Source organism: Poecilia formosa, unplaced genomic scaffold (genome assembly GCF_000485575.1).
Source record: "Poecilia formosa unplaced genomic scaffold, Poecilia_formosa-5.1.2 Scaffold24, whole genome shotgun sequence".
Lineage (NCBI taxonomy): Eukaryota > Metazoa > Chordata > Actinopteri > Cyprinodontiformes > Poeciliidae > Poecilia > Poecilia formosa.
The window spans coordinates 274,351-335,549 of record NW_006799963.1 but is presented as its reverse complement, the minus strand read 5'-3'; the positions used below and the strand labels follow the sequence as shown (position 1 = coordinate 335,549).

At 39.0% G+C, this 61,199-nt stretch overlaps 1 protein-coding gene and 1 long non-coding RNA gene across 4 annotated transcripts; one reads left to right on the top strand and one right to left on the bottom strand.

The window, feature by feature from the left end:
* Positions 1–4,267: 4,267 nt before the first annotated feature.
* Positions 4,268–13,835, bottom strand: slc35b3 (solute carrier family 35 member B3). 2 transcript variants are annotated; one of them, XM_007547931.2, is made up of 10 exons: positions 13,728–13,835; positions 11,877–12,113; positions 11,613–11,734; positions 10,600–10,754; positions 9,393–9,500; positions 8,895–8,992; positions 7,515–7,607; positions 7,162–7,273; positions 6,357–6,426; positions 4,268–5,337 (listed from the first exon to the last, which is right to left on the bottom strand). In XM_007547931.2, exons 1-10 carry the CDS (start codon positions 13,743–13,745, stop codon positions 5,187–5,189), a joined length of 1,164 nt encoding a protein of 387 aa, XP_007547993.1. In that variant the 5' UTR covers positions 13,746–13,835; the 3' UTR covers positions 4,268–5,186. The 2 variants fall into 2 exon arrangements, with proteins under 2 accessions (XP_007547993.1, XP_007547994.1); XM_007547932.2 differs by lacking the exon at positions 13,728–13,835 and adding an exon at positions 13,291–13,504.
* On the top strand, positions 13,510–30,256 carry LOC107835796 (uncharacterized). 2 transcript variants are annotated; one of them, XR_001661616.1, is made up of 5 exons: positions 13,510–13,571; positions 13,687–13,754; positions 14,131–14,271; positions 26,657–26,760; positions 28,603–30,256. It is a non-coding gene; the product is annotated as an uncharacterized LOC107835796 (long non-coding RNA). The 2 variants fall into 2 exon arrangements; XR_001661615.1 differs by lacking the exon at positions 13,510–13,571 and having other exon boundaries at positions 13,663–13,754.
* Positions 30,257–61,199: the final 30,943 nt, after the last annotated feature.

Here is a 61,199-nt window from a genome sequence, read left to right as displayed (position 1 = left end):
TCTCTCTCTCTCTCTCTCTCTCTCTCTCTCTCTCTCTCTCTCTCTCTCTCTCTCTCTCTCTCTCTCTCTCTCTCTCTCTCTCTCTCCCTCTCTCTCTCTCCCTCTTTCTCTCTCCTCCCACTTCTCCATCCTGATCCACTTCAATTATGTTTCCTCCCATTCCTCCTGATCACTTTACAGCTCAGCAGCACCTGTGCTAATTGTAGCTGTGATGATTGCTGATATGTTTTGCATCCTTAAAGGAGTTTTACAGGAGGGGGACGACAAATAAACATCCAGCCCCAAGGCTTTTTGGGTAGCGCAGCTCAGCCGAGCAGATGGCCATCATATTATATGAGCGAAGCTTCTCGCGGAGGCTGAGGTGTGGGTGGGTGGGGTGTAATGAGTCCGCGGTGGGAGGAGGATGGAGGAGTAAAGAGGGGAGATGAAGTGAAGGAAGGAGGTAGGAGGTAGGAGGTGACGTAGGAGAACAACAGAAGGACAGAAGACTGAGGAGTCCAGCGCTGGAAAAGGTTCCTGTTGACATAGCACAGTTAGCTTAGCATAGATGCTAAAAATCGACGGAAAGGCCTGGGTTAGCTTACAGCTAATTTGAGCAGGAAATGTTTAAAAGCTTATCAAAGCTCTTTATGCATGTAATACAGGTGACACTTAAAAAAAAAGTGACATCAACAAACAGCCTTAAGTGTACTCAATAAAAGTATTCGATAAGCCGCTGTGGCGACTAAAAATGACTTCATAGAAAGTTAGTCACCATCTAGTCACCCACAGTTCCGTTAAATTAAGAATTGTCTTGTTGAAATTAATTTAATTCTCGAGAGTTTTCTTTAACATAACGCAAGAAATGAAATGAAATGAAATAATAATTGGGGAATTACTGTAGATGGCGCTGATATTGGCAGAATATGAAACTGGGCTGTTGGTTTTACGTCAAGACGATATTTTGTTATTGTGGCAATAAAACATCATCCTTGGATTTAATCGATAATAAAACTGCTTATTAGTTATCAGTACAGAAATCGGGGGAGGCCAGGTTGATGAGTATTTTGAGTTAGTCAAGCTTTTACTACCAACCTTTTGGTAGTGTTTATGATGGTATAACTTCTCTATTATTAAAAAAGAAAACAAAACAGTGGAATTATTTCTTTTTTTAGTGATAAGAATCTCTAATCTTTCTAGCAGCAGATTAAACATGCACAAATTCACAGGATGGAATCACATGGCACGATCTGCATTTAAATATATATATATACGTATATCTTTCTCTGACATTTAATATTTGCTTCATGTTTTGAAACGCACAAGAAAAGTTTTAAATTCCAACTTAAGGTAACTAACGCAGTTATATTTTCTTTAAAAGAGCCAGGTGTGGACACGGTGGCTTTCTATCTCTCACCTATCCACCTTGCTGCCCCCACCATGGCGCCTGCCGCCGTAATAAATGTGCTGCCAGTTCTCCCCGCTGTGGCTGTCTGAGGTCTGACCACATATTATATGGCAACCTATCTGAAGTGGACTGCATATTATATAGCAGCCTATTTGCTGGAATGATGAGATCCGGACACCTTCGCCATTATTTATTAGATAGGACCAGAGCGGCGTGAGGCTGGGTGGCCTCGGTTGGCAGGTGTGAGCGTGAAGAAAGGGTTAAAGAAGGAAGAAAGGAGGAAGGAAACTGAAAAATCTAAAAGTAAAAAAATCTAAAAGTAAACTAGGGATAAAAAAAAATAAATAAAAAAAATAGGAAAGTAATTTATTTAATTCTAATAGGCTGCTGTATGGAGCAGAGCTTCCTTTGAGCATACAATGAAGCATTTGTCATCTCACAGCCTTTCTGACGACAGAGTGCTAGGAAACAGCAATATATATATATATATGTATAAATGTTAGTCTAAATAAAAAATAGCTGACTACAGTTTATGGCAAATTGCTTTGCTGCTTTGAAAAATGGCCAAAATCCTCCATGTTCTAACAGGGGTCAGCCTACTTTGTTAGGTGTGTTCTCCTGGTGCAAAAGACAAATGATGTACTTTGCCTTGGGTCAACTGGGCTTTCCCATCCCATAATGACCTTTCAGGGAGCTGGAAGAGAATAGGTGTTCCCATAGCGATGAAGTACGCCGCACATCAAATGTGTGCAATGGCAAACTAATGTTTTTAGTGCAGCAGTATGACCTCCCAACCTCTAATGGACTGTTTTGCTGTTCATAAATCACACAAATACATCAGTTGAGCGGAGTAAAAGAAAAAAAAAAAAAGGAGTTTTGTGCTCGGTTCTTGTTTGAAATCCTACTCTGTGACAAACGAACGAAGAAGGATCTAGAGTTGGTTTCAGTTAAGATGCGTCCTCACGTTCCACTTGCTGCTAAGGGGGGGAAAAAAACTAACAGTCCTCTGTGTGTGCATGTGTGTGTGTGTAAAGGTTCCCTGAAGGAGAGAAGATCTCTGTCAGTTTGTCACCACACACAAGCTGCCAAATTTTATGAAATACCAAATTACTAATTGGCCCAGTGTTAGGTTTCCTGCCTGGAAGTGAGACTGTAATATCTAGGCCTCTATTAGGATCACAGAGAGAAGCACTCTCATCCGGTCCCCCACTGTGCTGGCAAGCCTCTGCTACTTCACAGCGTGGCGGTGGAAATGAAGGACAAAAGACCTCTGAAACACAACCAAATGCTCCTACAGTAACGCTCCCTTCAAAGTTTGACGCCTGAACTTTTGTCAGAAAAATCAACAAGCTATGTAAAATATTTAGCTTCTTATATTAATACCTTCATTTAGATTTCAAAGGGAAGTACGACACCATGAAGGATTCCGAGCATTCTCTCTTCAACTGGTTCACAAACTTGCTTGTGCTTTTCTTAATATGGAAAAAGGCTGCTTTATTCTATCGTGTATGTAGCAAGGTACTGTTGTTTTCCAGGGATAAACTGTGGAATTCTGGCCACATTTAGTGGCGCCTCTGCTGAAAATGTGTACCAAAAAAAAAAAAGTGCATATAGTCAGTGAGGTAATCAATTTGATTCTCTCAAAAGGTGAGAAGTAATAATAAGACAACACTTAACAGAAGCAGGTCAATCAGAGAACAGAAGGAGAAGTTATCCTCCACCATCCTTGGTGTCATAATCCTTCAGTCATAATCCCCGCAAGTGTTCTTCCACCAAACACCTTAATCCTAATCTCATCTGGCCAAAGCGTTCAGTTTCAGTTAAAGCCCCAGGAGTGATTGGCAAACTTCACAGTCAGTGGCATCCTCCTCAAGCGTTCTGTATGTCAATAAGAGTTTAATAGTTATGTTCTTTAACAGTTAGCAGGAGATTTTCTCACGTCTTATTAAGATTACCGGTATGTCTTATTTTCTAAGCATCCTGCTTAGAAAATAAGCGGCAAGAGAAATATGGACCAGTAGAAATGTAAATCTGTGATCATATTCATACCCAAGTGAAACAGGAAGTCACGGATTAGGAAATGAATTTTGCAGAAGTTTAGATTGAAAATTCTAAAATTACTAAAAGCATAAACTTAAAAAAAGCTAGTAACTGCTATCAGTTGTAGACTTTGAAAATTATCTAACATGATTTTTTTTTTTCTCTTCCCACAAAATAAAAGGAATGTATCCAAATCAAAAGCGGGGTTTTCCAGAGTGCGATTATATTATTGCAATGAAAGATGAATTCATTTCAAGGCTTTTTTTTTTACACATCTCCACCAGGGATGCCAATAAATGTGGCCAGCTCTATAAATAGGACTCTCTAAGGTAATGAATATTCAAAACCAAAAGCAAGGATTTGGTTGAAGGGGAGTTCACACAAAAGACAGCAGGTCCGCAAATCAGCATGTAATCAAATGTCCTAACCAAATTAATGCTAATGTATCACATAAAACATTTTAATGACCAGTTTAAACTGTCGATAGGAAAAAAACAAAACTCTGTCCCAAAACAAAAAAAGATATTAATTTACTAGTAGGATCTTAAATACATTATCAATTTACAGACTTTAACTTAGCAACTGTGTGACTGACACCACTTAAAATAAGATGTCTGCAAATTAATAGAATAGCTTACAGAAAGAAAAGACTGCTGTTTATTTTCTGTTTAGCAGCACCATCCCTTTCTTTCTTTTTTTTTTTCCAGGACTCCTAATCAAACACGCCTTGGGCCACGAGATGGATAAACACACACAGATTCTGGCAACATTTCAACTCCTCTCTGAAGCGGTGCAATGGGAGAGAGAAAGGCCTGGCACACAAAACCACACAAACACAAATCACTGTAATTACTAAACACATAGTTTATTGTAAAAAGAGATGTACCCTTTCATCCAGAAATGATTAACGAATTATGGCAGTTGACAGGTGTCGCTATACGGCGACACAAATAACCACGTAGAACTTAAAATGCTCATCACGTGACCAGACGTACCACTTCTTTTTTAAGTTACCCATAAAGTATGAAAAACCACTTTTAGAAAGACGTTTATTATGCAAAACACAATTTCTTTTGTCCGTTTTTCTGGCACATGCGAGGGGGGGGGGGTAAATAGGATTCTTATCAAAAAATGTTTCGATTTGTTTGTCATACAGGGTGGGCGACAATCATTTTAGACATGACGCACATCTGGATTTATCTTATTATTTTTCCCTTCCAACAGTTTGTTTCTCTTCCAACCACTCAAGGGGTTGAGTTGATTCCAGTGCAAAACTGTGCAATTTGGTTAGCTAAGGAGCTGGCTTCCCTTTAGAGAGTCTCGACAGTCCTCACGGCTTCAACCCGACGCTGGGAATGTTTCTGTGGAGCTCTAAAGCTCGCTTTGCAAGACCCCACCAGGCACTGAGCCCCTTTTATAAAGCATTTCTCTTTTTTTATTTTTACACTTCTTCTTACAGGGCTTCCAGCTAACCGGCAGAGTTCTGGTATTAGATATAAACATCATCCAGCAACTCCCTGAACCACAGTTTAATCATGTCAGCTGCTTGTAAGGCTGATTGGAGGTCAAACCCTGTATGCCCATCCGTGGCTTCGGTATTGATGGTGATGTAGCGCCGTTGCTCAGGCACATGCTCCGGCTCATCTCCTGGAAAATCGTGGACCGAGGCGTGGAGATGTCGGAAGCAGTCTTGTCTGTGTGGGGTTCCGCCGAACCGGTGGCGGTGCGGGGAAGACGGGGGGAGGGGGGGGGAGCCCACCTACACGTTTTGCGACAGAAATCGGACTTTCTTTTTCGTCAGCAGCCAGCTCCTGACGTCCTTTAACGTGGGGAGTTTCATTTTGTCTTTGTTTTTACTGTAAACATTCAAGAAGATGCCGAAGACCACCAGGAGGCCACCCCAGATGTACCTGTAAAAAAGGCAAGACAAGTTGAAAATGGTAAAGACGGCTCGGAGAGAACGCTTACGGGATGCCGATAATTATTATTTGAGTGCCTTCTTAAAAATACTATTTTTTTTCTTCTTCTTCTTCCCATGCAGAACCAATAAGAAGTGCTGATCAGAGGTTCACATGCCTATTCACGGTTCTGTATTTGTGGATTTTTCTGTGGGACGAAACTCCAAATTACACGCAGAAAATGTATCTACTTTCAGATTTTACATACAGCGCATATGTAAACTATTTGAAACAAAATTCTATTTGACAGGCTATTGGATGATGTTTGCGTTATTAAAGGCGAAGCCACAAGTATTGGAGTCAACTGTGGACCTTAACTTGCTCTTAATTTTGGTTGTTTTACATGGTGGGATGAAGATACAACAAATACTTTCAAGTCGTATCAAAAAACAAGGATCAGGTTAGTTTGAATTTATAACTGATTTTCTTTAATCCATACAGGGTTAACATAACAGGTCATTTTTCTGACCTGGACAGGCAATGTTAAAAGCAGAGTCTGCTTCCAAAACCGATCAATAATGGGCGTATGCAAACTTCTGACTGGCACCATGTCTGTTGTTCTGAGTAAAACGGCACTAAATGCAACACTTTTCAAGTGGGGGAAGCAGAAAACCGCAAATTGGCAAAATATAAAAAGATATAAGGGAAAGAACTGAAAGAATGAAACTGGCCAGGTTGTACAAAAGTTTTTAGGTTTTTTTTTCTTAAGATATCTCGACATGCGTGTCAAAATTCATAACAAAGAAGGAGCGCCAGAGGTATGAAGAAAATCAGTCCCCTCTGACACAACCGCAGAGTTAAGACGATAAGTCAGAGAGTAAAAGGTGAAGGACAACGATAACAGCAGGGGATAAAAGTCAAGGAGGCCAAATCGAGTTTTCTTCAACAAAGAAGAGATCAGTGGCATCACGACACTCTGGAGCTTACGGAAAGACTGAAGAGGCAAAAGTGAAAAAGGTGATGGTACTTACTGGAAAGTGAACGGTTTGGTGAAGAACATGAAGGAAAGTATGATGGTCATGGCCTTTCTTCCAGTGGTCACTGGAAAAGAACCAACCAAAAGGAAGGCAGCGTTTACATTTCTACAATAAATCTCAAAAAGATGAAAAAAGTTCAACACAAGTTACTTTCAAACTTGACTTTCAACTGCTGATATAAGCTTTTATTTTATACACATTGGTCCTAAAGAGATAACAGATTTGTTTGGGAGGAAAAAAAAAGTTTGTGGCATATAAATGAGTATTTTCAATTATTTACAAACTTTTTCCTGTTTGACATATTTCTTGTACAATTCAAATGAAAAGTAACGATACTGTACGGAGAGACCATTAACATTTTGCTACAGGTTGCAGTAAGCAAATGTCTGGAAAAAAAAAAAAAAAAAAGTTTAATTGTTGTTTGCAATTTTGTTTCATGTTCACAACAACCGATAGCTGGTGTGAACACAAGATGACTAAAATTTAAAAAAAATGAATAAAAATGTACTTAAGATTGACAAAAGATCCAGACAACACAATTCAACAAAAAGCTGTGATGTCTTTTTGGACGGTTTCCCAATGAATGATTTTTTTCCTGTTAAGCTGTATAACAATCTTTTTCTTTTTTTTTTTTTTAAAGCACAAAAACTGGCATTAAAAAACAGCTGCACATATATGTTTAACTGTCGTGTTTTATTATGTAGTAATAAATGTCAAAATTTTGTGTTAGGTATGTAACTACAGACAAGAAAAAAAACAAAAAAAAAACAAACAGAAAATATTTTCCTGTGTCTCTGACCTGTTACTGCAACCAGGGCGCCAAACAGCTTGATTAAGGCCAGCACAAAGGAGATCCCAAAATAACCCGTAAGAGAGAAGAAGAAGGCATAACCGTACGTCTTAACAGGATGCTGCAAGAGAGAACATAAGAGTCTTTTCTGAGCCTTCAGGCAGTCTTGTTGGTCCATTAAAAATCAGAAGCTTTTTTCCCCATTTCCAAAAAGGACGAATCAAAGAGCACAGAGAGACGAACTCAGAATCAGAATGCACAAAAACGTGATTTTATTCGATTAAAACACGCGCACACACACAGTAAACACAGTCAACCCCATTAACAGGCAGGGATATGTAATAGTCTTACAGGATATTTACCTCTGAGCAGAAAGCCACAGCTGGGCCCAGCCCACCCACACAGAGCAAGCCTCCCAGTATGTAGATGAAACCGATAGAGTACGAGTACAGCACCTGTGAACACACGACTAAACGATGAATCAGTGATGTCACACGTCGGGGCTTAGCTTCATCCTTTAGTTGAAACGCTAAACACAAATGTCGGCAGGGATAAACTTCCCGTGTTTATCTCCCGTCATGTCAGCAGATCTGCAGGTCAATATGTTCTCGTTTTGATCTCACTGAGAGTCATAGAGCCTGGCAAAAAATTAACTTTAAGTAAAGGAGTCTTTGGATTAAAACTTGGCAAAAATTGGGGAAAAAAAAAAAAAAAAAAAAACAAAAAAAAACAAACAAACTATGAAATGACAAATAGCACAATTGTTGGCAACGCTGTATTCAAGACTTTGTAAAAATCTATGTCCAATCACAGCATTTCACGAGGTTGGAGAATAAAGAGACAGATCTTTGACTATTCCACTTTGATTACCCAGAGTCCTCAGTCCTGACTTAAGTTTTCCTTTAGTAAGTTCCCACTGGGTTTAGCTCTGGGAACTGAGACCATCACACTAGAAGGTTGATTTTGATCATGTTTACCCATTTCTTTAGTTATTTGGCCAAAAATGATCACCCATCATTAATTTAAAGGTATAGTCCACCAAACTTGTACTCAAAATATCCTGGCATTTCAAACATTTCAGGATGCCATGCTTCCCCAACAAGAACTCAGCTACTTTGACAAACAAAGAAAGGCTCACAACATCCTCATATTCATCAGTTGTTGTTTTGGAACTTAGCAAGAGTGTTTTGCATTTAGAAAATTCCATCTTAGTTAGTTCAGATTAAAGTCCCAACAGATTTCAGTCAGCTTTTAGGCGTACGTCGACGTCGGTAGGATAGAAAAGGTTTTATCCAGACATTCCTCCTTAACAGCCGACTGCTTTTGCCCTTTATTTAGTGGCAAGATAAACCTGGCTCTTTATCCAGCTTAGTGCCCGATGGGTAAAAGAATGGGCCTCTGTCATGTCATATTTATACCCCACAGACACAGAAAGCCCTGAATTACTGATTAAAAATGCCTCAAAACTACGATGAACATCAAACAGTGAAGGACATATTTTAAAAAAAAAAGAAGCAAAAAACACCTGTTACGTTTATTTTAAAAGGGAGCATAACCAATAAGTTTATTAAGCTTCCCCACCAGACCAATAAAATGTTCAGTATGACATTGTGCTGTGGTAATTAAATGACACAATTACTCTAAGGCTTTTTACTCATCTGTCCTGTGCGCCGACAAATTTGTCACATCTGCATACGTTCTTTACCAGCAATCTGTGAATATATATGTAAAAAACTATTCACCATTTCAGAGTTGGAGCCGTTGTGGAGCTTCATGGCCTTTTCCTGCACATTTCCAATCACGGCATCTGCACACAGAGCCAGGGAGATGAGCACAACACCTGCAAAACAAAAACACATATTTACTACAGACGTGTTACATGTAGGTGCTTTTTAATAAAAAATATTGGATATAAATGCGGTATGCATGTTCTGTGAGACACTGATTAGTACTAAATGCTAATGCTGGCACTTTAGTAAATCATGCAGGTCTCGGAAATAAAGACAAGAACCTAACGCAATGCTTAAATAGCATTTTCTTTCTCTCTAGCTTGGTTACACAAATAAGTAAGAGAGATGCTTGAAACCACTTTATTTGCAGTGAGTGTTGTCCTTAAATTATTAATACCCTATCAAAAAGGCATTGTTGAGGCAGCACAACTCTATATGGGCTAAAGTGACGGCATTTGAGGTCGTCTCTGAGAACTGCCCAGGTTTGTGGATGATGAAGGGATTGATTACCTGTCACATTGAAGTTCGGAGCTACTTTGCTGTCAGCCAGGGTAAACCAGATGAGTCCCAAACTCATGCAGAGAGCAGCAGACACATCAGTCAAGTTATACCGTTTACCTTGAACACACATAAAAAAAGTAAATAATAAATTCTCATTGGCACCATGCACGGATCTGTTGTAAAAGTCTAATAAGACACTTTTAAAATATTTATAGTTTGAGAGACAGGTTAAAACATAACTCACAAAAGTTTTTCTTTTAGCATTTCACATAATTCCAAGTTTTAGGGGTGATGCAAAAAAACAATGAAAAAAAACAAAAAAACAAAAACGGGAAAGGATAGGAGAAAAACAACAAGATGAAAACAGACTGACGGACGGGTGCCTTAAGGTTGACAAGAGGACGCAGCATCAGGTTAGCTCTGGTCGGCTTTGATTCCCCCCACTTGCCTTTGAAGGGCCTCACATCAGATGCAACCCCGAGAGCCCCTCCCACATCCTTCTCTTCCACTTTCTCTTCTCCTTGCATTCCAAGGGAACAAATGTTTTTTTCGCTCTACCCCTTGAGGGACCCTGGTCCTCACATCTGCTCGTCGAAAGATGAAGGAAACGGGGTGGGGGCAAAAAGAGGAGCACTAAACTCATCTGATGTTTCGGACATGGAACCTTGGGAAGGCCAGTGCTGCTGCTGCTGCTGCTGCTGCTACTGCCGACTGAGCTCTGACGACCGAAGACAACAAAAGGTGGATGAAAAGGATGGAGTGAAAGTTGAAAGGTGATGGCTGCTTCAAAAGATGCCAGCGATCACAGGAACGAGGTGGAAAGTGTCCCTGATGGAAAGTCCACCTGTCTTAGCCGATTACATTTAAACTGTTTTATGTCAAATAAAGACTTGGGAAATGTGGCTATTTACGATTATGCCCATTTATGCTCTGGTTTTTAGGATTTAAAACTTTTTTTAATGTTTTTTTTATGAAATTGGAACAGATTAAAAAGAAAAAAAAATCAAACAAGCCAAAAAAATAATAAAAAATGCAATTATTGAACTATTGCTTATTCAGATTTTCCACATATTTAAATACTGCTAATGTTAAATTCAATGGCACAAAAAAAAATAACTTTATAAACACAACTGATTTATTATGAAGTTCTTCAATGACACCGACAAAACTTCAAAGTATATCTAAATGATGAAAAGCGTTTCTAAGAGTAGCTAACCTTGTATAAAAACTCCTCCGATCATGACTGGGATGAGTTTGCAGCACTTGAAGATGACCTGGGTGGGGTAGTTCAAGTACCCTAAAGAGGTATTGGATAGTCCCATAGTTCCTACTGTTAGAAATGCAATCATCATGTAGGTCTTCCCTGGTATCCTAGACAAAGGAGACCGAGAAAGACAGTGAAAAAAAAGAGAGATGACATGGAAATGAAAACAGATTTAGACCCTATCTAGACTACTAGAAAACATTTTCTATGTGCATGTTATTTTCACCCCTCTTTAAAAATAAAATAGTCTTATCCTCTGAAGTCCATCACATTATCCACTGTAATGAGATGCACTAATATTAGGCGGCAACAGCAACAGAAAATTCAAAAGCATAAAATCCAGCAAATTTGTAAATGATTTCCATAAGGTACAGAAACTCCTCAAACAATTGTACGTTGTGTTTTCTTCGACACTGTTTGGCTCATCAGGTGGTAAGTTTGTCAGTTTACATTTGAAGTTAAATAACGACATATTCTGTAAAAAGTAGCTCCACAGTTGCTACGGTTTCAGGTATAAAGTCTGTAATTGCGGCAAAAACAGTTAATTTTAAATAGACGACAGATGAAAACAGTTTTAATGACAAACAAAAGTATACAATTATTTGCATATATTGCTAATGGAAAAATTATTCACAAATATCTGCTGAGGGTAGAATTAATCAGTTCTAGACTGATCATGTAATCAGCTATATTAGATTTTTAATTTGAGATCGTCAAATTAGATTCTGAATCCATAAAACAACCCAAAACAAACAAAAAACAACAACAAAAAAAAACAGTAAAATAGCCATGTAATTTAATATCAGTAGGAAGCTGTGGAGCAACTGTGGAGCTACTTTTTACAGAATATGTCGGATGTTAGTCTTGGTTGCAAGGCTTACGAGTCATATATATTTTGTTTTTCACTCTGTCAACAAATTATTTCATGGACAATTCTTAAATTAAATGACAAAATCTGTAGGTACCTTCTGCGTTTGTCCTGCGTGAACTGAAGCTCAACGAGTCCAAACATGGAATAAAAGCCAAACTGTACCAAAGTGAGGTACCAACCAAAAGGTTTGAATCCTTCCACAGAAAATATTAATTCCTACAGGGTAAGGACACATACAGAAATGAATGCAGAGTACTACCAGAGAAAATCAGAACACGCTTCAACACGAAAACCTAAGAGTAAACGACGGCATGGATAGATTTCATCGAACATTTTTTCTTTTCCCCACTTGTATTACCTGCAAATATCCATAGATAAGGTAAAAGAGGAAGACTCCAGCCACACAGATGAAGAACTGTGTTGGGGCACTTAAGCTGCTGAGGTTGATTCCCAGAACCCTCAGCTCCTCCACAGACTTGATGTGAGGCGACATCACCTCTGTGGACGACGGAATGGAGATGGAGATGTGCTTCCGCGAACTGTTGTAACCCACCAGGCCATACTTGGCGCTCATTGTGTCCGTGGCAACTGGAATCTGTGAGAACAAAACAAAACACACAGGAAGGGTGTGAACAGTCAGCCACAAAATAAATATTTAAACAGCAAGAGGTAGATGTTGAGAGAGGTACATCTTCACCTTGTCAATTCTCTTTCTGATAAATGTATCATATTCTCATATAGGGGTGTCACAATCAGGATTCTTGTTGCCGATATTGATCTGAATCATTTAAGAATAGATATTTAATTAAACTAAGAGGCAACCTGATTAATGTCATGCATATGCAGAAGTTTAACACACTGCAACCCATCCATAGTGGTCTACATCAGTATTGTGATTCTGTAGCTTTTGACAAAAGATGTAGAATGTGTTTTTCTTGCCAGTGACGGACATTTTCTCCCCGTCACACCAGTTTTTGCGGGTCAGTCAAAAATGCAAGGGTTAACCAGATGGTTCAAAACAACATATAAAGCTACGTTCTTTAATGACACACTCCTGGGCTAGGAGAAAAGTAGCATGTTGATACCAGCTATTGATAATTTGACTCGTATTTCAGTGTCGTCCTAGTTAAAACGTTCGAAAAACATTGCTTCCTCACTGAATAACCTTATCGCTTTCTTCTTAACTACACTGTTTCAAATGCACTACTACTCTCCCAGTGCCTGGTGCAGTAAAAGTTTAGTTTCAGCCACAATTCTGGAAGTAAAAATCAAGTCAATTCAGCTAAACATGTGTTTTTCGTGCAGCTCTACTGCAAAATTTTAACAGATCACACAACACAAAAATTTTTGATTCTTTCTTATAAACATGTTCTTTTATTATCTAGATATTTCAAATGCATTGTTTTTTTAAGACAAAGCAGAAAATGTACCTAGTTGTGGTGGCAAACCATTCATCAAAATTGCTGATCTGAAACCACAACGGTCCCCGACCTGAACTGCCATTTAAAACTGGCCAAGTTGTATGAATATTTAACTTGACTGACGCATAAAGTAGCTACGTGTTCTGAATAAGACATATTGGATGGGCTACAGCATCCCAGACAGACCAAAATAAAGCATGTCAACTGTCTGCGTTCAATAAACTATGAATTAAATGACCAACAACAGCTGCAGACTTCTGGGTTATCCTATCAAAGTTATTACAAACAAGAATTGCTTCAATAATAGCTCTTCGTTGCCGGCTAAGTTAGCTTTAAAAGCGAACTGCTTACCTTCAGTAACACTTCCGGGAGTCTTTAAGCGTGTATTTCCTCCTTTTCAGAGGCAATGTTTATGGGAATCATTGCCCTGTCCGTACAATCTTCATCTTTTATGTAGTCTAGAGCGTTTCATGATTCCGATTTCAAGTGACAAACAGTTCAAATGCGAAGGTAAACCCGTTAGCCTGCTAAAACCTGCTAGCCTGCACTGGCTGCAGTGGCAGGAGCAGCCAACAACTTCCGCCGAACTCTGAACTCGAACGCTATTGGTCAACAGAGACGCGCTGATGCAGGTGCAGAAAAAATTAACTGCGCGACACATTAATCCGTTTTAGTCAGAACATTAAAAATAAAATATAGTGTTTTGAGAAGAATTAAACAATACGTTGTTTAATAAATGTATTTTAGATGCAGCGGAAACAGTCAGACTGCATAGCAGGTGGACTCACCTGTTTGGAAGAATCCATGTGAACTTGGTGAGCGTATGTTGCCGTTTCCTGTTTCACCACCACTAACGTGCTACTATATAAAAAAAAGAAAACAAATACCAGGGTATCCGGTAAATCCGGTTACCTGAGAATTTCCTGCAGCCATACTATGCTACGTAGGTATACGTAGCATATTGAAGATTGTATTATAGCAATTCAACTCAATTAATCTGAAACGTATATTTTAGAAAATAAGTTGAAAAAGTTTAACTCATGTATTATTGCTTCATTACTGGTCGAGTGATATATTTCGAGTGTTTATTTACACCACTATGGCTTACTGCAATTGGGAACTATACGAAAATGTACATGTTTTTGTTCTTTCTCCGGTTCAACACACCTGAATCAAATAATGTTTAATTAGCAGGCCTCTGGAGAACTGTGACTGTTTGGAGCAGAGACACGTAAAATGGCAGGACAGGAGCTGGACATCCATGGCTTTTTACATTTGTGCAGAGGACAAATGACTTGAAAATTTTCCAGCAGAAACATCTCCACATGGAGGGTAAGTCTCAAGTTCACATAATAAACTCATAACATAAAAAAGTGGAAGATGATCTATATGTAATCAATATCAACTTTTTTTTATTTATATTAACATGTTAAGTTTTACTTTTCCTTAGCTGAACCTAAATGAATCTGAATGAGTACACACTACCGAGTCTGAAAACGATTAGTAGTAGTAGGAGGGAGCCTAACTACTACAGCAGTAGTCATAAGTGCTGTGTTAACTTCTTTGCGTATTCTTGTGAGTTTGCTTAATGTTTGGATGTCTTTCTTGATTTGATTGGCTGACTTCGTTTAAAGTTTACTTTCTACACGTGATAGCAGCTTTCTTGAATGCACACAGGTTGTGTTCAAGGAGTCTGAAACTTTAATCTTTAGGATTATACCTTTCTGATGATTATTATACATTTTGTCAGGTTTCAAATTAAAAAGAAAATTAGATGTTGCACGAGTTGTCACAACTTGCGTCTTTCCAAACAGTCATTATAGATGGAGGAGGCTCCAATAGCAGCATGTGCTGCAGCAGATTAGAAGAAGCCTCTGACAGAACACAACCCATTATCATATTGCTGTTATATGTTGACCAGTCAGGGGGAAGACTTAAAAATGTGTTTGAATATTTTGTAATATTTGTTGCATTTAAGTGATAGCAAATTATTAAAAAATACAACACATACATCTTGCAAAGAAAAATATATTTTATGTTATATTAACCCTCAATAACATCCTTTCAAGTAGGTGTCTTTTAGGTGACCAATTGCATTTGATAGCTCAGCTGTAATACCTAGCAGTATGCTCCATTTCAATCATATTCTGAAACAAACATGATTTTTTTAATAGTATTTATCAGATAGACAAAGAGAAATAAGGTCAAATAGCCAAAGTAGCAAATTATCACTTTTTTTTGACTGCACATTTGTACATTTCTGTATTGAAATGCTTTCAAGCCACTGAAATCATTTGAGACAAAATGTGTATGTGAGTTGTGTGTCACACACACAACTTATGTGGCGCCTTTGTATTGTTTCTGTCTTGCTGTAGTCCTGGCTGCTGTTTTCCTTCCGTTCCCACAATCTTTCGAGGCTCCTTCCTTGTTTCACCTTAAGTCGTCATTTTGTTTCTTGCCAGCTCTCCTCTGTCTTCGCCCGGCTTCCACGTGCTCGTGAGCTTTCCTTCCCATTGCGCTTTTACTCTCCCCTCCCCTTATTACATTAATTCTTTCTCAGCGTTCTCCATTGCTTCCCCTGTCTCTTAGCCATCTCATATCCCCGCCGCTCCCTCTTTGGCTTCCCCACTATAAGGCATGAAACTCTCTGGCCCATTCGTTGCCCTCCTCCCTCCACTGGTCCCCCCCTCCCCACCCCCTCCACGGCGTCCAGTCTCAAATCGCTCACTCTGCCTGCCTTGGTTTTTCACTCACTCTCACGCTCCCCCTGTCCTCTCTCCCCAGCCAGAGGTTAATACACTCCAGGATGGCATTATTTCCTCCCCGGCCCTCCGACAATATAAAAATTCAGAATGGACAGCTCAATCCCTCTTCCATCTCAGATTTGATTGTAATGGTATTGCCTCCTGTCCCTGGGAGGCCCCTGCTGCCTCGCCAACCCAGCCTTTATGACACTAAATGGCCCGGCTACAATTTTTCCATCTATTCAAAAAATTCTGTTAATAACTCATTTGGAATGAGCCGTCCAGACTCCGTGGACCGACTGCAGCCAGGGCTCTCACCTCTCGGCTCACAGGGGCCGCAATATACAAAAAAGGATGCAGGGCTGAATGGCAAATGCATTGGTTAATTAATCTCTCCGAATTTACAGCCCTCTTTTCCCCAAATGCCCCGTGCACTCCAACTGACAGTCCCAAAGAGACAACATTTTCATATTTACAACCTTTCATGGAGAAAGTGCTCAGCGGTGCAGAGTGGCGGCTGGAGCTGGTCGGACCACTTTTCCTTCCGCCTTGTCCAACTTTACAAGTGCAGCCATTCATCATGTATGATGGATTTATGTAATAAAACCCATTTTCCTTTTCCATACCACCCTATTAAATAATAAAATAATTATTTATTGATTATTCAAAAAGGTACATATGTGTGGGTAATGACTTTTGAGCATGCTACCGGACCTTCAATAAATAAAGCAGACGGGGGTGGAGGGAGGAGAAATAAAGTAGAAAAAGAGCGGATAGAGGAAATAAGAGATGAAGGGATATGACTTTTGAACCAGTAAAATCTGGATCCAATTCTGGACTCTTGGAAAACAGATCAGGAAAGACATTATTGGATTTTCAACAGTCTTGTATAAGAATGCAACTTATAATGTGTTTTTATACAGCAAGAAGACAACTAGGTTAGAGGCCTGAACAAAATCAAAATTTAAATTCTAACTTTTCTTTTGAAAAAATAAAAAATTAACACTTGTCATGGTATGATCTCTTTATTTCCCCAAGACAAGCAATTGTTTTTTTTTATTATTATTATTATTATTATTATTTTTCATATAGATTCACAGAACATTTTGCTGGTTACCTAAACTGACTGACTGAAATTTTATTATTATTATTATTATTATTATTAATAGCCTGTGACCTGCAAGTAATTGGATCTTTTTTTCATTAAGCACTGCTTACTTATGGCCCAGGTAACAAACACACTCTTCAGTTTTGCAGTTGTTACTTCAGGACACAGTCAAGGTTAGGTATTTTTAGTATGAGTGAGGCATCTTCAAAATCATGTCAGTGGAAGTAGAAAGGGTGTATCTGTTTTATAATAAGCTATTTTTTATCTAGACTTTGACAGGGGGTCTTGTAGCTTCTTAACTTTTTTTGTACTTTTTCAGTTGTGGTTCTTGTTTCACGGGGGAAAAAAAAAAAAAAAACAAACATCAGAAATGAGAAGCATCCATTTGCCGTAGGATATCAGTCAGTACCCTCCGTTAGGTCATTTTAATGAACCAGTCAAGGGGCAAATGTAGCTGAAGCAAATTTCAGCAGGTAACAGGAAAGGTGAACATATTGCAGCAAAGTTGCTCTGTTGTATTTTTTGAGCCTTCAACCTCTGTCTGTTATGAAAACTGTTGGATCACCAGGGAATAGTTAGTGATTCCAACCAAGCTTCCTGTTCTAATCACTAACACAAACTATAAGTTTGTCTTTATATTTCAGATGGCCCGTCTACACAATGAGGCATCACATCCTCTCCTATAATGAAAATGGACTTTGCGAGGCAGGATGGCTAGAAAAAATATTTGAACTGCTTTTGATTATCGTTCTTACAAATTGAATACAAAAAAATTGCATTGAAAACCAGAAAACAAACAAGGACTTATTTTCTTCACAGACAGACTCCTGAAGTGTTTAATTCTGAACTTTTAGTCGCCAAAAAAAGTTCTTCTCTGCGTTTTATGAGCTCTCCAGCAGGGTGACGGTGATGACATTTGTTTATTCTTGCTTTAATCTCCTTTCCAAGAAAATACACTTCAACTCCTGTAATCATGCTGCCCTTAACTTCATCCATCCTAATAGTGGTTAATCACCGTCTGTATCGTAGAAGGCTCCAGCCGTGGATCATTTCAAAAGAGACACTTTAATGTCAGCCAGATATTGCGTTGAGGGTTTCTTAATAACCCATTTGTGTTTGGTCTTATCCTCGGCTAAAGTGCACTCACTCTCCGTTGTCTTTTTCCCGTCTTGTCTCAAGCCTCCTGCATGCTACAGAAAACAGATGCTATCTCGGCTATATTACTTCTCAAAGCACTCATATCCTCTCCCATGTTATTTTCTTTGATCTGCTAGGCTTGCTGCCCTTACATTTTTCTTCCTCCCCTCTCTTCCTCTCACACCCTCAGACCCCCACACAGACACACAAACCCCCTCCCGCTTCTTCGTTCTCCTCTTCTTCATTTTCGCTTCCATGCTCTATCCTCTTTTCCTGAGAGCAGACGGAGGAGCCGCAGTGGTTTCTGGTGGCTGTGGATGTCTGAAATTCAGGCCATCGATTCTGCTCTGAATTTAATATTTTTAAACCATCAGAATTAGGTTGGTCACATGTTAACCTATGTGACATTCATTCTAAAAGTAGTTAATTTTCTATCTAAAACATGTACTGTTGATACTCTTAATTAAAATACTCTCTCTCAATCCTGGTTATGAATTTTTATATTTGGCACTAACAGGTCACATCCTACAAATAACTAGTTTACATTCTTGTAATACTGCTGTAATCTATGTTAAACTTTTAAAAAACATAGGCAGTCCTATCTGAAGAGTGATTTTTTTTTTTTCTTTCTTCTTCAGTGAGTCACTGTAGAATTGGAGTAGGAAAATACCCAAAACAAAACAAAATGTCTGTTGTGAGTCTACAATCAAAATATACCATAAAACATGTGTTAAAAAGCACAAATGGCATGGTGTAATTTAAAGTAAATGTAAAAATAAAAGTACTATCATAGATCTGTGATAATAGAGCGCATATTAAGACTCATTAAAGATACTTCTAAGCTAGTTTCCTAAATATCAGTGGGTAGTGTGTTCTGTTATATTACAAAACCTTCCCAAAGCTGTTTTAGGGAACTTCTAGCTATTTGGGTGTAGATAACCACATTGTTGTAGGGGGTATAATCAGAAACAGAACTTGTGACGTAATTTGGTATCGGATCATTACGAGCTTCTTCAAATGAAAGAACGAGGATTTTAAAATCACTGAAAGCAACAGAAAGCTAATCCACAACACCGCATTGTTCTCTCCTTTTGGCTCTGGAAGCTACAGAGTTTTGAAATGGTTTGATTGGCAAGTCCTGACCAATAAAATAAAATAAAATAAAATAAAATGAGCATGACCAACATAAACCTCACTGTGGATGAAAGCTCACCCATCCAGGTGTAATATGATGCCTCAGTTGAAAAGACCGTCATGCTGAATACTGTGGCTAAGTTTATTCACAGACGTCAGAAGAAGTGAAAGCAGACACTGGAGACCAGGGAATCTTTGACTTTCTTATGAGCAGCCAGGAGGGGGAAGCATCCCTCTTTGCAAGTATGCTTCGAATAAAAGGAAAGTAATTAAGCAAACAATTTCTCAGGAATTGTGCGTCTGCTTATCCCATCTACCATGCTCGCTCGTGCTCCAATACATCCAGACAGAAAACTGTGGGGTGGCTGGTGGTGCTGGGAGCGGAGGGGGGGGGATTGTCTTTGTCTCCTCAGAATGACGGTAAATGACACACATGTTTCATTGCCCATTCATTTAACCTGTGCTGTGCTTATGGAGAGAAAGGGATTTCGAAACAAATTACGTAGTGTCATTTAATTAAGAGTTTGGCTGTGAGCAGTAATCCTGTTTTTCCTCATAACCTTTAACTACTTAATGGATTTGAGAAGCTATTACCTTTCAAGATTTCTGTTTTTAATTATTTGGCGTATTGTCACCGATATGAAATGTCAATCACACACTGGGATTAATGCTGCAGTTTATGACTCAATAATATTTACTTATGATGCTGGATGATTCGGTTCGCAGGTACGCCAAAAAAAAGGAAAAAAAAAGAAACCCACTTGGTGGCCTAGTTGAATTTTCGTGTTCTTTAATCTCCATCCATCCTTTTACTAATATAGCCTAATTCTAATTCCATGAGAGGCCATTATTTACATAGATATTATAACAAGAAGCCATGGTAAATCTCACAGTAATATTAGAAGTGTGCCTTTGTGAATCTCAGATTGGATTATAATAATGACTCAGTTTTAATATGTACAAACTCGATTTATAGTTTTCCTCTTTTGCTGTTTATACTGTAGGTGTGCATATGTAAAAATATAATTTATGTCGTGCATATGTGTGTGTGTGTGTGTGTTTGGATAAAGTCAGCTGCAGAGGAACTCAGCTCTCAGCCTCATCATTTTTTGGCTTCGCTGTGAAAGTAGCAGGCAGAGTTTGTTTAGTTCCCCCCGGAGGACATTGCAGTTCCCCTGCCAACAGACAGACTGTGACTCCAGTCCTGACTGCGTACATGAATATCACCTTAAATACACGAGCCTCGCAAGGAAGGCATGATTTATTTTGCCAGGCGCTCACGGACTGCAAGGGCATGTGTCCAGATCTAAATCACAGCTGCTCCTGTGACAGCGCTCGGCATGCCCGTAAAATACGGATGTATTTTGAATTCCTAAGTAGATCAAAAATATATCTATTAGGAGACCCTGATATAGCTACTCTGAAAGTCGATAGTTTCACTTTTGTTAATGTCTAGGAACACACCTCGAGCACTTTAAATATTCACCGATTTATTCAAATTGCTGTTTTCACCCAGGTTTGACACGGCTCTTATGCTGCCGCGCTGGCTCCTCAGACCCCCACCCCCAACACCCCTGCACACAAGCCCCCCATGGCACGGGGCATGTAATCATCCTGAAAGTCTCTCTGGGTGTCTGCACTCTCATAAAGCAGGAAAATGGATCGTGTGGCCCAGGAAGGTAAAATGAAAGAAAAGGAGAATGAAATTACAGACCTGGCTGACTGCACAAATCATGCATATCATGTTTTATGGCTTGCCAGAAGAATTCAACACCTGTGGATCACCGTAGCTGTAATTGTACGTGAACGCACACAGGGATGGAGGTGGGAGGAGAGCTGCGGTTTGGGAATGTGTGTGCGTTTGTGTGATCTGCAGGTATGTTTTTGTTGGCAATGGCTGGATTTTGTAGAGACAGAGGTCGGGTGATAAAAAGAAAGTTACGGGAACGCCTGTTGTTCACTTCTTCAGCACATCCTGGGTGAGCCACCCGCAGCCCACACGGCTCGCTCACAGAGGCTTCATTTACCATTGTAATTACCCTGTTTATTTACCCTACATGCTTTTGGTGGTAAAACGGGGGCCAATCCATCAGATCAGGACAATTTGGCTCGGCTTAGGCTTTGCCATTTACTTTAATTAAATGAGGCAATCAGTGTATCATAAATCACGGTTGGTGTGACCACTGGCTCTGTTTGAACCTGGTCTTCTTTAAAGCTGACACAGCTTGTGCTGAAGCTTAAGGTTGACACTCAGACTTAACCTTAGGACAATCTTATGTCCTAATCCCACTTAAGGCTTCGGCTGGTTCCTGGTAACAACATATACCAAGGTTTCAAAAAGGAAAATCTTCCACCACAGTTACCATGATGTAAGTCCATTTAATGAGATGGCTGAGAAAGTTTTAGTGAGTGTTGTTTCCCCTGGGGGCTGGACAATATGCCTGATAAACATATAATGATTTAAGCATTTAAAATCAATTAATATCAGTAGTGTGTGTGTGTGTGTGTGTGTGTGTGTGTATATATATATATTTTTTTATATACTGCCAAACTGGTGATGCAACCTTTCCTGTGTTGTCCATAATTTCCTCTTCAGTTGTTGTACTTGTTTGCTTCCTTTGCTCCACGGCGCCGTTGTGCTTTGATTTTTAAGGAGCTATGAGGCCCGATGGCAAAACCTGAAACTGCTTCTGCACAAGTTACTCAACGGGTTGTTGCTAGGTAACCAAAAAGTGAGTGAGTTGATGCCAACACCGTATGAGAGGTCACATTTTTGAGCAGCTAAAGTCTCTTCTGTACCTACATCTCCCAGAATGCTGCACAGTTCTGGATCGGAGTTCAGTGAAATTATTGGACATTGCATTGGACAATATCAATACCTACTGATATTGATCACGTATCTATCGCGACATATAATATTAATTTATTGTCCAGCACTAGGTATATGGAGCACGAGTGTATTATATTGCCCCTCCCTAACTACGAGGATGTGAAAACTAAAGAAGTGTCTTGCCCACAGTTCACCTGCTGAACTCTGTTTTGGTTTAGGCATGTGTTCCTGCTGTGAGTGTGGCTGGGCGAATATTTTTCCATTGTAAAAATATGAACAGAAATTTGCAACTTTGTTTTTCAGTGTATGTATTGATAAAAAAAACAAACTGTTATACATAACATCAATGCAAGTAAATAAGAAATTGTTCCAGAATTAGTTGGAATGGTTGTGGTTGTTAAGTTTTACAATTGGGTTATTGCTTTTTGTTTTAGATTTTTGAATTTATGTCATCAAATCATGGTATTTTTTTCGCACTGCGAGACCCGATTATATCTATTCCACTTTATGAAACACATTTGCAGTAAGAGGGGTGAGAAAAAAAACTTCCTCCAAATATCTTCTCAAACTTCTCCCAAAGTTTGCCTCCAAGAATTCAAAAAGCACCAACAGATCAATAGATTAAATATAAATAAATCTGAAATTTCAAATAAGACAAAAGCGCTGCAGATTGAAGTGTCTCCCCTGCTCTCCTCCTTCTCCCTCCTCTACGCTGTGGATGCTTGAGTCAAATTGATTACCCCACTCCATCTGCATCATGACTGGCCTCCTCCTGTGTTTGCCGCCTCTGCCTACAGCACAGAGTTAGTGTACAATTACATATAGTTTAATATATCTGCCTGAGCACCTTTAAATAAGCATCACAAGTCCACAAGGTGATTTGTCTTGCAGCCCCATTACTCCATTGTACATCTTGATAGCCAGGGATCGCTCCTAGCTATGTTTAAGCATTAAATAGTGTATTATTATTTCACATAAATCAAGCTGAGATGTGAGGGGGGTATTCATAAATTTTGCATTTCTCACAGACAGTGTTTTAAAGTCGCTCTCTCCCTCCCTCTTCCTCTCCTGAATTTGGGGACTAAAGCAATTGTGCTCCCTGCGCGTGATAGTACATTAAAGATGTGCATACCATGGAGGTATATTCAAAACAACATGTAATGCAGACAGATTAAGTTTGAGTTGCTTTAACACATTCATCATTGCACTGTTTTCATAATAAGTAGCCTTGTTTTGTGCAGGCTTTTTTTTTTTTTCTTTCCCCAAGTCAGCCAGATGCACACATGAACACTGTATTGTTATTGTCATGAATAATGGGAGAAAATACTAATAAAGCCCATTTATCATAATATATTTCCAGTTAGCCGTGGCTACTGAATCTTTTATCTGTGCTCAACAACAAGAGGAGGAAATTAAATTTAAAGGTGAATGTTTGCCGTCAGCCGCTTTGTTTCCCTGAATCCCCCGAACCCACCAAACCACTGGTTATTAGTCGTGTGTTTGTGCGAAACGTCTACTCAGGAAATGACTTCACTCAGGAAACTTGATGTCGGCTTCGCTCACCAGCATAAGAAGTGCCAGGAGTGCAGCGAGGCCGACAACGCGTTCCTCTCCCAGCTCACCCACCGCTTCAGTGTAAAGGTATACAGAAAATGACAAAAGAGGAAATTGGAGCTGTAGCTGTTTTGGTTTCTCCAAGGACACCTTGCGCGTTCGCTTCAGTTTCATGTCTTTGTTCTGGAGTTCTGATTGGTTCTGACACGCGGTGAGGAACTGCAGGGCTCGTGGTGAAACCTGCGGATTTGTTTGGGACTTTTGACAGTGTTAAATTGTATGAAAATACCATAAAATATGGCAAGAATTTTGATCAAATATATATTTTTTATTATTATTATTTTTTTTGTTTTTCTTGGTTGTTTTTACCACTTTTATTATACTCCAAAATATTTTCAGCAATTTTAACTGGTTTTTTTTAAACAAACAAAAAAGAAATGCTTCCTCCCACATTGGAGGTTTACAGAAAAAAAAAAAAACCTAAAACCTTTAAAATCAAAAGTGCGTAGAGTTGAAGAGACATTCCTACTTAGCATAGTAGGACATCTTAAAATTTCATGTCATTTTCTACAACATATATTCAGTTATCTTTGCAGCTAATGTTACTTTTTAAGAACTAGCTCTATAATTTCAGAGGACAAAAAAAGTTATAAAATATGCTAAAATCTTAATTTTTACATTCGTATTTAAGAAGCCACACTTGTGTAAAACAACTTATAATCTCAATTACACCTGGATAAATATGAGATTTTTATAGTATGATAACCTACAGGGGATCTTTCCTGCCCACAGCCATTACTATCTAAAGTAATGCTTCAATAAAATAAGTTACAGCAACAATTAAATTCTCTTTGGGATCAATAAAGTATTTTATTTAAATTTCAATTGAAATACCACAGCGTCAGTCAGAGTATTTGCACAAAAAGTGTAACATTTTTTTTTTAACTTTTGTTTGAAGTAGAAAAGCAACAAGCTTCTGTTAAAATGATTAAAATCAAGCAACTTATAAACAACCACAAACATCCTCTTCTGTCACAAACACAGTCTCCACAATCAGAGGCTTCCACAAATTTGCTGTACTGCAGACTGCTAAAGGAGATCCTTCCTCCTCACAGCCATCGTCTTTCACAACAAATCTTTGAAGAACCTTGAATCAATACGAGTTGCAATTAATTTCCCTTTGTGGTCAATTAAATATTTTTTAATTGAATTACACGGCCTTTAGGCTGCAGGAATGGTATACCTCATGATTTGAGCAGTTTTGATACTATAATTACCAGTATAACTTTATACTGGTAATTGTTGCATGGCTAATAGAAATAATAAATACATTGTTAAAGGCTGCTGACACAACACAATTCCCTGTTAGCCAAGCTAAATGTAAAAAAAAAAAAAAAAAAATAGCTTGAACTGTTTAAATAATCCAAAAGCTCCATCAGTTTTGTTTTTTGTGATTTCATGCCCACATAGCACCAATACACCATAATTAAAGCTAATTTGCACTTTTAAAACATGCTTGTCATATTCAGCACATGATAATTATATGACCTCCTGGCCTGGGGGCTTCACTGCTGTGAGAAAGTGAAAAAAAATAACTTGTTAAAGTCACTGAAAATTGGAAATTGACTCAATGCCAGGACAGTAAGTTGAGGACTTGGAGGGAGCGAAGGGGGGGAAAGAAAAGTCTTTGAACTAGTTTTTGCTTGCAGAAAATATCGCTTCTGGGTTGATATTCTTTCTGAAATGTTTCATGGCGATGAGAATTAAGAAATGAAGCTGCATTGCCAAACTATTCAGTGAAAGGACGGTCCATACCCACAGGTATCCCGTTCCTGTGACATCACCGTTTGTTAAATTTTACAACTTCATATTTATTTGAACCTCTTTTGAACCTTTCATGTTGATGGCATTTTCATTGATTAGTGTCTTTGTCCCATTAGAAATGATTTACTATTGTTAGTCAGATCTACATGAAGCTACGTGTAAATCTCTTTCTTTGCCTTCATTCCTGGGAAGAACACGTCTTCTGAAATCAACATGTGCAGGCTGGCTGCATGTTTCCTTCTCACTGCACTCCCAGAAACCTCACTCCTGTCGTCATTTTTTCTTTTTTTTTCTTTTTGTCATGATCGCTCAACTTTCTTCGGTTCTCACACGCACGCACACAACAAACACTAGAAACAACACCTAGGAGGATAAATGCTCAGTTAAACAGAATAAACATAATCCAGACATGCTCCAGTCCTTCTTTGTCTGTTCTGGCTAACTCGCACAGGGATTCGTGATTCCACCAAGAGAGATTAGATGTCCTTCGTCAGATAAAACCTGATCCGCAGCTCCTGAGATAAACAGGAGCTTAATCAAACATCAGATAATCAGGACTGGTTTCACTGCCTCTTTGTTATCAAATGACAGAAGGCCTGTCACAGGTTAAATATTGGCGTTTTGCAAACATAAGCTTTCGCGTTATCATCACTCTCTCATAATTAGTTTCATCACTAATCACACTTTTTTTTATTTATTTATTTATTTATTTTAAGATGGCAGATGCCACCCCGACCTCCTCCACTCCTCCGTTTCCTTTAAATTCTCTGCCTTCTCATGCTATAACAACCCCCACCTCTCTGCCTGTCTATCATCCAACCAAAGGTGCTCTGGGTGGGGCAGGATTTCCATCTTTTGAAGTGAACTTGTCATGTGAGATCTCCATCACCAGACGCTCAGTGCAATCACCAGCACAAGATTAATTGTTTGCGGTGAACCACTTCAAACTTTTTTTTTTTTTTCTTTAGACAGCGCGTTATAGGATGAGCTATTGCAAGGCCCGTCATCATCATCATCATCTGTACACACACCTGTGCATTCTGAGTGCTAAATGTATATTTGGTCACATTTTTGTGAAACATGGAAAAATACATCCTGTCATAAGCACGGTCACACACACATCGTATGACTTACAAATAATAATAATAAAAAAGAAGTAAATTCTATTTAAAGAGGAAACGGCACGCGTTCTGAAACGTACGCAATACATTTGCACCGACATGATGTGACCCACCTCTCTCGCACATGTACGACTCCAAACAGACTGCAGCAACACAACATTAAGCGCATTTTCCCTTCTTTATCTCCTGCTTCCGTTTTGCCCTTTGGTTAAACATTTTCTTGGCATGCATGATCCCATTTAACTTTGATTTCCTCCTTTTCCAGGACGGCATCCTCGATGGTTCCAATTTCCAGCCCATTCCCCAATTTTCAACCCCAATGACAGACAACACACACTGGAACGGCTGTTCAGCCGGGGAAGGGACTCGGTAAGTGATGATTTTTTTTCCTTTCTTTTTCTTTTTTTAAAAATCCTGTCCGAGATAAAAAGGCGAGTTTGCAGCAGATAAGGACTTGCCCGAGTGGAGAGCAGGAAACTTAGAGGTAGTTTAAATGTGACAGGTTTGGGAAAACACTGCAGCAGAGAGGGAAATGAATATGAATGTAAAATGTTTATCCAATAATGCAGACTTTTTTTTTTATTCATTCATTTTAAACAAAAATCATTTGAGGGTTTTTTAATTAGAAAACATAATTTATTCAGTTTGTAAAACCATAACTACTTCTGTGAGAAGTTCTGTAAAGGCTAAAAAACCCCCAAACATATCTATTTATTTGCATTTGAAACAATTTAACATGAAATGTTATTTAATGTAAAATTTTATGACTATAACTTTCTTTAACTTAATTAACAAATATTCAAAAAAATGTTAATTGCTTATTTTTAGAGATATTTTGAGCCCCTGAAAATCAAAATTATATTTCAGTTGTTGCTGTGACTGTGTCTCACATGAAAGGGGCAGCTCATTGTAGGATTTCAAGTGGTTTCTACACAATTCCCTATAACCTACGTTATGAAGCCATATGGATCCTAAAAACCTCTTTTCAGCACAATTTAACTAGGAGCGAACCTGCAAATTCATTCTTTCTGTGTCTCTCTGCAACTCCGTCATAAAGCAGAGCACCCCATTTCCATATCAATCGGATTAGTTCCAAGACCAGGGAAGTAGGAGTAATGTAAGTAAGCGTACAAATTTAAATATAGGACATCAAAAACATTGTTAGGGATTCATTTATTTTTGAAGCAGCCCTGGCTCCCGGTGCCTCTCTGTGAAGATGAGATGAAAATGCATCTCCTTAATTTTATTTCCATTTTATTTTGAAAAGCGCAGTAGTGCTTTAACACTACACAGGCATCACAGGATCCCGATGCTGTTATGTGCTTAACCTCCTTTGTAAAATGAGTATGTCACATTAAGCACTGGTAGAAAATGCAACAGAGCACAGGGCAACTGCATCTTCCACTGCTCGTGCTTTAATGTGGTTCTGATTTGATATATCTTCCGGATTTTCATACCGTGTGACCGTAACGTGTATTTTATTACTAAGATTACTGATCTGCTTTATTGACACAAATCAATTGAAATTCAAAGAGGAAATAAGTGTTGAAAATGAACGCGGATGGAAAAGGAAATATTTTAAACTTTTCCAAACTATTGGAGAAGTTTGATTTATTTGTAAAATGTATTAGAACTAAATTCAAATGTCAAAAATCAAGACAGTGAAGATTGAGTAAGACAATAAAAATTAATAAAAATACAAATTTGTCTAACTTGCATGCACCTTTATTTTGTATTTATTTTTTTTTACACAAATGAACAATTGTTTGGAAGCCATGCAAGACCTGTTTAGATGAGAAGAGATTGTGAGGTCAGAGTGTGCGAATGAGTCACAAAGAGATTATTCAGCAGTCTGGCTGTTGACGGATCAGCGCAGTCAGAACCTCCCTGTCTGGATGCAGAAATAGATGGATGCCTGCCTGTTGCCTCTTCAACCCTTTATGACTTAGTCTGTGTCTCCGTAATTGAAAAACTAGCTCGACTCTGTTGTCTTGGGATTTGTCCTTTTATAATGCGGCTTCAAAACAGGAAAACCAATAGTGGGAAATGGGAATAGACCCCCAAATGTAATTAATTTTGCGGGGGCGGGGAAGGGTAAGAACGGGGGTTGGGGGGTTATTATTGCAGGAGGAAGAATTCTAATCAGTTGCAGATTCCTTCCTGTTTGGTTAGCGTGACCGTGGCCAATTACCAGTGAACTCTGTGTTACAGTTTCACTTCCTGCGCTACCCAAAAGAAGGGACACAGACCGGCGATGCAGAGCCTGCTCGGACAGAGGGGGGAAAGGAGAGACGGGAGATAGAGGAAGAAATACGAAACAAGATGCAACCTGATGGGGCTGCAGAAAAGCAAACAAAATAGACGACAAGGAAGAAGAAAAAAAACAAAACAAAATAGTGGTTGAAATCTCCAGCTTGATCTAAGGTGCAGAGACGTGAAGGCACACAGGTCCTTTATCCAGCTAATATAAGACGCAACATGTGGTTTCACAAAGGAAATGAAAGGATTTCTGACCTGAATTTCTTGTACCGGCTGAGTTGTTCTCAGGTAAACTGCGGCACAACGGACTGAACTCAAGTCACAAATGCAATAACACATAACTCAATCACTGCAGCGATGTTATCAAAAGACACAATTTGGCAATGCTGGTTTCCCCTAAATCAAATCAAACTGCAGGACTGAACAACTGAATTAACAATTGCCAAGATACACCTGAATTCACACGAAGTGTTCTTTGTTTTCTTTTTTTTTTTTTATCAGTTGTGCTGTAACTGTGCTTCCCTGGAAATTGTCCACACTTTTTTTTTTTTTTTTTTTTAAACATCCAGAGTCAGGGATTTATATACTGTTGTGACAAGAGGTTTAAAACTAATGATGTGCCAAGAAACCATCTGGTGACCTGGTTCATTCTGAGAAGCCATGTCAGGTGTGCAGCTGGTTGGAAACGTTCAGTGAACGCAACACACCGAAGTACCAACAGGAGGCACAAACGACAACAATCTTTACTGTGGGCGTTGCCACTGAAAGAAGACTAAAAGTTCAGTATTTGTAGAAAAACAAAAGGTGCAAAAAAGGCTATTTAAAAGGAAAAGGAAGACGTGTCAGCTGGTAATTTCGGTGGCATATAATGATGCTTTCACAGATAACAGGAAGGTTTAACAGAGAAAAAGTAAGTTTCTATATCTTTTTGAGCTTTTAACTTGTCTAACAATCCTAAGCTTATGGTAAGGATCTGCGTTCTTTTGGGAATACACTCAGAAATGGTGGTGTTAATGCTAACATTTTAGCAAACTAACATTAGCATGTTAGCATGGTAACAAAGAAAACATAGGATTTTAATGACTGATGGAAATGGCAACTGTATCTAATGATGCACAGTCTTACCATGTCTTAGACTGCTTTTTCAGATGTGCTATGTCTTAGTGAATGTTTACTGACTTCTTCATCTATAAATCTTATATAAAAAAATGTAGATTTGTTGACGATGTAGACATTGTCAGTTCCTCGGAAGTTTCAAGTTGAGCTCTGTTACAACCCGTCTTGCCGAAAGGCTTCGCTTTAGCTTGATACCACTCCTCTGTTCTCTGCTATACCTTTTTCCATATTTTCCCCAATGGTAGTTTTTTTTTTTTTTACATGTTACTCTCTCTTTGCTATTAATGCTTAGCTTTAGATCTACAGTAGGGTGCTGGTAATCTACAAAAAGTGTTCCCAGTGGGATATTCATTTATTTACTTTTCAGTGTTTGGTTCTGTGTTTAGATGCAATACTTTCGATAGCTGACAATTGCATTACGTGCCCAACAACAGAAGGATTTGTTTGCTTTTTCTAGATAAGTCCCTCAATATATTTTACCACAGCTTCCAGGAGTGTCTTTGATTTCATTGTTGATAATGGAAATGCATGCATGGAGTCATACAGACGTATAAATGTCATGACTGATAAGATCAAATTCCCCTTTTCTAGTAAAATCCAAGAAATCTGTTTTGTGTTAGCCAACAGATGACATGACATTTATTACCATTTTCCAGCACAGTTGCAAGCGTCTCACGAGGCCGGCTACTGAAGCGGTTACACACACAGTAAACTGCTTAGAAGATGTTCAAGGGAATGATGCGCAGAACTGGCAATATGAATGTGAATTCCCTTGGAAGGCAACTTTGCACGCACACACATGCATAGAGGAGAACATGAGAAATGGGCAAAGAGCCACACTATTCAATGTGAACTGGAGGGTCCAAGTCGCTAAACTAATCCTCGTACCACAAGATCCCACTTTCAGCCAAGTCTTTTGCTGCAGCTGCCTGGGATCATTTCACAAACACAAGGTATTCCTGGAAGAATTGATTCTGTTAGATAGTACATTGATCACACAGATCGCCTGCGGACAGAAGATGGCTTTACAAGCAATAAGATGGGAGACAATTATATTATTTTAGTGAAATAAGACAGAGTACAAGCAGTGAGTGCCAATAGCCTAGGCAGGGGAGGGGAGGTACGGGCGGGCTCCCTCTGTGGCTGCCTCGGTGTGTTTGTGCTCCATCCTCAAGTGGCACGATAATCCACTAAACTTTCCTGCTCCCGCTCCTCTCAATGCAATCAGGATGCGAAGGCTCACCAGTGATTGCGTTCATTTGTAAAAGCATCCAAGCCAAAATTGAACCCCAAGGCTGATAAACTATAAAGATGCTGATCAGATCGCGGCTAAGGAGTCCACACTTGAGGGCACAAGTGTCAGGGCTGGAGCCAAAAGAGCAATGACTCTGTATACCTCACTCAGAGCCGGGCGACTGCCTCGGAATACAAACAAGAGAGGAGAAAACACAGAAAAACGACAGCGGAAGGCAGCAGGATTTTTCATCAGGCTGCATCTTTCAGAGGCTGGAAGTGTGATCTGTTTGGCGGATTTTCAGTTTTTAAATGCTGTCTTATGCACTCTTTGGGAAAAGAATATAAACACCATGAACTTTTCAATGTGTTTTGTGACAAATCAATTCAAAGCAGCATGCAGTTGTGAGGAAGGAAAAAAAAATCCTGTTTATCAAATCAAAAAAGAATCTGAAAAGTGTTGCATATGTATTTATCCCCCTTTAATTTGATACCCAAAATAAAACTGCCTTCAACTCATCTAATTAGGAAATGGTTTCCACCTTTGTGCAAATGTAGATCGCGGCGAATTTCACTGTAAAAACAATGGCTTTGTGTAAGTCTTGTTGGAGAATGTTGAACAGCAACATAAATGCCACTGAATACAGAATAAAGTTAGTAGAAATTAATATATTGGTTAAAAATAAAACTTTTAGTCTTTTTTACAGGTTTGCCACATTCCATGCAGAGGACACAACAGACATGTGGAAGAAGGTGATTTTAAGACTTATTCAGGTCCAGTACATCCCATGATGTTTCAGCACTTATTGTCACCACACCAAAAGAACTGGTGCAACCTTTTTTTTTTTTCTTTTCTTTTTCGCTGCTCTACAGTTATCTCTCACAGCTATTGCAGCTTCTCGCACTAAATGAACAGTGTCATTACTTTAAACACACATATCTGCCTCTGCCGAAACACAAAGAGCGAAGAAGGACTGAAGAAGAGAAAAGAAAGAAAGGGAAGATCTGAGGATGTCCCCCCCTCACCCCACCCCATCCTCGTGGCCCCAGCGCGTTAAATGTCAAAGAGCAGTCAGCGGGAGAGACTGATTCCAGGAGGCGATGTGAATGGGACGATTGAAGACCCACTTTGATTGACAGCTCTTCCTCTCCCGTTCTGCCCTGAGGCTGATTGACAATGTGGTTCATCTCACATTTTGTGACTGAGCTAATCCAGTAAATTCCTACCAGACGCTGCTCAACTCAACGGAGACGTGCCGCTCCTTTCCCAGGTGGAGGTTTCGTTTTGTTCCTTCTTCCCCAAAATAAATATGTTTTCTCCATCTGCGGCACCCAAAACAAACCGGTGAAGGGGTTGGGGGGCCGGGGGGAGTGAGGCGGTTGTGGGTCCGAGGGGGGGGCTATAATTAACTTTAAGTGCATAATTAAGGGAGTTTAGAAAAGTGGTAGTTTTTTCTATGAATTAAAATGTAGACTAATTACGTATGGGAATTGTCCTGCTGTTGTGCTAGCGATTAACATTGTCACAGGTTACTGTCTCAATATGCCGCCTGTTGGAAATGGGATCACCTTACTGGAACGATTGATCTCTTGCCAAGTTCAGTAATTAATTGACTCAACAATCACTGACACGCAACTGTCTCGCGCGTCGTCCCTCATGCCCACAAGGTGTGCCGCTCGTCCTCTCGACCTTGCACCTGTATTTTGATGTGTGCCGTTTCCCACAATTGGCTTCAGCCACACCGCAGCTGGCTTTTCAAAGTAGGGGGAGAAAAAAAAAAAAACGAGAAAGAATTTATAAAAAAAAAAAAACCACAACTCTGCTTTAGAGTTCCTCTTTGACACCAGTGACACACATTACTGTGGTTGCCCAATAAGGATAGGCGTGTGCAATACATTTGACGCCTTCATTAATCATCATTCCTAAATGATCACTCTGTAAGGAGATTCATTTAAGCATGATTAATTGCAGACCGAGTCTAATCAGGCGATGAATTACCTGCCTAACCTTTTGCATGAGGTTGTTGTTAACCTCAAGTCAAACCATTGGAACTCAGAGTAGTTAACTGTGTCAAGGAAAATTAAAATACATCAATAATGAGAATTTTCAAAGGCATATGTAACTCCAAACTTTAAATGTCCAAATGTTACTTTAAGGTTGTTTTTTTTTTTTTTTTTACTGCTGGTTAGATAATTTCACATAAAGAAATTTCTATAAAAAAATACTTGAAACATTTGTATTTATATTTTACTGTTTGACTTGAGTTAAGCTACATTATGATTCCTAAGCCACCATTTTCAGTTTTCCAAGTGTATAAACTGGACATAATATATATATTTTTGACACTTCTCCAAAGCTGACTGTAAAAAAAAAAAAAATGCATCTTGGAATCAAGAGTTCATAACTATTAGACTCCAGCTACATAGAAGCTGGAGGCCTGCCAGAAAAATCCTACATCAGTCCTCCCATCGTAAATGTAAAGGTTAAGAATTTGCTAAACTATGTTGAGGCTTTTTCTGAAACTATCTGCTTTGTTTGGATGCTGCAGGTGGATTTTGGATCCAACAAAAGATGGGAAAGCACACTGCTGTGTACAGTGAAGGCTCTGTGATGCTATGGGGTGTTTCTATTCCACCGGTCCTGGGAAACTTATGAAATTCTAGGAAATGGTTTTAATGAAGGTAAGCAATATAAATATACAGCTGCAGCCAAGTGTGGCATCTTGGGCTCACAATGTCTCTATAACAATGATTATATTAAATATTTCATAAAATATATTGCTTTCTACTTTACACTTACTGTTCCTCTTAACGCCCATAGAGACAAAAATGCACAGTTTTTTTTTTTTCTTTTTTTTTTTTCTTGCTTTGTTAATTTAGATAAAACGATTGTGGGGCACTAAATGTTCCTGTCTTTTCCAGTGTTGACACTGATGCATGATTAAGTCCATCAATGTCATCAATAGATGTTAGACTCTTGGCTGTTGTCGAGCCCACAAGACAATGCCTGGATGTGTGCACAGTTCTGTTTACTTTGTAGGTATGATGAAAGCCTTGCCAGCCAGGTACAACAATATTGGAGTGAGGTAATCTCTCACAGAGATGAACTGAGAGTGACTCGCACACGCATCAAGCTTTGCATTGAGCACTCGCTGCACAGTATGCGTTCAAAGTTAGACTGTCGGATCTGCAGCAGCATGTTGCATTTGTAGGTGACTGTATATTCTCAGAATAATGCACAGTCTCAGGTTCAACTTGCATAAAATATTTGGTACCAGGGAAAATTTGTGATTGCAGCTTTATTGAGTATTGCAGTGACAATGTGGGTTCCAACTAACCCATATTTTCTCAACTCTTCTTCTTGTCTACGATCACAATAACTCTCCCACTTTCTGCGCTTCGACGTCTTAATCACTAGAATATATATCGGGTTTGAACATTGAGGGCACAGAAAGCCCATTCAGCTTGCCAAACACGTTATAAACATGCTGTATGGGAATGCGGGGCACTTTATAAACAAAAGCCTTCCAAATATACTGCATCCTTTCATTGATATTGACATAATGTGTGAAATTTGATATATCTTGCAGCTCTACTCTGTGCTCTTGAAAACAAGAAAAATGTGACTCGATACTTGAAAAGAGAATAAATAGTGGATTAAACCATACCCTCTGATATAACTCCCGTTTTAGAGCCAGTGCTCATTAGAGGCGAGGGAAAAAAAATATAAAAAATAGTTCACATGCAGAAATGAGCCGTCATAATTGCATGATTTTATGCACAATTCAAATTCAGACCTTTCCTTCTTGACACAGCCAATACATCTGTCACACAGCTCCCCGTTTTTCTTTTTTTGTTGAATAATTAAAAAAAGAAATAGAGAAACATACTAATGAGAGAACCTTACTTGAGGGCTTTGCCGCTCCACTGACTATCATATTAATGTATTCCTGTGTGAATTAAACGCATCATCAAACACCTAAGTTCCCTCTGTGTTTTCCTCTGAAGATGAGGCCTGGACACCAGTGTCTACCTTGCCCTCCAAAAAAATTAAGGGCATTCTTCATTATCGCACCTCTTGTGATTACTTGTTAATAGCCATGCACTAAAGTTCCTCCTTTTAAATTAAGAAATCATTGTGAATTTAACTTTTTATGAGAACGACACTTTCAGTCGACCATTAATTCATTAGTAAATATTAAAAGGATAATCTGATTTATTATATTTCTCTTTTATTTCTTACATATTCGCATATGTACAAATCTGTCATATCTGTAGAAATCTCTGCAATATTGAAATTTCAAATTCAGACCTTTGTTTAATCCAAAAATAATGGTACATCTGAAAAATCTACAAGAAATGACAGGTCATCTAGTCATAGAAGAATAGAAAAATGGACCAAGAGATTTACTTTACAACAGGAAAGTAACCCAGTGGAAACGCTGAACTACACAACACCTGGAACACCACAGTTAAACATGCTGGTGACAGCATCGTACTTTGGGGATGCTGCATGTGAAACATTTTAAATTATTTGTTCCAAGCATTCTCTAGCCAGGCATATTGAGCTTAAGCTATTTTGTAAATACAAATATGTAAAATGTTCTGTTTGTAGAGTAGAGTTGCAAAGATGTTGGAGGCATACGACCAAAAGACTTGCAGTTATAACTGGTGCATGCACAAAACATTGAGTGCAAGTCAAATCCATTTGTGGATGAAGACAAATGGATTTGACTTAGTGTTTTATACAAATGGAATAAAATAGTACAACTTCTCTGCAGATTATGCACAACTTTGTGTTGGTCTGCAACACCAAAGATAATGAAATGCATTAACATTTATAGTTGAAACATTGCAGACAGTTGCAAAAACATTAACAGATATTGATACTTTTCCAGGGCACCCAAATATGCAATATGTGACAGGCAGGAATGCAAGAGGTTAAAACTTAGATTCTACCATTTCTTATTCATCCTTTCTTTCTTGTTCAGCCTGAAGGTCTGTTACCCACCAGTGTAATCTATGCCTAACCTTTTAACACTTTCCTGAACTTCTCTCTGTTCCTCCTTCCTTTCATTCATCCGTTTATCCCCTGCCTTCCTTTCTCCTTGACGCAGACTGACAAGTTTTCAGTGCTCCTTTCCCAGAGTGTCTGTGACAGCTTGCACCGGCTCATTAAGGCAAATTGAAAATGGGGGGGGTATAAAGTACACATGGAGGTATTTTAAAGACTGCTTTGTAGCTGAGCAAACATGTCAGCTCATGCTCTAAAATGGCATGTCCAGGGCGGAGGGAGTGTGCAAGATTTAATAATCATAATAGACCACATAGCGCTGAAACTGCTACATCGGTCTGGCTTTCACTGAAGAGTTCAGAGAGATGTGAAATTGAGCGTTGATATGGAAATGTGCAAAATCACTCTCCTTAAAGGTATTGCCCGGGCGCCAATAAGGCAAAGTAAAGTATAAAGCAACAAAGCATGCAGTTAAGGTGGGACTAAGATGTTAGTTTGAATATTTAGAATAGATTTGCCCATAGCTCTTGGAGAGCAAAGCAGGCTGTGTTTGATTGATCATGTCCCACAGGGGCGACAGCCTGCATGCCATTTATACACAACAAACGGGCTTGGCTGCACTAAACTAAGCTCACACAACCTATGCAGATAGCACAGTCTTTCATTTTAACATGTGCATGCTAAACCTGGCTGATAAACGATTTGCCTAGCAGCACTTCCGTCCATATTTTATCACAGCAGACAATGCTTGGTGGCGTTGCCAGACTCGGTGTATATCCAGTATTAGGCGAAAAAAAAAAAAAGAGAAGTGTCTCCTCAACCTTTCAACAGCTTGGCTCCTATAATTAACTTCCACAGGACTGATGGGAGCTTTAGTCTGGGGCTGAATGGGAAGAGTAAAATAATAATACAAAAAACGATAGAAAAGAGAAAAATGGTTGAAGATTAAAACAGCATACACTCGCAATACAGACATACACTGAATTTGACAGAGACAGGAAGATCTCGGGTCAGTCATGCTTGAAGCTCATAACCTCACTCATCCACCGAGCTCTTGTCGAAAGCAGAACTCGCTGAAAGGATTAATGAACATTTACACTTGAAGCCCAACAGTTGCAAAACACATCAAAAAACCTTAAAGCTGTGGCACGCCTGCAACATTTTAAGCCAGCACTTTGAATATGGCAATGATGCCAACAAAATATGAGCGGGGTAGAGTGTTAACGTACATATCCAGAGGCAAGAGTCTGGTAAATCTGGAGCCCCAGTGATTTTCTTTTTTCATCTTTTAATGGAGAGCTTTCAAATTTAAGTGCGTCAGATAAACAGATGTTCCAGTCACAACCTAAAATACCCTCTGAGTTTAAAGAGAAATTTGTTCACGAAGTTACAGGTTCGATTCAGAACTCTGCAGCTTTTGCGTACGCTTCACAGCTTTTTCTTTTTTTTTTTTTGCTGCAGTTTCAAATTAAGCAAACATACAGGGAGAAACTATGAAAAAGACATCATACTCCATATGAAGTGAAGAGGAAATAACAATTATTGCTTTTGCTGTTTCTAATCGTAATCTCAACCAGACGAGAGGCTGTTTGGGCTCCAGATGACGTCTAGACTATCTGCAATTGGACAGATCCTGCACATGCTTTTTGTTAGGAGGTATCATTAATAGCCAGGCGCGACCTCTGACCATCTCTTTAAACCATTAGCCAGGCTGCTGATGGTTTCTGTTTTCCTTCGTCACAGACGATCTTCAAGAGGAAGAGTTGTTGTTTTGAGGATATTGTGACACTGACTTGATGTGTTGCGCTTGTTTTTGTAAGAAGGGATAGTTTCTCAGTAACCTGATTAAAATCCATACTCTAATGGAGTTATATCCTTCAAAAGGGACATTTATTGAGAAGTATTTATTGTTTTATTTATTGTGGTTAAAGTTTAGAATGAACGGAAAACGACAATAAATAGTTGTGGGGGCTGGGTACCAATGTCAAGGTATGTTTTAAAACTACAAACATGTTTTGTCATTTTAACGAGATACCAGGGAAAGAGTTAGTCACTAGAGTTTTCAGCTGTTGCTCTGCACGACTGGCCAGCTAAACTAAAACTATGCTACTCCCTTTTCTCTTATAAGACAAGAGAGACATATTTGGCCATTTGGAAATATTTACAGGAATAATAAAGCATAGACTCTTCAGGGGTAAAAACTAAAGGGACACCACCCATCACTTTATTAAGGTAACACTAATAAAATAATGGGAAGACATAAGCAGGATGTCTGTTAGGAAACCGACTGTAGGCCTTAGCCGGGACGTTGGTGAACTAACCAGCTGATTTCAGCTTCTTGCAGATGAAAAGTAGAAAAGTAAACTGTTCTCCACAGTAAGCACTTTAAAAAATGAACATGAGATTTTTCTCATAATATTTTGAAAGTATTTTAAAGAAAAAACATTAATGTCTTTCTTGGTAGCGTACTGTAGGACTACATACACTAATTTCACTTTTTTGGAACTGTAAATGTTTTTTCTCAAATCTGTTTTCATAAATTCCAAGGAACATCAAGGAAATCTTATAGATTCTAATTATATTTGTGATGATTTCAATTTGTCAGGACTAGAAAAAGCTTTTTTTTTTTTAAATCGTAAGTGGGTTATTCTATTTAATCTATGTTATGTACAATTTGTTTAAAACTAGCATTTTTTGCTCAAGGTAATCACACCGTGACAGTCTCGTACCGGCCCATGTCCAGTCTAAACATATATGCGTACAAGTGTCAGCGATCATGCGCATGCGTGTCACTTTGTGTGTGTGCATCTATTAGATAGGAGGGCAGCTCCCATTCAGTAACCCATCACTTAAATCTGGCTGCGGGGCACAAAGTCCATTTGTCACGTCACGCTTTTGTTATCACACTTTTCTTCAGAGAAAACAAACAGCAAATCGCACAAAAGACCTCCACGGAACGACGCTGCCTCATCCGGCAAGAGCTCTTTATTAGACATGATGTGGAAAAGGGGAGGACATAGATTTAGCAGAGGAGGCGGAGAATGAGGAAAATGTGTGATTAAGTATGTGTGTGTGTGTGTGTGTTGGACTGTCACTGCAAACGAGTGCGTTTCCAACTTCGTGTGTGTGTCTATGTTCGCATGTGCATCTAGGAGAGTGTGGAGGTGTGTGTAAGAAAGATACCCGGAGCCTTGCTATAGTACTCTGTTCCTAAATCATGTGTACAAGCTGTTTTCAATAAACTGTTAAATTTGATAAAGAGGTCTGGGATTATATTACAAAGCCCACAGGGCACTCGGACCTCTGCTATCATGAATACATTTTGCCTGATAATAACACTGTGACTTCAGTCGCTGCCACAGGAAAAACTCCTGCCCTTCTGGAAATCAAGTTGCATGACAGGGTGACACCTGTATAAATGGACAGGTGATGAGATTATAATATATTTATGCTTCCTGGGCTGGTGTTAAGGGACTCCTACAAGCAAGAGTAAGTAGCAGCCAGAACTGGAGGCGGTGGCCCTTTGGTACCATGGGGGCGAATCCCCTCACCTCGAAGAAGAGGCCTTTTATTCATGAGGGGGGAGCAACACAGACAGGTGGAGGAATTTGTGATTAGGTTATAAGACTTTGTGTTTACATGAAGGATTTCTACTAGGTTATGCTAGTTTGTCAGAAATGTGAATTGTATTGTCCATCAACCAAATAGGAGATGCATATTTTTTTAAGTATTTAATTAAAAACACCTTTCTGACCAAATTAAATAATTCACTTCGGAACCGTTGGTGTGGAACATCGTTTCGCTAAACTATCCCAAAACAAGAAAAAGTACCTCCACTTCTGATGCTCTCGGATGTCAGAACCCATTACTGCATAAGCGCCCATGTTACTTGGTATTCCCGACTGTGCCAGACTTCCCCATATCTCTGGTCTCCATACAGTATCTAGGTAGCTAAGAAGGTGGGCAGGTGATGAATGTTCAGTAATTGTCGGAGTTCAAGTGGTAAAAAGATTCAAATCCATGACAGTGAGAAATGGAAGAGATTCCCCGGGGGAAATTTCAGGCAGCGAGGAAGTGCATCCAGCCTGTCTAAATAACTGATCGCACCTCAACTTGGTCACTTGCTCAGAACGTGCGCTCTGATATTAGAAGTTTGCCTGTATTGCAAATCAGAGCTGCTGCAGCTTCTCCCCCCCACATATTAGCAAAGTGAACATATTCCAAATATGATTTTCCAATTTTGACTATGATTGTGAAGGAGTTGCATTTCAGGAAATATATGACTAAAAATGAAATTCATAGCAGGAATGAATTTTTGAGCTGGACTGTAACAGAAGTGTTTTTTTTTTTGTTTTTTTTTTTTGAATGGACGTTACAAATATGAAGTTTTGTGTTTAAATAAAATGGAAGGATGTGATCTTTCCTTGCTGGTGTCAATTCTGATAATGGAGGGAAATGAGTTGACTGTCAGCTTGGTTTGCCCTGACTAGTGAGTTTGTTTTTTTCCTGTTTACCACATAAACACACCATACATAAAATCCACCAGGTTGTGTTGTGCATAACATTTAGTGTCAATAACCGAACTGAGTGAAGGAGATTCAAAGTTAGCCATATTTAATATCGTTAAGCTTTGTAAAAGTCACATTAAAGAAGCACAAAAGCTTTGAGAAGCTGTTTAAAATTAAGCCCTATGAGACACATCTGCAGTTTATTTAGGCTGCAAGAGAGCAACATTTAAAGTAGAAAACAGGAAGAGTGACGAGAGTAATGGGCTCCGTTTTATCACCGAGCTTTCAACTTCTGTAATGAACATGTTGGATTTGGAAATGTTTTTTTTGTTGTTTTGTTTTTTCCTGTTGGTATTGCTGTAAGACTGACTTATGTTTGCAAACTGATGCGAAATCTTTTTTGTACAAAGAAAACTGTCAATGCTACCCTCCATAAAAAAGGGTAAAGCACAAATTGCTAATTAAGCTGGTTGCTTACAAAGATGTATCTGAGCAATAATTGTCCCATTACTTGAGTTAAGCCATTCCTGCACCCTATTGATACAGAAAGGCTTACCTGAGTGAAAGAGAAATGGCTATAGACTGTTACTCGGTTCCCCAAAGCTACTCATCAGATGATGAAAGTAAAGTTTACATTTCATTTAGAAATCAAGATCCCAAAATCAGATGGAAGAATGGAGAAGCACAAAATCTATGATGCTTTAAATCCAGCGTGATGTTCCTTAAGTCAAGTAATTTGAGAGGCCAAATCATCTGCCTGGGTAGCTTCACCGTTTTCTAAAGTCTTTGTCATGAACCAGAAACTTTTAAATCACCTCTTCTGACAAGCTGCACGGAGATGCTGATTTTATTTTCCGGGATGACATTGCACCTGCCAACACTTCCGAAGGTACAAAAAGCTGGTTAAGTGAACATGGTGTTACTGTGGTCAGCAAAGTGGCCTGACCTGAACTTCATAGAGGATCTCTGAATAAGATGACACCAGACACAACAATGCTAATGCTAAAGGAGGCCCTACCAAGTATTAAGTGCATAGAAGTGGACACACTTTTGAAATGCCTGATGTTTCTGTTTAAAATATAATTTTTTTGCACTGATATTGTGTAGTATTCAAATTTACAGAGACACTTGATGTTGGGTTTTCCTTTTCTGTAAGCCATAATCCCTCTCAAATATTGTTAAAAACACACAAAAGTGAGATACCCTTATCATCTTTATTGTGAACAAATTTAATTTAAAATGTAAATTTAAAAGGTCAAACTTAAGTTAAAAACTGATATTGTTTTAGTAATGAACAAATCCAAAATCTAGTCTCAAGGTGACTATTGAGAAAATGTTACTCCTCTTAGAATACCCGCAGCAGAGTTTTGCTGGATTTGTAGGACTGGCAAACAGTTTTCTAAATCGCTTGTGAATTATTCACTTTCATCAACTGAATCTCCTATTATCTATAATAACCACTATTTGTAGGGCTTATAATCTGCTATTAAATCCTGTGTGATGAAGATAAATATGACCTATCCCCATCTAGTATGGCAAGTCAAAAGCTGACTGAAGCAAGAAGCAGTCAAAAAAGCAATTTGGATCCATAACGATCTAAATGCATGCACCAAGTTCAAATAAAAGACCTACATGGATTGTGTTGTTAAAGTAATAGTTCAGCTTCTTTGAGGTAGAGGTTCTGTTGAAAAGCTATATGTTGTTAAAATGTGCTTGGCTGCATTATGTAGCTCTCTGGTTGCTATGATTTAGCATAAATCCCAATTAGTTGGTTCATGGAGGTGGAAGCTGATGACCAACTATTGTCTTAAAACAACTCTGATCGCTTCTGTTCTCAGGGAGTTTCAGGGAGGAAGATCATTGGTGTTGCACGTCCTCCACTTCCATTTCCTGAGTAAATATACATCAGTTTTTGTGTGAATATCAACCCAATCCAAACGCGGTTCATAGAATATCATTCACTTGTTGCATCATTTTTTTTTAAATGAGAGTGGCTTTGATACAAGTAGCTTTTGTGTTATTTAATAAAGAAAAATGAACTCTGATTATGAGTATATCCTTTGGATACTTCCAGGAAACTCTTACACCTTCATGAAGACGTTGGCCTGTTTTGAGGTACATAGATCGTAGAGGTAATAGACAGTAAAGGTGCCCATGAGTATTTCTAAAAGCATGAACATAAAACCTTTTAGTAATAATGTGGGAAAACTTGATCACTAAGTCATAACAAAACTAAAAAGGACATTTGCCTGAAAATTGCCATTCAAAAAGGGACACAGATTCCAGAACAAAAGTTTTAAAATTGCTTTCAAGGAGTAAATAAAAAAACAACAACAAAAAAAAAACACCTGGACAAGCCTTTTCGTTCTTCTCCCAGAGATGTTTGTTCATGTAGAATAACTTTACAACAAACTTACAGGCTGTGGCTGACTCGGTGCTTGTAGTCAAAATACAGCAAAGAAAACACCAGGGGCCGTCTGCTTCACTGGAAGTGGGGCTTGTTAAAGTCTGACCTTCCCAAACAACAACAAATCAGCACTCTGTTGACTTCCTCCTGGGTTAAGCTGTGGTTAATACGGACCGGACAACCGTTTTCAGCGGGACAATCAGTGGCTCCTCACATTATTAATGATATAAACAGGCAGACGGGAGTATAGACTGATAAAAAGAAAAAAAAAGCTTACTTTATTACAAAAAGAACCAACTAAAATATAACGCATTCTCAGACAGGAGATCTCTCTGTTGTGCTGTTAGGGCCTCATAAAGAGGACGTTTCCTTTCTATTTTTGGTGACTGGACCTTCCCTCTTTGCGAATAGTAGTTCTCAGTTGTATCTCACTGTCTGGTACTCCAGTGCCACCCCCTAAGGTGCAGGGAATTACCCTGTCTAGCACCCCTTCTCTATATTTAGGCCATTTAAGGTTGCATGGTTTAAAAGGGAAAGTCAAAAGATGCCATTCTTTATGAATGTCTGAGCTTATGAATAGGGTCGCAGCGCCTCTTCCTCCATCCCCTCGGGAGTTCACCTTTTCAAATATAACAAATGCCTCAATTAAAATCCCCTTCAAACACCGTGCTTATTTTTTGATAACAATTGCCCACTGCCTCCCTTTTGTCCCCTTCGTTTTCTCTTCCGTTTTATTTCCTTTCTCTAAGGAGGGCTGATGTAAAGGGGCACGCAGGCCAGACGATATTTCCGTGCAGCGAGAACAGAGGGAGACGGAAAGAGACCAAGATAAACTTGGAGAAGAAGAGGGAGCGAGAGAAAGAGGGGAAAGAGCAAGCAAGAGAGGAGAGTGTTTTTCTTTTGTGACCAAAGGAGGGATGTGAGGCCGAGAATGATGTGGGCCAGCAGATGGCAGGGTAACAGCAGTAATATAGCTACTTTTGCTGCGTCTGTCTGCAGTCAGATCGCAGGTCTGAGGGGAATCCTTGGTGTGTGCACAGACAAATGTGTTCAAATATTCCAAAACGTTAAGGTTTCACATATACATAAACATACATCATGCTAATATGTACGCTGATTTACTAAGGGTTAAAGTAAATTTTAAACTGTTTTTTTAGTTTTAGTTTTTATTCAAAGACTGTTTTGTTTTTTTTGTTTGTTTTTTTTTTTTTTTTAGGAAAGTTTGACACCATTCAGATCTCAAAGGGGAAATTGAACTAATCCTGAATGATGAGATCTGATGTTTACATTAGCCCTGAGAAGCTGAGATGAATTAAGGCTTCAATTGAAGATGACTGGCATTCATAATGGTGGACTTAAAGATGGCAAACAAGTAAATCCAAACAACATGATCTCCCCTGGACATTATCAGCATGTGAAGCTCATGGTAGCGGAGCTGTCTGGCATTGTTTAGCTTAGCTTAGACTTGACTGGGTTCGATTAAGCTCCGGGGAGGAAACCAAAGGCAGACTTTTTCCATTCAGTAATATTGACTAATTAATAATTATGTCAGCCCCCCGCCCCTCTTCAGCTTTGGGTTGCACGCTGGTTTTGTGGGCATGATTGCAACCATGTTTTTTTTTTTTCTCTCTCTTTTTTCTTTTTCTCTTTTTGGAGGAGAGCCTGCTCAGGAGTTCTGTTTACTGCATCTTAAAAAATGTGCCTCTCTGCATGCAAATGCACTGCACACAAGTAAATTAGACCAGAGCAAACGGTGGTTTACAGTACATGTTGCACAAGGCACAAAAAGAGCTGCAGAGAGCAGGAAACAGGATCTCTGTTTGAAACTAACAAGCCAACTTGTTGTGGAGTCGAGTGTGGTTTTTATCCGGAGCTCCAGCTGTTTTGTATCGAAGCATTTATGCCACTCCTAACATTTTCTCTGTCTGTCTTCGTTGTGCCCGTCTCATCCCTACATGTTTTTTTTTTGTTGTTTTTTTTGTATTCCCTCAGCCTTGGCCAATAATGTATGATATCTCTATCTCGAGAGTCGCACTAATATTATAGAGCACCCAGACATCCCCTTTTGCCTTTTGGGCTTTTTTTTCCCTTTTTTTTCTTTTGCCTTTGACTCTTCGAGTGTATCGCCAAGAGTGTCTCCTGACAATTTCCAAAATGCGATGTAATGGTTTGTTTATGATTATTTTCTGCAGCATTTGTCCCATTTTCACTGACTGATGCTTATGAAAGAGTACGCAGTTAAATTGGATGGAGAATTCCCAGATGACTGCGTCCCTCAAAGAACATATCCAAGAAAAGCCCGAGTAAATAAATCTCCTGGACTCCAATAAAATATGTAGTTCATCCCTATGAATCACAGAATATGGTGGGGGTTCATTTCTGACCATGCGGCGCTGGCTGCGGGCTCTGAAATTTTTCAGAGCAAATTATGTGATATACAGAGTGGGACAGTGGTTGTTAAACTCTGTTAGAGAAAACACATTATCACACAATTCATCTTAAGCAAAAATGACTTTGTAAAACCGTTTTGACAGCTTAACCAATGATTTATGTCTGGCTTCATGATATTTGTGTAATGCTATATTTATTTCTCCTTCCAGAAAACAGTTTATGGTCAACCATTAGTTTAAATTCAACAATCATTCAGTTTAGACTTTTGTCTTTAAAAAAAAAAAACAGAGTTTCTCCTTCACTTTTTTGGCACACCAGTCACCTTCTTTCTCCAACAATTTCGGTCTAATATAATCTTCCAGAACCCAAGCAGCAGTTTTTTTATTTTCCTCCATTTCTTTCCACCTCGTCAGGTCACAGTGCAGCAGACAAGTCGGAGCAAACCTCAAGTGAAGAGATGGTGAAAATGTTTGGGTGGCTCAACCCTTTCAAATTAAATGGATGGCATCCCAGGGAGGCCTATCAAAAATGATTAAAAAGGGTGGAAGACAGCGTGTGTGTGAAGTGTCAAGACGAGTCGGCACAGGCCAGCAGACCAGCAACGAGAGCCGGGAAGCTTATTAGCATTTCAGCGGATAGCGACCTGCCTAGCCCCGAGCGCTGATCTTAACACCGGTCTGTCCTAAACCACACCGCGCTCTGCCGCTCTCTTTCCTTCTGTGTGTGCAAAAAAAAAAAAATAAATAAAAACGTTTGTGTCAAGATGGAGGAAAGTCAGGAATGTTTCTGTGTGTTACTGTCAAATTAGAGCTGCAGCCTGACAGTGTTTGCATGCAGTATTCTGGGGAGTGTGTTGGATTCCAAATACTGTGCGGGTAAAAGCAAATGTCAGAGTTTGCTGTTATCAGTTCATGGCATTAGATTGGAGTATGAAAGCAGTGGCTTCCAACTTCCTGTTGGTGGAATTAAAATGAACTCGGTCACACTCATCTTCTCTACACTCAGACTGGGCCGGTCTGAGATTCTCACTGTACAATAATACTGATCAACAAGGTGAGGTTTCTCAGTAGGCAAATTTAATCATATGCTCTTTGTATGAAATGGTTTTCATTTAAAACAGAAAAGCAAATTGATAAGTTTGTAATATTTATTAATTATTTGATTTCAATAGACAGACCCATAGGCAAAAGCATAAAAAAAACATGAGTGCATTTAGAACAAGTTTTCAGTATATTAAACATGCTTGCTGTCTTTGCAGTCAGCAGAAGCTGTCTGTCTTTTAAGTGAGAGACGCATCTACTATCCGTATTTCATCCAGCTGACAGGCAGTGTGCAGCAACAGGTGGGTCAGGGGGAAGTGCTGTTACCTAGTGATCTGAGTAAAGCCATAGAAAATCCTTTCTGCATCTTAGTGAAAAAAAACAACCACCTTTAAACAGTATGGTTTCATCAAAATGGTAACTTAAAAAAATTGGAATAAATGAGTAAACATTTAAATTTCTCTGAATTTAATTGTATATTTTTTTTTTGTGCCAGACAGTAACATTTTAAATCTGATCATTTCTATGCGTTAATACTGGTACCTAATGGCTGGTTTTTATCTATCAGATAATACCAGTATATATTTTCCACATTTTATATTATGTAAATAACAAATAGTGCTCTTGCAAATCTTTACCAAAGTTTAGGCATTCCTTTGGTTTTATACTACAAAGATCTGGAATAAACATGCTCTGTGTTGGTTCCAGTGTTATATTACGGTTAAATTGTAACTCAGTAATAACCTGTTGATAAAAAAGGCATAACATGGATAAAAAAAACATTTTCTCTTTTTCCATTTTCTGTTTTTGGTTTTTCCTTTTTTGATACCAATTGTAGTACATAAAAACATTTAAGCACTAAATGGCAACATTTGTTCCAAAACGTATTATGTTTGACAAGAGTATTAGGATAAATGCGAGCTTGGGTCTAAAAACGATTTCCTACAGGTTTACGGTCAATGTTTGATTGTGGAACACAATGCGATAGAAAAGCAACCCTTGAACAGAAAAAAAATCCTTCACCATTATTTTTCTCCCCCTCCTCCTCCTCTCTGTGTTTTGTCTTTGAAAAGTGTGCGAGCATCACAGTGGACCCGGACGCTTAATCGGTCACTGTGGCGGGCCATGTTGCGATATCAGGCATTTCATATGACTTTATTGACTCTGAGTTTTTATGCTCTTCTTCATCCTGACAGTATAAAGAATGGGCTGACGCCGTTTGGCCAAGATTGGAGGCCATTTTATGTCCTGGGCTGAGCAACGTGACTAATGGGAAGCCCTGCAGGACTTTCAGTGATATCACTCAAAACAAAGTTTGACATGGTGTGTGTGTGTGTGTGTGTGTGTGTATGAGAGAGAGTTATGTTTACTGTTAGACTTTAGGAGCCAATATTTAGCAACTTCATAAGGCACCTTTCCTCTGCAAAGTTCCCTCTCAAGATTGTGTTTTCAAAGAAATTAATTACTGCGAGTACAATAATGTGAGCTTCCATACAGCGGGTATCCTTTGTCCCCTGACAAGGTTTTCTCACTAAAGCGACCTTGGGATGATGAGCCCGGGTGCCTACCTTATAGCTCCCAGCTCTACTCAAGCCCCCACAGAGCATCTTAATGTCTGAAATTAAAGATAGGCTCTGCCTAATCTGTGTACAGTAGCTACCCTACCTTTGGCATGTGGTTGTTGCTAATTACTTTGAGCTGTTAAGGGAGACATATCTGGGGAGACTGGCAGGAGGGAGAGACCTACAAACCCAGTTTAAAAGAAGAATCTGATTTTCCCATTGCTCCCGCTGGCTTTGTTTGACCTGTTGGAATATGCATTGTTCTGCAGCTGCTGGTTCCAGGGTAGGGATCTACCTGTTGTTTTTGTTATGTTGGAAACAATGCCTTTAAAATTGTTTCCAGTATTACGTTGAACGTGTTTGCAAGCATCTCCGTCACACTGCATTGTGTGTTTTCTTTAAAAATGGGAAATGAGGTGTGAAAATTGGGAAGTCGTGTCTGCTTGGTGTGGTACAATGAGGCCTTTGTTCCACAGTGCATGAACGGGACCCGAGCAAACGCCGATCTGTCCCTTCAGCGTGCGAACCTGATTCTGACGTTTGAGCAATTAACTCTCATTATTAGGTTTAAAACAAAGTGCCTAGATTTACTAGATATCATATTTAAACAACCAAAACATAACACATTTTTTTTACCTTTTTTTGACTACAAAACTGAAGTGGTGTTAATCAATTTGAAATTGCAAGTGAAGTGGCCGCAGCAAGGCACGGTGTTGATGTCGGGGATGTGGTTTAGCGTGCTCGCCGCCTGGTAAACTGCTCCATTTAACTCCCCTCCGACTCCCACTGGCTCATTGCTAAATAAGGATATCAATTAGGCTAAAGCACTCAGCAAAAGCTCCCAAGTCAACCATCAGCTGAGGCATGAATGGATCTTTTGGGATATTGACTGCAGCAGCAATAGGTTTGTAAGTGGGCTGACCAAGGGGTAATTAAAGCGGCATTATCATGTTACAGCATTTATGGTGCTTCTGAGGCTCTGTGCTGTCCAGGCAGGCAGGGATGCTCTTATCAGCCACCGTAGCAACAAGTACATAAGTGAAAAGGAAGAAAAAAAAATAGTTATCTCTGTCATAAGGAACTTTAAGTCTGTCAGAAGGTATTTTGGTCTTATTGTGAACGTGGCTATTATGTTTAAGTTTGACAAAGTGTACATTGAAGGTTGGAAAAAAAAAAAGTGTTTCAGTAACAATGAGCAATGTCATTACATGCAATGAAGAAAATCATCAGTGCCAAGCTCAAGGCTGCCCACTGTATGAGGTGGCCTTGATGTATGTGCAATTACAGCATAATTGCAGAGATAATTACTGTATGGGCAAGATTAATAACTTTATTAGCCAAAATGGTTCACTTTTAAAAGAGGGAAATGTATATACGTTGGTCTAGTGGATCTAAATTTGCTGAAAGTCAATTAACAGGCTGATTTTGTGTCTCATTACTCACATATTTCACCTTGGAAAGGCACCTTGGAAAGCTTAATTTAAAATGTAAAAAAAGGTCAGGATGTCCCTCATACAATTAAGCCACAATCTGTGTAAAATTCTGTCATTGCACAATAAATGGAAATGGGTCTAATTTGACCACTACAAAATTATTCTCTAAAGTGCCAGAACAACTTCATGAAAAGACCAAAGAATTGACCAATAACATTTGTCTCATTTTTTTCTACTTTATCTCTCATTTTGGTTTTAATTGTGCATTTTACAACACAAACTCCTTCTAAATCCTCATTTTTAAATATGCAGCAGTCAGTCTTTAAGCTCTGTCGAAACAATAAAAATGTTCCTCTTTAATTTAGTCAACCTAGTCATGCAGCACCAATGACAGGGTTATATTTGTCTTATCAAGACCTATTAACCATTTCCATTTTCTTATTAAATGTGTGCTCCACAATTTGTGATTTTTTTTTCCCCCCATCATGATGTAATTATGATGTATCATTTCTCTCAAATAAAGGCTCTGTCTTCGCTTGGTGTTAATTTGAACATGTGAACTTTATACTTTGAACTAATTGGTTGCTGTCGAAATCCCCTGAATGTGAGTAATTCGATCAGGTATTCCATAACCATTGTACAATTTAATTTGAGTAATTTAATTGGATTTGACTGCTCATTTCTGGGCCACTCTCCACTCAGTATCCAAGAACCGGAGAGGTATCCTGAGGCAAATGCACGCCAACTGCCACCAGTTCCTCACACCAACACAGTTCGGGCCTTTCCGAAAGATGGCTTTGCTCGATAAGGCCAGAGACGTCATTTGTGTAATGTGGGTGATTTGAGGAATAAATACCTTCTCCAACTTCTCTTCACTGATTAAATGTAATAAAAAAGCACACTGTTGCATTTTTTTCTTCCCTATAGAGGAAGAGCAATATCCATTAATCCAAAACAGAGTTGCACTTTTGCTACCACAAACTGTTATGAGGTCAAGAACACAAATGTAATTTGGAGTCTTTCAACCATTTTTTTGTTAAGACGTCTGACATGGTTCCCTGTATTATAAGGTGATGTTAAATAGTTGTAAGATGTTTAATAAGTCAAAAAAAAAGTTTATTGTATTATTTTTCCTGGTGTGAAATTGTCGGATAACTTCATGTCAGTATTCAGGCAATTCATGAGAGCAGGTATGAATTATTTTTAAAGTGATGTTTCAATGTAAAAAGGGCATTCATAGTTTCCAATTTCATCCAAGTCTGTTCTTGTACATCTAAGCTAGAGATGGACACCTGAAGGCTGGTGCAGAGTCATAATCTCTTATGAATCCTATTTCTAATTGGAAGAGTTGGAAAATCATTTGCCTAAATACCTCTTCCAACAATCCACACATATGTTGATGAAGATGAGCAATTTTAAACTTGGTGAAGCAGAGATCACTATATCGAAACCGTGAAATTGAGTCTAGGAAAATCTCTACATCTAAATAATATGGGGAACCTACGGAAAGTGTTTAAAAAAAACAAAAAAACTGGTGAACAATAAAGAGCTGATGGTGCAAGACTGAGTTGTTGCCAGTCATGATGTTCAAAGAGAGCATGCCCATTACATAATGTAGAAATTATAAAGATAAAAACCTTTGAAACATATTGAAAGTTTCTGAGCAAAACTTGTGCTGACATTTCCTAAGTTTAGGGTTTCCTAAATAATAATAAAAAAAAAGTCTGAAAGCTACCATGGCATTAATATGCAAACATTTTTGCTCCATATACTTTAATGACATTTGTGATATTTTTTTCAAGCCACAGAAAAGCACCCACAGTGTGTGGGTGCTTAAAAAATTACAATCTACTAGGATTAATTAATTGTTTCTGGTTGAAACACAATGACTACTATGCAATACCTTTCTACTCCTCTAATCTGTTTGCATGCACACATCATGAGTGGTTGGGTATCGTGAAATTTATGTTCCCTCATTTAATCCACTTAGGCCCCGTTTAATATTTACACCAGCACAGGCTTTTCAGTTATCACGTATAACGGGTAGTAGGGAGGTTGCTCTGCGTACACAAGCTATATTTTTCTCTGTTATGCACTAAAACAGAGGAATTGTCCCTTAGATATTACATTAATGTAAGCATGTGCCACCCATTAGTATTACTGGGAGCTGTGGCCTTGAGACATGGTGGCGACAGAGACGGAGAGAGAGAGAAAAACAAAAAAGCCGTGGCAACATCCTTCTTCGGTACTCCGCTGCTGTACCCAAACAGTGCGACAATAGAGCAGAGAGAAAGGGAGCAATTGAAAAGGAGAGAGAGATTAAGTGCACTAAGGAGGAGAGAGAACCACAGAGTGGAGATTGTGAGTGAGCGATGCCTATAGGCAACGCCGGCTCAGTCTTGCTCAGGTCCTCGTAGTTCCAGAGACAGGGATGACTCTGCCACTCTGCATCACTCTTATGTAGTATTCATAGCAGCAGGTCCCTCTAACACAATTTGTGACCTCCAACCCAGCTGAGGAACATTGGGAGTTTAACAATGGGTGACTTCTCGGGGAGTGAGTGCACCGAGACTACGGTGAGAAACTTCCCTGTCTATTATTTCTCCTTTTATATATTGTGGGGAATGTGTCTTTTCTGGGAATTCTGCAATAAAATGACTGTTATTTATCATTACCAGCCTCTTTATCATTTAGTCAATAAAAGGCCTCTCACTTTCTCTCTCTCCTTCGCTCCATCGCGGTCCGGGAGTCAGATATCTGTATTAGTCCCCCCCTGCCTCAGGGCGAGCTGTGTCAAAAGCTAAATCATGATCAGCTATGGCTTTCTGGCTAAATTGTGTATGAAGTCCCCGGGCAGAAAAGGTGCACATGCTCATTATTGGAGACACAGAGAGAAAGAGAGTGAAGTTTGCACACATGCACTAAGGGACACACACAAACAAAAGTAGGAGGGATCGCTCCTTACACTTGGTAAGAGTACCTCGGTCATTAGGATCCATGCAAAAAAGTTCAAGTAACAACTTCAAATGCATGTACTCTTTAGGGCTCCATAATCCAAGAGAAGCACACAGTATCCATTCTGAAAGCTGCTATTGGGATGAATAAGGGAATTTTATTATCAGCTCCTCGTTGTTTATCCTGCGTCGCTCACAGCATTGTGTGTACTTGTGCAACAAAAAAAAAGGCTGTTTAAGGTGTTGAAGACTCATCTCAATGTAAATATGCATTGTAATATGATGCACGACACTTGGCTAAACTTTCAGTTCAGAGTAATCCTCTTTGCTATTGACATTGCATGCATTCTTATTGACATTGCAATAAGAATGTAATTCATGTTATGCATTCATAGCATCGCATGTCCTGTTTTCGTCAGTGTAAATCAATAAAGAAGGTGCATTACATGATTAATTGCTCTTCAAACAAAACAGTTCTAACAAAAGAAAAGCCTCGAGTTTGTAAAGAGGACATATAACTTGTTTTGAAATTAACAAAGGAGCATTTTTTCACTGTATTAGTGCAATACACAATGTGCTCCAGAAAGAAAACGTCAAAGGACTAAACAGATAAGATCCACACAGAAAGCTGTGGATGCAAGAAAGGCATGTGTGACAAAAGTGACATAAGTCAGCCACACAGTATATAACCTCAGCAAGGATGGTCTATAGCTAAAGGCTGATGACAGCCAGAAGATGGAAGCAGTGGAAGGCCTAAATATGTCTGCACACAACTGTTCCTTTAAATGCTCACAAAGTTTCGGTTGAAAGAAGAAAATAAAGTTTTGATTAAAAAACTATTGATAAAATTCACAATTTCACTGTTCAAACCTTGTAGATTGAAGATCACCACATGCTGGGCAAGGCCTTGGGAATACCACACTGAGAGCTGAACTGCTAGGATCTCGATAGTAATCGGTGTCACTCCGACATACAGGTTAGTTGATGATGGACTCCAGGATCCATTACCACAGCAGAGCTGCACCAAAATCATCTACAGGAGCTGTGACTGTAATTATTAGAAAGTTAAAGCCGTCGCCAATGAGTTGTTTAAGATTCTGTCAATACAAAGAAAGGGAAGAGACTCTGAGTAGGGAGACAGCTGTAGATGTCAGATTCTTAACCAGATATATATATTTTTTTCCACGCTTAGTTCACATTTCATTATTTCTGTTTCAAAATATTTGTGATCAAGAATCGCAAGAGGAACCACAAGGCCATTGAGCATCGAAAGAGCCTTTATATAGCATTTTAAAACAATTTCATGGTTAAAAAAACAATGAATCCATATTAAAAAGTTTATTTTTAAAAGATTCATTCTACTGAGATTTCTGTCCTAATTTTTTTTTTTAACTAAAATTCTCCACCCTGATTGCCTCTGTATTTCACACGGAGTTGCATTCGCTAGCTAGCAAAGCACAGAGGACTTGGTCTCCCCTTTAGGACATTATCACCTTGTCCAGTCCTCTGGAGGGCTGTGCTGTCCCCAGTGCAGCAGTTCCTGCTAGCGCTAATTAATTAAGAGGGCAGGTTGGCTGCAGCAGAGAATGGGCCCAGAGCCTTTTCGTCTAGCAGAAAACACAGACAAAATGTGTCTAGAGACCAATCACCTCCTCTCCCCGTGATGGAAACTACGCAGCATTCTGAAATCAGCAGAGATTTAAGAACAGGTGAATTAGCAGGGCTAGCTTGCGCTAGCTTTTTTTTGTCGTACTTTTACATTTCTCCTAAACTCATCATCGGTCTTTGTTGTTATTTGATCAAATTGACACAATTGTACATTGCAATCGATTCATTGCGCACAAAAAAAACTTGCCTCTGATATATAGATTTTACTCTTATGTAGACTGAGTTGTAAACTATATTAGAATACACCACTTAACACCAGCGCACCGCCCTACATCATAACATTTGCACAGTGTTCTTGTACAAGATGGAAATACAGTGTCAGAGGGAGATAGAGTCGGGAAGCAAGTGGGGGAAATAATACAACCACATTTAATGAAAGGTTAAATTTTCATTTACTCACTATTGACTGAGCTGAAAGGGCCATTATTTATTGTATTGGCATGATGTGGCCCATTAGTGCTGTATTGGAATTGGTTTGGCTCCTTTCTCTCCCCTCCTGTCTCACTGACTTTGTGTTGCTCAGCGTTGTGAGATCGCTTCAAGCTAAAAGTGTGGGAAAAGACCTGTTTGTGTGCGCGCGCGCGTGTTTTTCCACGTGTGTGTTGGAGAGGCAGACGGAGGCCGATGTGAGCTCAAACTTTCCACGCTGAATTCCATCTGTTTATTTATCCGCCGTCTGCGTCCTCAAATATTGCTCGGTGATTGGGGCATCGATCTGTTGTTCTCGCGATCTTACTGACTCATCAATGACAATCTAATTCCGTTTATCGCATTTTATCGCCCGCTGTCTCTGGAAAGTGACAAGACACATTGCGGCCGCGCGTAACCTAATAAAGGACCGCTCTGCTCAATCCAGATTAAGTCACGAGACGGCTTGGTTCCTCAAACACACAACGCATTCATTTAGGGCGGCCGCCTAATTGGGGTTGCCGCAGACAAGCCGAGAGGTGCAGAGGCTTTCAGATCCTAGTCATCTTTCTTAAGACCAATTATTCATTCGTTTATTAGCATCCCAGTGCACACCGCACACAGAAGTGCAATAATGAGGGGAAATCTACATAATTCCATGCTTAACAAAAGTACCCCGAGGCCAAACTGCACTCAAATATTCAAACAAAAGATCAGGTCAGTGGTTTTGAGGTTAATAAAGGTAGAAACCTCTTCCTTGTTTCTAATACTTCCACAGAATGAAAACAAAACATACAAAAAAAAAACATGATCAGGATTTTTTTTTTTCTTTTTAGATTATATTTCATTTAATATTTGCGGTTTATTGTAACATTAGTTCTGTATTAGTGCTTTTTTTTTCCTTCTTTTTAGTGACCAACAGTTAAAGTTTTCTTATAAAATATAAAAATGTATTTTATTTCAAGATTTTCTTCTCTCCATTATTATTATTCAAAACTTTTTCCAGCTTCTGCTTCTTTAAAATACAGTTCACAAAGAAAATGTGATGCTATTGGAAACGTAGGATTCAATCTGGCCATCTAGACATATTTTCAACGTCACACATGTACAAAAAGAGTCATATTTTTAGAGCGGCAGAGATCAGTGCCCCGTGAGCAGCGATGCCACTGCGAGTGCCATCTGGCTATCTGAGGTCAAGCTAACTGCTCTGATAGCTGTGACCCAATATGGTGCAAATTGGTGGACATTTTAAAAAAAATTATTATTATTTTCTGCATCACTGGTGGCGACATAAGAAAGTAAACCTCACTGGTGAATTTCAGCATACATCATCCTACTCATTCGTGCTTGCTCTTCAAATTTTATGACCCTTTCGCCCGCTTTCTTCCCTCCTTTTTTTTTTTTTTCTTTCCCCCCTCAGTACACATACAGCATGGGGCTTTACTGGCTTGTTTTCTGTCTGTTGGCACGCTGTGCCAGCATCCGACACCAGCTCCCTGCCACTTTCACAGGCTGTAAACATCTGGGGAAGGCCTTTCATCTGGTCAATGTGGTAAGGGGACCCAGGGGTTCTGGAAGAGTGCCACGATAAAAACAGGGTTCCACACTTGGTTAAGCAAGCTGAAGCCAGCCACTGTGACAAGCTGTGTTTAAAAAAAAAAAAAAAAAAAAGGCAAATGGGAGAAAAAAAAATTTACAGGCTAACACCACAAATTAATAGTTTCCTTCAGAAGGAACATTCGGTTTAGAGTAGGCTCATTAATTTGACATTTAAAATGGCAAGTTACCAACAAAAGGACTAGGGGAACTCAAATACACATTACTGCACACATGTGGCTGAATAATAAACCAAAACATAAGTTTTATTTTCAAAGAAATCTGATCAGACAAAACGTAAATTCCAAACCTTCCTACGACTATAAAATTAAGAAAAAATAAATAGATAAATATCACGGCTAAACCACACCAGACTAATTCTGCTTTTTCTTGCTTTTTGGAATTCCAAGCTTGGATTTGGAAATGACATCACATCCGAGGTGAACGGGTTCTCATCGCGAGCTGGAAAACATGACAAATTTACAAGTTGCTGGTGGTGCTAAATGCTATTAGAAATATATAAAAAAAAGGTTGCAATGTATTTCTCTCTCCAGCTGCACAGCACATCAAGGGCAACCAGTTTAGTACAATTATCCGAAGTGCCAGTAAAACATTTATAGCTGCAGCTTCTTTGTGGATGTTGTTGTGTTTACTTGGAAAGTTTTATCGTTCTTTTTTTAATTCTGATTATTGGCTCTGATTTGATTGTTTTTCATTTTGAATTTTATTTTTCAACGTTATAATTGGTTGTTGGTGTTCTGTATGGCACTTTATAACAAAATATATAGACTAAAACTAAATACGCAAGTCGTCTTGACAAAAACAACCCGCCAGTGAAATTCAAAAACTATCATAGCTGAAGGTTTTATTTAGTAACTTTTGATTCTCCTCTTGATCACTGCGTTCTTGAGTTTACATCTGAAGTTTCATTGCGACAAAGTGAGACAGATTTCAGATTTGGTTTTCAAGAATCTTTACTTCCGTTTGGCAAAGTACCATATATAGAGTCGTATGGATAGCGGTATGTCTACAGTGTGTTTTATCTTCTTGAAAGGCCGAGTGATTTTCCTTCAGCACTGTGTCACGGTGGAGATGGACTGCAGTTCAACAACATTAATATTTAAGGAACCTCAGCGACTCCCTTCACCCTTATACATTATTTGGGCACTTTGTGACACTCACAGATTGCTGTCCCTCAGTGACACAAGCAGCATCCAAAGCTCAGCTCTCAGAACCACAGTAGAGATGCTCGTGTGTGACAAGTGGGAGTGCAGGTATCTGTTCTCTGCGAAGGAAGCTGTTTGATGAGCCTTTGATATGTCGAGGGCGGCCGGTTGCCGACTCAAGATAAAAAAGCAAGTGTAAAATCAGAAACTGAGCTTTAAGGAATATGACTTCATGAAATTGTGAATGTTTAATCATCCTTTTCAACTCAGTAACAGTGACATAAAAGACCTTTTTATATATATATATATATATATATATATATATATATATAATGGTAATCTCAATCTTTGAATAGATCTGGCTGATTTTCATTCCCCGGTTTATGAAAGCTTTGATTATTGATTTCAGTCGATTCCAACTTCTCTTTAAGAACAAAATCATGTTTTATAAGAAAAGCAGATAAAGCAGCTTTATCAATTATTTCAAGAATTATTTACATTAGGAGTATATCAGAATGTTACTAATATTTTAAAGACAATGATTACAGAGACTCGTGTAGTTAGCATTCATAAACATCAACATTACCGTGACACCAAGCTGAGTATGTAGGAGAAAGTTAATCAGTTATATGGGGCAAAACATCTAACAACAAAAAAGATTGGGGTGGAGTCAAAGGATAAGATGAGTACAACATCTCAAGAGGAAATTTTGGATGAAAGAGGAAAAGTCACATCTGTATTTTGGATATTTGGAACTTAAAAAGAACTAATCAGTAATTATCAATAATAACTGATATGAAAGGATTATATTGTGGTACATCTTTCAGGAGTATCACCCAGCACTAGCACTAAGTCATTGTGGCCTAGTGGATATGGATATAAAACTTATGTTTCAGAGGTTTCATTTTTCTTAGAGATGACGTTTCCAAAGAATTTTGCTGAATGAGAAAACTGATTCAATAGAAAGCACAAACAATACAGATGGGAAGTTGATGCAAGAGTTTGATGCTCCTTTATCTTCATTGTTTTTCTTTCCTTGCATGGTGATCATTTCACAGACTTGAGGGAATGTGGACTTTCTGCCACTGCTGACATGGCACTTAAAAGCTGCCACACGCTCCCCCCTCTTCCCATCCGTGTCCGGTTTCTGGGGCTTGCAATGCATCCCTACACCCCTTCCATATTGTTAATATTGTACTGACCCGAAGCAGTTATGTACTGTAGAACATTATATCCTCATCTGGGTGGCGTGGCGACTGTAAAGAACACTGTCATGAAACATGGCTCGGCTTATGCTCCTGCTCCGTAGCTGCACACCCGGGCGCCCACGATGCTCGTACATCAAGCGCCGGCCTTGTCGCTGGCTTTATTGAGAGCAAAAACAAAGGGTTGAGCTGTTTGGAATCATTTTTTTTTTCTCAAGACAATTTTTCAGAATAGCACCAAAAGCTTTCCTTTTGGGCCTTAGAGGTGGCCGAGGAGGAGACAGAGAGCGATAAAATTGATGAATGGCAGATTGATGGATTTCAGTCCTTCACCGAGGAGAAAAATAAGAACGATGCGCATGATATTTTTTTTCTACTTTTTTTTTTTTTTTTCAAAATTTGAGAGTTTGGGGAAGTAACTTGTGATTGATGAAGATGCTTGTCTATTCACTTTAACACATGACTTGTTTAGATTACATTGATATTATTAAACTGAAAATTGTGTGTACCCCAATCTTTATTAATGCAGCGGGGAAGGAACTGGTGATTAAAATCAGCAGATTTTCTGTTTGAACGGCCAGGGCCAGTAACTAGTAAAAAAAAAAAAAAAATAATAATAATAATCTAAACAGTGAACGCAGCACAATAATTGCTACAGATTGTACAGACAACATTGCTCTTTATGGAGAAGGGCTCCATTTTTCCTTTTTTTTCGGTATCTGTGAGGTGTTTCAGTATAGCATTAAAGATATACAGAGTGTTTTTTTTTTTAAAGAAACAATTTCATACAGCATGTTGACAACTATGTCTTATTCAGGCTGCAAGAGAGAGTGCAGTGTCAGTAGATAACAGGAAGGGAGAATGCAGTACAGCAAGGTTGCTAGATTTCATGCCTAAATTACATCTGACCTATAAATCTCCACTTATGTGTAATAGCTTACCTTAATCCCATTGGTAAGAGATTTCATATTTTGATTAAAAAAAAACTGTAATTTAGTGCTAAATTACATGTATGTAATTTACGCAGTCACATTTACACAGTAAATGTGACTTGCACTGTGTTTATGTCAACAACTAATATTTCTTAAGGTAAAGTGAGACCGACCACTGATCTTAACTTTAAAATTTCACAGATTGCAAATTCAGTAATCTGCAGTTATGTCCTGAAGCTAATTGGTGTATACCATACTTTTGTGACTTACAGAAGACTTTTCCGAATACTTCATGGATCTGACCAACACTGAGGTTAAGGACCCATTAGTGTGTAGATATCAGTATAACACTTGGGTATTAGCACATATGTATATAAATGTTATGCTAATTAGAAATAAAAGGAATTAAAAATAAACCATGTAAAAAAAAAAAGTGTGCCATTTCATGCTGCTTCGGTGTAACACTATGTTTGGATAGTTAAGCTACGCAATCTCCTGACAAATATTGCCCACGCATATTTTTCAAATCAGTTTAATATAACAAATAGCACATGTAATCACAAAACCTTCATTTTCCCCTTTTGCATTCTTCATCCCAGTCAATGCCAGGCGTTAGACTTTAATAATGACCCATTAAACAATGTGTTTAGTAAATTGATCTGTGAAGAAACACACAATCACCAACAGCCACTAATGAGTTCCCATTTGTCTCAGAGAGCAGCAAGGAAGCATAATGAACAGCCTTCCGTTCCTTTCCACTCTTTTTTTTTTGTTTCATTCATTTATTTGCTTTTTTTCTCCCCCTCCCACCCTCATTTTTCTTTTCACTTACAAGTCCCCAACATTTTTGCCTGAACTTTGTCTCGGTCCATACCTTCTGCTGCGCTCCTCTCCTCCCTCAACTCTTGTTCCTCCTAAAGGACACAGGTGACTGAACCCATGACTGTCCTCGGCCCAGAAGATGATACATAACAACTCGCCCCCAAATGACAAATCAGGCCGACACTGGGCCAAGAACAGGGATATTGATTTTTCAATGATTAATAAGTGGAAAATAATTGTGTTTCATTAAGATGGATGGTGTTTCATTTGGTGCCGTCTCCTTTTCTTCACTTCAACGCAAGGAAGGCAATCAAATCTGCCAGTGCTGCAACCCGTTAGCCTGCTATGGCAACAAGGCCAGCCACATGTGTGTGTGTTGTGTTTTTTTCTTTTTTTTTGTTTTTTTTTTCCTGTGTGCGAGTGTGTGTGTGTGTGTGCGCGTGAACAGATAGAGTACTGGGAATAAAGAGAGCAATGTGAAAAGGAGATGAGAGTCTTATCTCTCAACGGGGTACACATTTACTGGCAGCAATTTCAGGACAAAATATGCAGACCCCATAGAGAGATCACACACCGACCACAAGAACTCAACTTTTCATCCTGTGAATATTTCAACAACACTGATTATGTTTACATACATGGATATTTCCCCGCTGAATGCGATATTTCATCCTGGTTTCAGGTCAGCACATCGACTATCAGCAGAGTTGGTTTGAAGAGCCCTTCTTACCTCATGCTGTTATTATGGGAAACTGGAAACCGTACACCAGCGGTGGGGATGGCTGGCCAAGTGCTGGCACAAATGTGGTTGCGTAGAATCAAAAAGCTTCCCTTTAGACTCTAGTCACCATTTTGTGGTTATGGAGATCACAGAAGAGGAAGAGAAGCCAATTTCCTCGCTGATAGTAGCTTTAACATGCAGCAGAAGTCATTGCATTTGAAAAGCCACGCTCAGCGAGTGGGAAAGCCTCTCCACTCCGTCTTACTTACAAAACCGAACTGATTACGACAAGTCTGTGCTTGGCGCGTAATTACGGGAGATGCGGCAAACTGCTAAGTGAAAGAAAAGTAGACGATATAGATTGAAGGAAATA

Excerpts from the sequence above, each read along its gene's own strand:
- slc35b3 (XM_007547931.2), bottom strand. Across the intron at positions 11,735-11,876 it reads TTATCTATGGATATTTGCAG|GAATTAATATTTTCTGTGGA; the intron begins GTAATACAAGTG and ends CTTACCCTGTAG. Across the intron at positions 8,993-9,392 it reads TCCGAACTTCAATGTGACAG|GTGTTGTGCTCATCTCCCTG; the intron begins GTAATCAATCCC and ends TTTGTTTTGCAG.